This window comes from Nannobrachium achirus (assembly GCF_963921795.1).
Source record: "Nannobrachium achirus genome assembly, chromosome: 10".
In the NCBI taxonomy this organism is placed as follows: Eukaryota; Metazoa; Chordata; class Actinopteri; order Myctophiformes; family Myctophidae; genus Nannobrachium; species Nannobrachium achirus.
Genome location: NC_137819.1, coordinates 19,184,667 through 19,256,755, shown reverse-complemented (window position 1 = coordinate 19,256,755; position 72,089 = coordinate 19,184,667). Strand labels below are relative to the sequence as shown.

Sequence of the window (72,089 nt, the reverse complement as noted above, 5' to 3'; positions counted from 1 at the left end):
CACAATACATTAAAAAACGAATTAAACTATCTAAACTAATATAGCAACTTAAGTAGAAGAAGTAAATTATTTTAACATGGACTCCAATGGAGGCGCATCCCCGGGACCCCAGGACCATGACATGAATGAGTCCCTGGGCGACTTGAATGAGTTTTTGATGCGGGATGCGCACGTTAATGACATCACTGCTGTATATTGCCTTTATCCAAGCCGCTTGACATAGATTGTGCATTACATTCACCCATTCACACACACAACAGCTTTCCTCCAAAGCAGCATAGAGGGATAAATATAGCCTTTGAAGATAGAGGGGTTAGACTTAGAACTTAACCTGTAGGATACCACTCAGAGAGCCAGGGAATAAAGCCTGACATGACCTTTGTTTGGACACAAGGTTCGATTGTCTGAGGAGTTAATTAGTAGTACTAGGGTGACCAGATCCCTAGTCACCAGATGTGGGACAAAGACTATGTTTGTAAGGGACAATGTGCCAAAATTTGGGGGACTTTTTGGAGGTCAAACCCCTTGAAATGCATAGAAAATGCATGGAAAATGCATTTTTGCACAGCTTGCCATCTGGTTAATTCAGTATAGCACGTAATGATAACAACTATGATAATAACTATAATAGAACTACTATGCAAATCGAAATGAAAACTTCACAGAAATGCATTTGAAATTATCTGTAGGCCTACTGGACAATACAACCTAGTAGTAAAGAGGTAAATCTGGTAGACATAAATAAATTACATCCAATAAGGAGCTCACAATATAGCCTGTAGTTTTCACTTTTCACAGTATAGTGTGACCAAGTCACAGTCATGTCTCTAGGCGCATCTTCATACTTAGTCAAGTCTCAAGGCTACATGTAAACTAAAGCATCATTCTGATTCTCCTAACAAAGCCAACAGCAAATTATTTTCAATTTAGACAGGACCAACATAAAACAATAGATAAAATAAATGAAACCATAAAATCTACACTAATCAGGACTGGAGGTAACAACAGCTTAATACAAATGAATGAAAACAAACTGGTCCACCAGCAATATGCACTTCCAGTACCAAGGAAAGCGCCTATGAAACATTTTAGGTTTATATCCATCACAACTTTAAGTTGTTCAGTTTTCTCTCCATCACAACAACAGGCCTGGTCCACACAGGCAATGGCAATGCCCATTCAACACCATAGAAGAGCACCCAGCAGTGAGTGAAACGCAATAATAGCAGCACATCAAAACAGAAACATTAACTGATGAGAGCTTATTCTTCTGACCTGTATGACGACGAGTGTTTCACAGTGTGGTACTGGTAACGTTCAGTTGCCTTATCTGTGTTGGAATCTTCTTTTGGTTTCGTATCCATTTTGTGAAGCCTCCTTTTGAGCAACACGTTTGTGACTCTCGCATTGTCTGTGTCGTTTCACATTGTCGTATTCAGTATTCACCTCCGTGTAAAACTGAAAAACAATAGTTTCCCAGTCCTTGCTTGCTGTGCTACAATATTCGCGTCGCTAAAATGCTCACTGTGTTTCGCGGTTTGTTTTTGGTTTTGGTGGGCGTTCCGTTAAACTGCATTGACAAATGACATCCCCGCGTGTGCCCGCCCGGCTGTTTGATTGACATCAGCGGCCAGGCCGGGCTGTGTATCCACACCATGATCCACACACACTGGGACACACGAATGCAGAGTTGCACGCACACACGCACGCACGTACGCACGCACTCTGTTTCCATTTTTGCACACACACACACGCGCACGCGCACGCACACGCACACGCACACGCACACACACACACACACACACACACATAGGCGACTCTAGCCTCTTCCAGCAAGGGGTGCACGACCTCTATTACCTCATGCACGCGCGCAGCGCACGTGTACGACGTTCGCGCGCGCGCGCTTCAAAAAATTGCGGATATTAGCGGTTTTGTAATGTTGTTTTAGCGGATTTCTGCAGTTAATTTTGTACCCAATGCATTTTTTCAAGTTAAAATCGGTTCGGTTCTACACGGCGGCAGAACCATTTTGGGCTTAATATAATAGGGTTTATAAAAGCATGATCTGACTGTCTTAGTCTTACCTTGGGCTGGTCAGGAGGAAATGGTTCAGTCACGCACAGTGAGACAAGAGTCCTGGCTGATAGAGCCTGAGGTCTGTGTTTTGTAGAGGAAAGTCAGGTACAAAATGATCCTCTCCATGTGATGTTTCAGGGCAAGCAGCTATATTATAATATCTACCGGTAGTCACGTCCATAGTAGTGAAGAGCTCGAACTCCATGCTTTATTTTTAACAGATGTTGTTTTCAATTTCAATACTGGCGCGTGGATATGACATCACATCAGGAGGGGAGGGGGGGGCTGCCTGGAGCTGCCAGCCTCTATCACTACCACTAGGGGGTGTTGTTGTATTCGGTCTGAGTGGATGTAAAGTTACATTACAAAAAAAAAAAAAATCAAAATGGCCGCCTGGCGGCCAGGGGTTGCACGTGCACCCTAGGACACCCCTTAAAATCGCCTATGCACACACACACACACACACACACACACACACACACACACACACACACACACACACAGCTGTTTCTCAAATGGGGGTACGCAAGAGTACTGCAGGGGGTACAACATTAAAGGAGTAGTTCACCCCCAAAATGACTTTTTTTCTATTGATTACTCATGCCATGGAGAGTACAGTTCAATAATATTTTTTGTTTTTTGTCACATTCCTAAGACAAAATTTTGATTCGAGTAAATTTACCCCCATTGATTCCGGATGGGGACCCGTTTCGAAACGGGTCCCCATCCGGAACGAATGGGGGTAAATTTATTGTTATCACATTTTTGTCTTAGGAATGTGACATAAAACTAAAAATATAAAACTCAAGTCTCCATGGCGTGACTAATCAATAGAAAAAAAGTCATTTTGGGGGTGAACTACTCCTTTAACAGTCTTTATGTGAACACCTTCTCATCTATAATTTGTTAAACCAAAGTACATCAATAACCTTGAGTAATACAGCTGTTATTGAATAGAAAGCATTGTTTAATTGCCATTATGCTGTTTTATTTTGAACATAGAGAGAGAGCGGACCCCCTGAAGACTCCTGATCTACACAGTATGTTTCAAAGGTGTCAATGGGATGTCATTTAGAGCTGAACAACATACCGGTAATAACTTTGAATTGAAATATGCCCTAAACATTATGCACAACAATGGAAACAGTGTTGCATTATACCGGTGGTTTTCCAACCCTTTATAATATCAAGGTCCATTATTTATTCACAATTTGAGTCACGGACAGTCAATTGATGAGATTTAACCTCTCAAACTCAAAACTTGGAATATCTTGTTATCGTTAGATATAGGATTTTGTCCACAACAGCATGCTGTAGCCTATTGGTGTGGTGCCGTAGAACTCATAACAGGTCAATCAAAAATAACAATTCTTCTACATTCTGTAATTGTGTAGACTTCTTGTAAATCAAGTAATAGAGTTTACTGTTTACCTTCGTACATTAGTCGAGTGTGTGAATCACATAAACAGTGTACAACAACAACAACAATAACAACACAACAATAACAACAACAACAGCAAGCAGCAGCAGAAAGGAAATTAAAGGTTTTCCTTCAGTACATTGGATCATCTTCACTGCAAAACAAGGGCTGCTGCTGGCCCTAGTGTCCTCATCCCTGTAAGAGAGAAACTCCAGAAAGTGGGAGTGTTTGTGCATTATGAGGAGGGTCTGGTCTCATTTTATGATGTGTAGACCAGAGTTCATCTCTACTCTTTCACTGACTGCACCTTCACTCAGAAACTCCTAGTAACTTTAGCTATTGAAAAATAGCAGATATGAGCTTGTAGAGCTGCTATTTTTGAAAAGTTGTGAAAATGTGTGCAAATCTTTGAATATTATGTATTTTTTAAGCAAACATTTGTAACTCAAATGTTGCTTCTGGGGGGTCCTTGGAACTAAATATTTTGAGATGGGGGTCCGTGGCCAAATACATATGATTTTGGGGGTCCTTGGCATGAAAAAGTTTGAGCACCACTGACATGGCAGACATGGAAACATAGGTTTCTTGCACACATTTTCACAATCTTTCAAAAATAGCAGATCTACAAGCTTGCAGCGCGGCACATAGTTAACATTCATGGGGGGGCCCGCAGTGAATCCTTGTACCCAGGGCCCAGAATTTCGTGTGACGCCCTGCACACACTCGCACACACACACACGCACGCACGCACGCACGCACGCACACACACACACACACACACACACACACACACACACACACACACACACACACACACACACACACACACACACACACACACACACATTATCTCTGGAATCATGTGATCGAGATGTGCATCCATCAGATTTGTTCATAGTCCATTCCGTTTGGCGACTCTTGGCTTCCAAAGTAAGTGGGAGGAGCCCGTTTTGGAGGAAGAAAATGCCACAATGCATTATCCTCCTACTGCAATCTAAGGCTAGGGCTCCACCAAAAAGACGGCGCCATGCCGGCGTTGGACGGCATCAAAAAATTAACAAGGGCAACATCGGCAGTGGAGCACCCTTCATTAGATTAAAACGGGAGCGTGCCCAGCGTTGTCGCTGACGCAATGCTCGACGTCCCCGGTGGAGCTGGGGGGTAATACTCAACTTGCTCACAGCACAAAAGAGTCCAGCGAAGGGTTAACTCTTACAAGGTATGAAGGAATGCTGAATGGCATCTCAATGATGATATCAGAAGCAGAAGTACAAACACACCCATAACAGCATGACAGCTCCGATCATATTCTCTACATAAACCTCACATCAGCTGGACTGTGCCATTAACAGAGAAGACTTAAGGACAGACAGGTGAGTACAGGAAGATGTGATTTTTCATTCCACAATTGTTCTATTTGTTTGAATTAAGTATTTCACATTTCAAGTGTCTCCATTATGTTTTTCAATACAGTGTTACTATATTTTCTAATCAAAGGTTGTTGGTATACGTTTTGTTAGTTTGTTTGCTTTTCATATTCTCTGTGTAGAAATGGCGTTTGCCAGCAGTCTCCATTCTGAGGAGCGGTTCCTGTGTTCCATCTGTCTGGATGTGTTCACTGATCCAATCACCACTCCATGTGGACACAACTACTGCAAAACCTGTATAACACTACACTGGGACCGTACTGATGTGTCCAAGTGTCCATTATGCAACAAAACCTTCTGTGAGAGACCAGAAGTCTTTGTTAATACAGTTCTCGCTGAGATGGCCGATCAGTTCAGGAAGTCAAAACAGCTGAAAGAAACTACCAACTCAAACCAAGTACCTGCTAAACCAGATGAAGTCTCCTGTGACATCTGTGATGTCAAGGCTGTGAAGTCCTGCCTGGTGTGTCTGACCTCCTACTGCGAGACTCACCTGGAGCTCCATCTGAGGATCACAACGTTAAAACGACACAAACTAATCGACCCCGTAAAGAACCTGGAAGACAGCATGTGTAAGAAACATGGCAGACCTCTGGACCTGTTCTGTAAGACCGACTGCATGTGCGTTTGTCTGCTCTGCACTCAGTTAGACCACAAGTCACATCAAATTGTAGCTCTGAAAGAAGAATATGAAGGAAAGAAGGCTGAGCAGGGAAAGACAGAGTCTGAAGTTCAGCAGATGATCCAGGAGAGACAACTGAAGATTCAGGAGGTCAAACACTCAGTAGAGCTCAGCAAGAAAGATACAGACAAAGAGATAGCAGACAGTATGCAGGACTTCACTGCTCTATTAAGCTATATTGAGAGATGCCTGGCTGAGCTCATTGATGTGATTGAAGAGAAGCAGAAAACAACAGAGAAACAGGCTGAAGGCTTCATTAAAGAGCTGCAACAGGAGATCAATCAGTTAGAGAAGAGAATATCTGAGCTGAAGCAGCTCTCACAGACTGAAGACCACCTCCAACTCCAGAACTTCCCATCCATCAACATTCCCCCACCCACCAAGGACTGGACAAAGGTCAATGTCCATCATTTTTCATATGTGGGGACTGTGAGGACAGCTGTGGCTCAGCTGGAGGAGACACTGAGTCAAGAGATGGAGAGGCTGCGTGATGCTGAGCTGGGGAGGATCCAGCATTTTGCAGTGGATGTAACTCTGGACCCTGATACAGCACACTGCAAACTCAAACTGTCTGACGATGGAAAACAGGTCAGTGAGAAGAATCTCCCAAATTGGAGACCCCCCTGGAAGCCCCCTCAAAGACCAGGGGCTTCAATTGGGTATGGCAGGGGTATGCAGCTGCCATACCCTGGGTCCAGGGGGGAAAATAAAGGTTACCTTTAAATATAAATCCATGAATGTCTCTTTGTCTATCTGCGCTGGTTATTATGTTGTTAAATTACAGTAAAATAACTACAAATGCAAAATTTTACATAATGGTCACTTTAACAAAGTATTATATTATATTCTCCACACCTTTTTTTTAGACATTGTGAAAATAGCAGATCTACATGCTCACAACGCCTCGCAGCGCGAGGCGTTGTGAGCATGTAGATCTGCTATTTTCACAATAGAGCCGTGTTTTCCAAAATGTAATGCCTCTTTTCCATGAGGACTCCCATCTTTGCCATACCCTAGCTTTTGCTGAACTGACGCCACTGTCAAAGACCCCACACAGAGAGATTCTCTACAGGTGTCTGCGTCTTAGGAAAGCAAAGCATCTCCTCAGAAAAGCTTTACTATGAAGTCCAGGTTAAACAGAAGACAGACTGGGCTATTGGAGTGGCCAGCGAGTCCATCAACAGGAAGGGAGCAATCGCGTTGACCCCTGACAACGGTTACTGGACTATAGTGTTGAAGAATGGACATGAGTACTGGGCTGCTGCTGGCCCTAATGGCCGTCTCCCTGTAAGAGTGCAGCTCCAGACAGTGGGAGTGTTTGTGCATTATGAGGCGGGTCTGGTCTCCTTTTATGATGTGGAGAGCAGAGTTCATCTCTTCTCTTTCACTGGCTGCACCTTCACTGAGAAACTCTACCCATTCTTCAGTCCTGGTCTTAATAATTATGGTAAAAACTCTGCTCCCCTGATCATCTCGCCTGTCAATCACACAGATTAGACTACCGTGGCTGTATGAAGCCAGATGTATACTTCACCGTACGACGGAGTCACATGCTGAAAATACACATTGCTATGTGACGTGTTCTGAGCTTGTACTGTAGATCTGCTATTTCCAGGGTATAAACATACCGTAGTAATTCTCTGCTTTACATGAAAAGGTTTTAATTTAAAACAACTATGTGAATAATTGTATTTTAGTTTATTTTGTATTTTCCATGGGCCTGTGTATATCATATCATATCATGTGTTCTAGTTTCTAATGAAACACAGAAACTTGATTGTGCATGTCTGTAGTACAGCCAAAGACTAACATTGTAAATGGTTTACTTACAGTATGGTTCAGTTTACGGCATTCAAGTTTAAAGGTAGTATACTGTAAGTGATATTTCTTGGGTTAAAACTAAATGCTTTAGTGAAAGGCTTAAATCGATAGATAGTAATGTTTGTTCTCTCCAGCTCTTTGACAATCAGAATATACATTTTCAGTTGCGTTAATTGGTATCCAAGTGAAATTTGCAGTGATGACACAGAAGTGAGCATTGAACCTGATACATGGGTACTCTCTCCTGATTGGATAAAGGGTAGAATTGGTATCCTGACTGGAACATTTATTTTGGAATACTGCTGTTATTGAATAAACACTATGTAACAACTATTTTTATATGAGCAGGATTTATTATCAGGAATTACAATGTTTTTATTGCCAGTGTCTTGTACTTTAATGTAATTACTATAGAACCGTGAAAATAGGAATGTAATGATTCTGATGGTAATGATCTTTGGCTCTTTTAATTAGTCATAAGTAGAATCAGGGAAATGCGATATTTATAATGTGCAAAGGTTCTTTTACTCACTTGAAAGAGCACATTTTAAAATAAATAACACGTTGAAGAATTACACTGATTGTGGTTACACTGATTGTGGTTTTCAACCAGTGGTCTAGGGACCACCAGTGGTCCTTGGGGAGGTTCCAGGTAGTCCCCAGCTAAATGATGGAGAGGTGGTAAATGGTGCAGTAAATGAACACTTATAGATCTTTAACTCTTGAGAGCCTTACAATTAAAACATATGGACCCTTACAGGTCCATTTGGTTTAATTTTATTCTCTCAAGAGTTAAATGACTGTTAAACATCTGAATTACAAAATATACAAGAAGTCTACACAATTAGAGAATGTAGAAGAATTTGTTTGAATTAATGTTTGTCTTTTATCTCTCCTATGGTACCACATGTGTTTTGGGAAAATCATTATCTGTTTGATGAAGGCAGCGGTGGGTTGTTCATTAGATACTTTTCAGTTTGCTTGTAAGAGTAACAGGGGTATTTATTAAGGATGCAGTTTTGGCCTTGGATTATTTTCTTCATGAAACACTTAGAGAATAACAAAGCTAATGCACGCCGTCGCCTTCTTGTAGATTTCCGCTCAGCATTTAATACAATACAGTCACATCTCCTAATTAAGAGGTTGAGGGACCTTAATGTTCATCCCCATATTATCAGGTGGTATAATTCCTTTTTAACTGAACATACACAAGGGGCAATGTGAATGGTACTTTGTCAGAGCCCAGAAACATAAGTACTGGATCACAGGGCTGCGTTAGCTCACCTGTCCGTTTTACTTTGTACACAAACAAGTGTAGAAGTAGTAACCCGAATAATGACATTATACAATTCTCGGATGGTACAGCCATCTTAGCAATACTGGATAAGGATAGGGATTTAGCGTCCAATAATTATAACAATAATAACTATAAGCATTTCACAGTCACCAGAATCCACAAGCTGGGTGTCTGCAATCACCATCAGACCCAGGGACTTGCTGGCCATTGGGAAAAGCGGGACAACTCCCGAACGGCCGGTTCATTCCCGGCCGGTCCAGGCCGGCCATTAGGAAAAATAAATAAATAAAATGTCGGCCTTTGTTCCATTTTGGGGGCTGGGCGGCCAACAAAGTAAATCGTCACTGTCGGGCAGAAACCTCGTATCTCCAAGTTTCAAATGTATAACTTTTTTCGCAAAGCAAAGCACTGCTTCATCATATAAGGCCATTGCACAAAAGTAGTGAAAACAGTAGATCTACAAGCACACAACGTGCTTGTAGATCGTCTGTTTTCACTAGTTTAAATCATTTTTAAAATGATAAATACAAAACAAACGGTTTTGGACATACAAGGTTTCCACCCAACAACGACAAAATATAACTCATGTACAGTATAATTGGCCCACTGGCTTGTCACTTGTCATGATCTGAAATGGCAAATCTTTGAGTAGCAGCAGCGCTATAGAGAGATCTCTCTATAGCACGCAATGAGGGCCTCTCCAAATCTTTTTCCCGGGCTGAATCAGGGGCCCAGCACGTCCCTGATCAGACCTCCAACCCAAAAGTTTTCTCATCTCTGATCACAGTTAGGAGCCCTTGCATCAAGCTAGTTGTGACACTGCATTCCTTTAAATCAAATCATGTCTGTATCTGTTTTGACTCATGGCGTTGGTAAAAAAAAAAAAAGGATTGGCATTTACGGCAAGCCTCTGGAATTCTGAAGGACACTTCCGTGTGCGTCACAGAAGGGTTCGGTATGCCAATCAGATGCGATGCAATCAGATGTAAAATTCCACGCTTCCGCCAAACCTTATTTACCAGTCGCGCCAGTGAACTGCAGCAGCAGATAAGGTATCTAGCTTTTTATATCTATGCTGCACGCTGCCATGGTGAGTTATGTAAACAGCTATGATCGCCACCTAGCCACATGGCATGCACACTATACAGCGTTTCATTCAGTCATGTGTCTCCGTGTAAATGCATAATATAAAGTGAAAATGCAACGGGACTTTGCCGTTTTCTTGAGACATGGGCAACTGGAGGAAAAGATGGTGCCGGGAGGTCTGCGATCTTATCCTGCGCACAGCGCCCAGGGTACATATCTGATCAGACAGATAGTGAAATCACAAGTGGGCGTATGCCGAGGTAAGTTATGATTGGTCTTTTGAAAAAATATCATTGGTCAGAATTGCTTCTAGGTAGATTTACAGAGGTGAGTCTTTTCATATTCTCACTGTGTAAGAAATGGCGTCTGCCAGCCGTCTCTATTCTGAAGTGCAGTTCCTTTGTTCTATCTGTCTGGATGTGTTCACTGATCCAATCACCACTCCATGTGGACACAACTACTGCAAAACCTGTATCACACAACACTGGGACAGTACTGATTTGTCTAAGTGTCCATTATGTAACAAAAACATCTACAGAAGACCAGAGGTCTTTGTTAATAAAGTTCTCGCAGAGATGGCTGATCAGTTCAGGAAGTCAAAGCAACTGAAAGAAATAGCAAACTCAAATCAAGAACCTGCAGTTTATTGTGACATCTGTATTGACACCAAACTCAAAGCCTCTAAGTCGTGCCTGGTGTGTCTGACCTCCTACTGTGAGACTCACCTGGAGCCTCATCTGAGAGTCACAACATTAAAACGACACACACTAATCAACCCTGTAAATAACCTGGAAGACATCATGTGTAAGAAACATGACAGACGTCTGGAGCTGTTTTGTAAGACTGACAACATGTGTCTTTGTCAGTTCTGCACTCAGTTAGACCACAAAGTCACATCAAATTGTAAAGTCTGAAAGAAGAATATGAAGGAAAGAAGGCTGAGCTGGGAAAGACAGAGAATCAACAGATGATTCAGGAGAGACAACTGAAGATTCAACAGTTCAAACACTCAGTAGAGCTCAGCAAAGAAAGATGCCGACAGAGAGATAGCAGACCTAAAAATGCAGCTCTTGTGCAGGAAACTGGGTTCAAATCTGGGTACATAGTGCTGCTTTAAAGCAATTACTATAGAACAGATGAATGTAATGATTCTGATGTTAATGATTAGTTCGAATCTTTTATGTAGATGCATGCATGAATTATAGAAGAAGTAAAATGTGATTGTTCAAAAGAAACCAGAAGTGTTAATTAACGTGCAAATATACTGTATGTGTGTGCACTGCTTGAATTTTATACTCACTTTGATGGGCAAACAAAAATAAACCTTCCAGGATGAAACTGGTCAGTGATGTTCATCTTACTCAACCCCACTGCCTGAGTCAAAGTATAGATATTCCTGGTCAGATATTACTCGAATAGCCTACAAGTGAAAGTTGAGTGAACCTGAGTTAAAGTACTGGAGTACCTGCTTTTAAAAATACTTAAATATCTAAACATGCATGCTTTTAAAAACCCTTAAAGGTAGGGTACAGTAAGTGGAAATATTTTTATATCCCATGTGAATCAGACAGTTTCCCCAAAAATGATTAAATTCACTCCCACACAAGAAAGGAGACCACACCAGTATGTCCGTTTTTCTCTTAGTTGTATTGAAAGAATAGTTCCAACGTACAGTACAGCAATTCACCCATAGTGCCTTCTGCCTATACAAAACATAATTTCACAGATATATGGAGTTACAGAATACATTAGTCACATTCTGATTGGACAATTATAACACCAGTAAGACTCCCTAATCGGGAGATAAGCGACCGTTGGTCGCTTATCTCCACAAATAGGCCAAAAGTTTGTTTTACCAATTATCAAGACATACGGGCAGTTGACAGTTTGCCATGGTTACTCATTGAAGTTGAATCTCCATATATGGAGACATAAGTTGCTCATACCATAGCAACCATGTTTTTTACAGGGCCTGGGATTGATGACATCAGAAATCTCCATATATGGGCATGAAAGGGATTTTGTTTCTGGAAATATGTCTGTGGGGTGCCACATTTGGAATAAAACACTTACATCACACATCTGGATATCCATACAGCCCATCTAGTTTGCCTGTGTCCATTTATGCCCATATATCTGATGACATTGGGACACTGATCTCCATATATGGGCATAAAACTTATGTTAATTAGTAAAGCCTGGGGATCTCCATATATGGGCATGAGGGGTACCCTAAAAGGGCATCATCTGAATAGCAAATATAGTTATCCTAGAAAGTGAAAATCTTACATCAAAGGCCATAACTACCTACCTACCACCATACTGCATTCCTCATTAAACTACCTACCAGTAAGATGCCTATAGGGAGAAAAGCAAAGGGCGAGGTTGCACCATTTCTTGGTCTTCTGGCCAGTGATGTATATCGGACCATTTAACCATATATGGAGACATCTGGTACCCAAAGATATTCACAGATATGGGCTTAATATTGATGACATAAGGGATCTCCATATATGGGCGTAAAAGGGATTTGGTTCCCCTGGCATCACAGGGATCTCCATATATGGGCATAAAATGGATTTGGTTACCCTGGCAACACGGGGATCTCCATATCTCCATATATGGGCATAAAAGGGATTTGGTTCCCCTGGCATCACAGGGATCTCCATATATGGGCATAAAAGGGATTTGGTTCCCCTGACATTACAGTGATGTCAGTGGCTGGTTCTACAGAGGGGATCTCCATTTATGGGCATAAAAGGGAATGTATGTATGATGATGTCAGATATCATAGACGTCATAGGACTTTCACATAACGAATAACTGAGTAAGCATGTAAACCCGTAAAATCTATATTTGGGCATGGCTGATTTATGACCTCATCATGATGACACGAGCAAACACAGCTGAATTGTATAAATGATCAGTGCAGAAACCAACAGAAGTATTTGACCAAGACTCTTCGATTTAAACATCAACAAAGGTGTGACGTTTGTTGATGGTCACAAAGGTGTGACGGACGGACGGACGGACGGACGGACGGACGGACGGACGGACGGACGGCCGGTGGAGGTTTTCATAGTAAACTGCTCCCTGACGGTCGCAATAACAGTGGATATCAGATGTTTTCGTGTCGTTGGGCCCAGTAGCCAGAAGGACAATGCCAATGTGTTATCCAGACCAGTGTCCTGGGCATTATGACATTATTGAGATATCATTTCTCTGGTCAACATCCTTTGTACAGACCTGCAGTGGAGCATATCTCATCGCGTGCATAACAATGTTAGAATAATAGGGTTTTGTGTTGGAACATAGAGGGACAAACAGCACAATTAATAAATGATCTGTCATGTACAGTAGTGTGACCTTAAGACAAAATTGGTACAATAATATTAACCAAACTTTTCCAACAGTCATATATTTTGTTTAAAACAAAAAGCTTAGGTGTAGGTTTAGGGTTAGGTAGAGTAAGAGACTTCGATATATTTTTTTGCAACCGCAAGTTGAATCTGTAGTAATTATGTTTGCTTGATAAAAGTTGATTTAATTATTCTGAGACTCTGCAAGGCAGAGAGGTCTATTTCTCTGAGTCTGGGATTTGTTTCCCTCTGACCGCATACCAAACATAACAAATACTGTAGTTTCAGTACTCAATTGAGTTACTTAAAGGTGATACACCATGAAATTTCACTTTTCCTATTTTAAAACCTTTTTTTGGGGTCCCACTAGCACCTTCTATCCTCACAAAGTCCCATTTCTGACCGTTGTGTCTTTCTCTGGTTTTGAGAAGGCGAAGGTTAAAAGTATCCCACAGGTTCTCAAAACAGGCTATCCAGATTTGCTGCCGTTTGTGACGTCATCTGCCGATTGTGACGTCATCATAAAAAAAATTAAAAAAATCTAAAAAGATTTCTTTTTTTCAAAAAAAGTTTTTTTTTTAAAAGAAATTCAGGAGTGGTAATTTAGCCTCAAACCTTTTGAAAAACGTTTTTGGGACATAAACAATATGACATAAATACTTTTTAAATGCATGGTGTATCACCTTTAATATTGAGAACCCCTGTTCTAGAAATTAAAAACTGATGTAAAAAAAACTAAAGATGCTATATAGGCTATATCATAGTGTGCCCTGGAGTTAGCCATCAGATTGTTAAGTGGTGTTACATAGTTTCATGGTCATTATTATATCTCTTTATGGAGCACTCCACTGTTACCGAGCTCTACCAATTCCTTTCTAGGAAAGAGGAATCAATACTTCACATCTTGGCTGGGTAATTGGTTTAATCTTTGACTACACTGCCACCTCCTGGTATACGGAGCACTTTAAAAAACTAAACTGGTTAACAGTAGGGAAGTGAACAGCATTATTTGAAAATGCTGCTCGCTTTAAAAATGGTAACAAATTTGTTCCAAGTATCTGTCACTGCATAGAATTAAGAAAGGTACTAGAGCAAACATGGACTGTTTAGTCATTTGTTATGGAGATTATGTTATAAATGGTTTTTGAATGATCCTGTTGATAGAGAGGTCACTCCTTTTAAAAAGAAGTCCTCTTTCTTACCTACCTACAATCTAAACCCTTCCATTGTCACCTTTGGTCATTTAATAGACAGAGACCTGGCTAAATTATGCCAAACAAACTAAATGAGAACCTCTAATCTGACCAAAAGTGAAATGGAAGCTCTTCATGAGCTAGAATCTAGAAGATACATCATCATATACGCCCGCCAGATAAAGGGGGCGCTGTGGTAGTGATGACTCTTGAGAAATACGATTTGGGCATAAAATCCCAGTTGACTAATAGTGATCATGTAACCCTCTAACCCCATTACCAACATCAAAACCAATATAGATTATTTTTTTGATGTTTCTCATAAAAGTGAACTGATAAAGAGAAAAAAATGACTAAAGATCACCCTGTTAGCCCTGTGTTCTATGGTGTGCCTAAAGTACACAAATCTATTACTGACCCACCCTTCCGTCCTATGTTTCCTCCATAGGCAGTATAACAGAGCCCTTATCCCAATATGTTGATTATTTTCTGAGAAATCATGTCCAAGCTTTGCCGTCATACATAGGTGACCTAAATATTTTGGCAAACTTGAAATGCAACAAATTAATACTATACCAGTAAGACTCCCTAAATCGGGAGATAAGCGACCATCAGGTCGCATACACAAACTTTAGAAGGCAATTGTAGCCAATCAGGAGGGAGTATGGGAAATGGGACAGATCCATGTTGATGACATGACTAGAGATACTGTGTAGTGCTTAGCGTGATTTTAGGCTAAAATCTGTAGGAGCAGTGTCCAAAAATGTGTTTTTAAAAAATCGTCCAGATGGTGGCGCTAGATGGGACAGATGCATTTTGATGACATGACTGTAGAGATACTGTGTACCGCTTTGCATGATTTTAGGGCAAAATCTGTAGGAGCAGTGTCCAAAAATGTGTCTTGCAAGAATCGGCCTCATGGTGGCGCTAGAAGAGGGGCATGTGAGAAATGAGGGGTGGATCGGGGCAACTGTGGTGGAGATATGAGTAGGGCAAAAGTGTGATGTGTGACGTGATGTGACAGACAGACTGACAGACAGCCGGTGGAGATTTTGATAGTCACTGCGACCTGATGGTCGCAACTAGCCACTCTGGACGTATACAGAGCCTTTACCTGTATTCCTCATGATGTAGGCCTTACAGCTATTTCACATCCTGGGTAAGCGTCCTATGAACAATCTACCTCCCTCCACTTTTCTTGTGGAAATGGCAGAAATTATTCTATGTAATAACTTCAAATATGCTGGCAAATTCTACCTCCAGTCACAGGGAACTACTATGGGTAGTCTGTTTGCTCCCTCCTATGCATGGCTTACCATGGGCCTCTGGGAAGAAAAATATATTTACAACCCCCAGAACAACATATTTCAACACAAAATTGCCCTGTGGCGCAGATACATAGATGATGTTCTATTGGTTTGGACAGGAACGAAAGATGAACTAAACACCTTTCTTACATATGCCAACTCCACTACTAACGACCTGTCTTTTACTATGGAGTATGATGCCAACAAAACTGATTTCCTAGATGTTACAATCTTCAAAGAGGAGGATGGTCAGTGCTGTGTCACGCATATTTTTTTAAGTGTATGCCCTCGAACCTATCAAAGTAGCGTAACTGATAGGCATTATTCACTGGCGTATGCGCTAGCCACACGAATAGCCATGGATCATAGATTATAGTGTGCCCACCAAAAAGTCTAGAACACACCACTGAGGATGGTAAACTAGGAACTACTACACTGCCCTACAAAGGCAGAGTGCAGTAACTACGTTTTCGGACACACCGACTTATTTGTGTCGCCCAAAGGTCAAATTAGCCTTCATGATATTGGGGGAGGAACAATTAGCTCAAGAACAACTATACAATCAGTGTAATATCACTTCTATGTCTTTATCTCAATTGGCTGATCAGCTGTAACACTCTTAAACCCATTTTTTTGTGAAATTCGAAAACGTAGTTACTGCACTTTGTAGGGCAGTACAGTATATACAGGAAACCAATTAGTAGGAACACCCTTCTTAAAGGGATATTCCACTTTCAACAGGGAGCAGTGGTAGGGCTTCTCTCCACATACAAACCCATTGTAACTTCAAACTTCATTTTAACCATGATAGATTCATTAAAAACACACATTATGTTTTCTGGAGACTCATTTTACCTAAAAATAATTATTAAAAATAAATGAAAAATGTTATCGAAAAAACACGGCCTGCTCACATATTAGGAGGGTAGTATGAGTCACCAGAAAAGATAATGTGTGTTTTTAATGAATCTATCATGGTCAAAATGAAGTTTGAAGTTACAATGGGTGTGTGTGGGGAGAGGCCCTGGGCCTGGAGGGCCTGGTAACATTTACATCAAATATCTAAATATTCAATCAAGCTAATTAAAAACTGTTCGGGGTGTTCATAAAAGCCTGATTAGATGATAAAATTACCAAAAGTTTTTTTGAAAGTGAAATACCCCTTTAAAGCTGACAGCAATCACTTAAAACGGCTTAGGCCTATAAGATATATTCCCATTGGTCAATTCTTACGCTTAAAGAGGAACTGTAGCTCCACTATAGACTTCAATAAAAAAAGCCACAGAGCTAACTAAACAATTTGCAAGAGGCTATGCCAAAGCAGACCTCGACTCTGCAATACAACAGAGCACTAAGAAATAGCATTAAAAAATAAACCCAAAGTCATCAAACTGACACTGTTTCTCCACTCAATACACACCAGCAGCAAGATTAAACATATCATTATTAATTGTCTTACAGAGTGACCCTCTTATGTCCAGCATTTGTTCTGACCCTCCTCTCTTATGTTTCAGACGGAGTCGCAGCCTGAGGGACCGACTTGTACACTCAGACCAAACCCCCCATCCCCCCCTCATGGCTCCCAAAACCTCCTCGGGGATTCTACAAGTGCAGCAACTGTTCACAAATTATGCTCCAACTCCACTAACACCATTTTCCTTTATAAATTGCAACTCTACCCATGTGGTTTATTTACTCAAATGAAGAGAGAGAGAGAGATAGAACTGATATGGTGGTTTTGGGCCTACAATATCGTACATATTGGAGGCAAAACGGTGCTGGGAATGTTTCAAATAAGAAGCAAAGAGTGGTCTGCTGGTGTATTTATTAACAAAGAACGAATTTGGATACTCTGTCTCATTGTCAGCCGAGGCTGCCAATGTGTGTGTGTGTGCGTGCGTGCGTGCGTGCGTGTGTGTTCTGGAGGTGAGAGCTGATAGTGGCAAGATCAATGTGAGGTTACAGGAAGGGCTATCTGAAATAACAGTACATTTACTGCCCTAACAAGGCCGAGACAGAGAGAGAGAGAGAGAGAGAGAGAGAGAGAGAGAGAGAGACTTTTTTTTTTTGACTTTTACAAAACCTTTATTTACAATCTATTTACAGACATTTTACAATAAAAACATTCTCTTTTATAGCCTACTTAAAAATGATACTGAAAATTAATTCATCATCTACAACAGAACAAATTGCATCATTATAACACCATTTTATCACAAATTCTTCAATATTGTTCATTCCCTTATAGAATCTGTAATCAATCCATACTCTGGCTTTTACTAATGAAATAAAAATTGCAAGAGCTTCCTGCCCGGCACAGTCTTCGATTTTATTTTTCCGACTACTGTAAATAGACAATTTAGCTTCTCCCAATATTAAGTTCAACAATTGCCATTTCCAACAATCAATTCTTTTATAGCCCGCCCCAAAAATGAATTTGGTCTTGGTCCACTCCTCACCAAACATATTAAAGATATTCATCAGAGTATCAAAAAGATAACAGAGTCTTTTACATTCAAAAAAACAGTGAAACACTGTCTCTTCTTTTTCACAAAAAGGGCATTTGTTTGAAACTGTAGGATTTATCGTAGCAATGAACTTATTCACTGCAATGGCCCCATGTAAAATTCTCCACTGCAAATCTCCTGTTCTTTTCTTTACAGGTGGCTTGTATAAAACTCTCCATAATGGTTTTACATCACTGTCCACCTCCAGGTTTTGTCGCCACACTGTGTCAACCCTCCTATTTAGTTTATTCTTATTTAATGCTTTTACATAGCACTTATATGCAGCTTTTCCTTTAGCTGTATACAGGTCCACAAAAGTACTGTCCCCACCAATTAAAAAAGGCCCTGAAAACCCTTCCAGGTCTGGAGTAAATCCCAACTCTGGAAACGGATCACCTTCATCTGGAGCTTCCACTCCATTACTGTACTCTCCTAGCATCTTTACCTCTTCATCAGTCAGTCTTTTTAACCACATATTTAAAATGTTTCTGGTCTGTCGTAGTGACCTCATCCCAAGAAAAGAGGCCACCGCTTGAGTATCATTCAACCCAGGGCCAGCAACATCTATAATTTTCCTCAAAGTGACAGCGCCTTTGTTACATAGCATACTGTTCAGACCCGGTGTTGTACTGTCCTGAATATCCATTCTGGCCCTATTAATTAGAGGTTCTTCTAGTAACCAATGTAAAGAGTAAGTAGGCTCTAGCCTCTCCCATTTAAGATGGTTCCACGTTCTAAAGAGTGCTTTGTAAAAGGGAGGTAATCTATCCAGATTTAAACACGTGCAGTCCATTAAAAACAGTGCAGCGTCTAACCCCAAGTCAGAAAACCTCCTCAAGATACTACTTGCTGTCTCTCTCCAAACAACCTCTTTTAGACCTGTAAGATACCGCTGTACAAATTGCAATCTAAATGCTGCTATCCTGCTCTCGATATGAATAAGCCCTTGCCCCCCTTCTTCTTTTGGTAGAAATAGTACACTCTGAGGAACCCAGTGTAACTTGTCCCAAAAAAAGTCTACTAAAATGGCTTGTAATTTTTGCACTAGACCTCTAGGTGGCTCCATACATGCCAGCCGATGCCACAGAGCAGAAGCTACCAGGTTATTAATGACCAGTGCTCTGCCTCTAAAAGACATCTGTGACTTCAACCATTTCCATTTATTTAACCTTCCTTCAAACTTTTCTACCACCCCTTCCCAATTCTTTTGGACTACAGTTTCATTCCCTAGAAACACCCCAAGATACTTTAAACCATCTCTCTTCCAAATCAACCCCCCTGGTAGACTGGGCAACCCCCTCTTCCATCTCCCAACTGCTAATGCTTCACTTTTCCCCCAATTTACTTTTGCAGATGATATTACTCCAAAAAGAGTTACAATGTTTTCCAGTTTCCTTATATCTTCTTTGTTTTTTATCAGTACAATTAAATCATCTGCATATGCTGATAAAATGTGTCTTTTGCTAAAACCTTTTAATAATATACCTTCAATACCTTCCCTTATTTTACAAAGCATAGGTTCAATGGATAACGAGTACAGCATACCGGATAACGAGCAGCCCTGTCGAACCCCCCTCCCCACCTTAAAAGGGGCACTTAGACCTCCATTAATCTTCAGTACACTCTCAATGTCTTGATACAAAACCTTGATCATAGCTATTAGACCTGGACTGAGGCCAAACCTCTGGAGAATCCTCCAGAGGTAAGGTAGCTCAATCCTATCGAATGCCTTTTCCTGATCCAGCGAAATTAGACCAGTATCAATGCCCAATGAACTAGAGATGTCCAAAATATCCCGAATTAAGGACACATTGTCCAGGATGGACCTACCAGGCACGCAATACGTTTGATCCTGGTGAATCACAAGGTCCATCACTTCTCGCAGTCGGTTGGCCAACGCTTTTGACAGAATTTTATAGTCTATACAAAGCAGTGACACAGGACGCCAATTCTTTATCTCCTGCAGATCTCCTTTTTTGGGTAAGAGAGTTATTACCGCCCTCCTGCAACTTTGCGGTAACAACATGTCTTTAAAGCTTTCATTAAAGACATTTAAAAGGTCCTCACCCATTTCAGTCCAGAACTCTTTAAAGAACTCCACCGGAAGTCCATCGATGCCAGGGGCTTTGCCCCCCTCCATGCCCTGCAAGGCTGTATGAAGTTCTTGTAGCTTCAGTGGTTTCCCCAGTTCAATGTTAACATCCTCTGGAACCTTGGGTAGATTATCACAAAAAGAGTCAAACAGTTCCTCATCATCTTCGTACTCACTGCTGTACAGTACAGAATAGAAGTCCATTGCTCTCTTCCGTATCTCCATAGAATCTCTGAGTTCTTGTCCTGTAGCAGAGTTCAGAGCATGTATCATCCTACTCTGCCCGTTCCTCTTCTCAAGACCGAAGAAAAACTTGGTTGGTGCATCCATCTGTGCTGCGCTTTGAAAGCGTGACCGGACCAGCGCCCCCTGAGCCTTGGTGCCTAGTAGGTCTCTAAGAGCAGATCTTTTAGACTTGAGGTCTTCAATATGACCTCGATTTCCAGTGGACTCTGCAAGACCCTGCAGTTCCACAATTTCAATCTCTAGATCCTCCATAGATCTGGTGATGTCTCGTGTGACATTGAGAGTGTACTGCTGACAGAGCTGCTTTATCTCTACCTTCCCAAAGTCCCACCATTGTCTCAAAGATTTAAAATCATTTTTCCTATTCTTAAACACTCCCCAAAAGAATTTAAACACATCCTTAAAATGTGCATCAGACAACAAAGTTGTATTAAAATGCCAATATGCACTTTTAGGTTTTACATTGTTAATCAAAACATTACAGTTAACCAAAGAGTGATCAGTAAACCCAACAGGCACTATTCTACAATTCTTAAAAATAGTCAAATGATGTTTAAAACAATAGAAGCGGTCTAACCTAGCCAGAGATATTAAATTATCTCTGCTGTGAGCCCAAGTATACTGCCTTTTCCCATCATTATTTTTTCTCCACACATCTGCTAGCTCATGTGTCTGTATTAACTGCCTCAGTGCTCTCTGTGATGCAGTATGAGGTTCCAAGTGATTTCGATCTATACAATCATATTCAGTACAATTAAAATCTCCTCCCAGAAAGAGAAAATCTTCACCATTAACTTGACTTATAACAGTACTTAGCACTTGTAAAAAGTGCACTCTGTCTGGTCCAGTAGTAGGAGCATACACATTAATGAGAACAAACTTATAGTGCTCAAACACTGCGCTGACCACCATCAGTCTGCCCTCTACAACTTGTTCTATAACAAAAGACACAGGTGTAAAACCTTTTGAAAAGAGAATACCCACCCCCCCACTGGTTGTGCTGTTATGACTTAACACCACCTCCCCCTCCCACTCTCTTTTCCAGTCAGGCTCATTAGAGCTATCACTATGAGTCTCCTGTACAAACATGATGTCAATCTTTTTTAATTTCATTAACTCATATACTAAAGACCTTTTAACTACATCTCTTGCCCCATTTAAATTCAGCGTGCTGATATTAAAATTAGTCATTGCAAGAGATAATGAAAAGAAACATAGAAAGAGTGCTAACCCATACAAAGAGAAAAAAACCTTAGTCATCATCTTCATCGTTTTGTTCTTGTCTAATTGTAGCCACAAATTTCCTCAGTCTGTATATTTCTTTATCAGTAAACCCTCCTTCTCCAGTACTGCTCATCTTACTCCTGACTGAGTCAGAAAACTGCCCTCTATCAGAGAAGTGATCTTCTACCTTCACATTTTTCCTATTTTTAGTTTTCTTTAAGAATGCTTTTATTTTTTCAACAGAAAACTCAGAATCATTGTCATCAGTAGAGTACTCCTCATAGGAATCACTCCCACTGTCTGTCGGATCCACTGTTTTACTTAGTGTATCCTGACTATTTGTCTGTTTATTTGTTTGACTATTTTCTGTTCCTCTCTTTGCCTTTGAACTTCCACTGTTTTTACTAGTTCTATTTTTCCTCTTTTTTGCAATCTTTAGAACTTCATCATCTTTCATTACAAAGTCAGTTTCCTCTAGGCCTATTGCTTTTTCTTTTGTACTATTAATGGTAACTCTGCTTGAAATGTCGGCTTTCGGACCAAACATCATTCCTTTAACCACTTTTTGTGGTGTAATCTCTTTACTTGTCTCTTTTTCCTGACTGATCCTTTGCATGCCTATCTCTTCTTGTCCTTCTCTCTGCACCTGACTATCCTGTGAATCTCCACTCTGCACCTGACTATCCTGTGAATCTCCACTCTGCACCTGACTATCCTGTGAATCTCCACTCTGCACCTGACTATCCTGTGAATCTCCACTCTGCACCTGACTATCCTGTAAATCTCCACTCTGCACCTGACTATCCTGTGAACCTCCACTCGCCTCCCCCTGCATTTCCCCACTCTCTTGACTTTCAGCTTGAACTCCACCTTTCTCTTGTGCAGCCTGTATGTCTGTCTGCACTGCCTGTATCTCCCCCTGTCTTTCCATTGTCCCTGTCTCATTCTGTTCTGTTTCATCAGCCCCAGCATTAGGCCTATTTTCGTCCATTCTCCTCTCAGGACAACTCCTTGCGAAATGTCCTTCCCTTTGACACGTGAAACATTTCATATTTGCCGATGTTGCAAACACTATGTAATCAAAGCCGTCCACTTTAAGCTTAAAAGCCAAATTTAGATCTTCACTCCTGTCATTTAAAATCATGTATAGCTGCCGCCTATGCGACACTACATGCTTCAACTCAGGAGATTTGCATGAGTGGACTTTTTTTAAACCCGAAACAATCTTTCCATGTCTTGATAATTCCCGAGTCAAAATGTCATCACTAATGAAAGGTGGAACATTTGACAACGTTACCTTTCGTGCTGGTGTAGCAAGAGGTAACACGGGGACAAACGTATTCCTAATAACAATACCTTTCTCTACCAGCGTGTTTGCTTTCTCAATACTACCAACAAAAAGAACCACTGCGCTGTTCATCCGCGCCGCGGATTTAACGCTACTATAGCCGACAGCTTTACCAGCAGCTAAACTGCATTCCTCTACTGAGCACGGAAAACTTGATGCAATCTTTACACCATGTCTCCGTGTCAGATTAACAAAATCCGTCTCCATGTCGGCGTCTACGCCGACCAGCGAACGCTGGTCGTGCGCAAACACACAACACACACACAACAATAACCTTGCACTTGAACTTGAACCTCTATACACAGCTAAAAACACTTTAAACTATCAATACTATTGCAACAATTACAGATAAAGATAAGAATAGAAAGAAAGAAAGAAATCACTTGCAAACCAACTCTCAGCAGACGCCACTCACTCCTTCCACTCAGAGAGAGAGAGAGAGAGAGAGAGAGAGAGAGAGAGACAGACACAGACAGACAGACAGACAGACAGACAGACAGACAGACAGACAGACAGAGACACAGAGAGAATGTGTACTGATTTATGAGTTTTGACAAAATCGGACTGGACTGGCATAGTTCAGGCTATATATAACTTGATGATGAATTTGTCTTTTAACCCAAAAGTTAGCCATGTCTTCAGGGCAGCCTTCAATCATTACAAAAATCCACACTCAAGATATTTTGCCACATTGACCCAATAATGGACCCTTTATTTTTACTTTAAGAATTGAATCATAGACGCTAAAACTGTAGTAACTATCAGACTTTGACCTTGATTATGAGGCGTTTTTGCTGATGGGTGCAGGCGTGAAGGACAGAGAAAAGTGGAGGATGTGAAGGGTTAACAGCCAAACAGAGGAGTTTCCCAGTGACGCAAATCTAAGGAGAAACTCAACCGGTGAAGTGATGGTGTAACGCTGAAACAAACACTTTCATTCAACACGATTTAACCAGAAATACAGACACCTCAAAGACAGGTGAGTACAGCAGATATGGATAGTAGTGTCCTTATGTGGGGTTATTGTGCGAAATTATGTCCACTAGGGGGCGCTATTTTAATTAATGCATAAATTGTGCATCTGTCTGTAACATTGCAGCAACTTTTTTTTTCGTTCCGATGTACGTTGTCTGTGTAAACAGTGATAGAGAGCATTACCTACAGTATTAAAATAGCCGATCTACAAGCTCACGACATTGCACTGCGCCATAATATTATGCATGTAGATCTGCTATTTTAGGTTACAATTCTACAATGTTAACAGTGGTAATAGCAACTTTATAGTAACTCTGAGGATATTATCTGGTATTAAGCACACATTTTAGTTTCATCGTCATCTATGATTCGATTCTCAGACTTTGATACGGTCAGAAACGGTACTGCATGTGAAAGCTTATTAGTTGTTTTAGTTCATTATTAATTGATAGATAAGAGTGGGGTGCATCCTGTAGATCGGTTATTTTATCTGCTTTATAGCCATAGCGCTATAGATAAGGGCTCTTATCTATAGAGACCATCCCGTTGATTGCAGTAAAAACAGTTTAAAGGCTATGTTACACTAATACAGACCTTGTGACATCCATTTGGTAATAATGGGGTCAACTCTTTCACTAGCGTTGGTTAATTACAATTTATATTTTATTTTCAGAGGTCTATTCTATGTTTTAAGATGTTATTTTATTCAAAACATCTATCTAACTCATCTTGAACACAATGTCTAGCAGAGCGATGCGTAGTTAGGTTGTAGATCTGCTATTCTTTGGCTACAGGTCTCAGAATTTCCATCTCCCTCCTCACTGTCCAATCATACAAATCATACTCAGTAAATCAATTTGGTTGACATACTGTTTTTTAGCCACCTACTCTTTCTACACGCTGCGTCCCTACTTTTGTTTAGCAAAACACTATTCATCTGTGCAAACCATACACTTCCTCATTCCGCCACCAAGTTGTTCTTATCTACTCTCAATGAGGACACCAAGTAGGCTACTCTACTATATGTATCTCTGATGACACTAACATTAGGTGATTTATTATTTGAAATCGTCTCAGTCCAATCAGTCATTCGATAAAACAATGTGTTTATACAAAAGATATTTAAAAGGGTAAACATAAATTAAATCAAGTGTAAAAGTAGGTGAAATAACTACATATGTTGTACCAAGTGCCCCTCTCTGTTTAGTTAATCTTAAACTTCCTCATTTTTCACAAGTTTTCTTATCTACACAGCCCAGATGACACCAAGAGGGTACTCTGCTATCTTTACAATGTGCAGCATAGCCTGTTGTCCTCATTTCAAGTGAAATCCAATAATCATGAAATTTGCAGATTGGAGGTTTTGCATTTTGGCCATCGATTTGTATTCCATTTTGGTGTTATTTCCATGATGGTGTTACATTCCAGTATTGGCCTGGGCCGTGCGTGCGAGCACCTCGTCGAGAAACTCATGCACTCATGCACCTGTTCCTTCGTGTCCTGGCCTGTGGTGTGTAGGTGAGGCCTGCAGGGGGGTGCCTTGGTGGGCCAAGGGGGCTTCTGGGTGTAGTGGAGTATCTTCTAGAGTGCCGTTTTCTGGGTGCGGCAGGCTGTCTGGCAGGGTTGTGTGTCTCACTGCTGCTCCTGTAGGATGAGTTCGGTTTCCGTCCGAGCGCAACATCTTTCAGGCTCTTTGAAAAAGTCGGGACTAATGCTTTGGTATTCTTACTAGAGTTCAGTAGTGAAATCAAATGACTGAGGCTGCTTTCCGAATTTATACCAGGTTGCATGCCGTGTCGCACACTGAAAATCTGATTCACAAGCTCACAATGTGTTGCAATGCAATGCATGAGCTTGTAGATCTGCTAATTGTAAATTGGCTACTGTTATGTTCAGTGGGTGACACCGGCACGCAACTAGCGGTGCATTTTAACAGCGGGCAATGGTGTTGCCCGCTGTTAAAACGTAGGGTCAGTAGTGTTGCTCTTGGCTAATGCGTGTTTGAAAGCGGGACGTGTTCATGCAACGTGATGTTTGTTATTCTCCTCTAGGCGAGTCATCCACCCAACACTGTTTAAGGCGTTCCTCCAGACTGCAGCATGGCTCTACTGATCCACCTGTTAGCCTGTGCGTTCGGCATGGGCTCTTGGGTGGCGGTCAACGGCCTGTGGGTGGAGCTCCCGCTCATCGTCAACGCCCTCCCGGAGGGCTGGGAGCTTCCCTCCTACCTGACAGTCATCATCCAGATGGCCAACCTGGGCCCCCTGCTGGTCACCGTCATGCACAAGGTGCGGCCCGGCCTGCTGAGAGAGAACGTCGTGAACTACAGCATCCTGTCCGTCGGCGTCGCGTCCTGCTTCCTGCTCGCCTTCTTCTGGCACGAAACCACGGTGGTGGGCGGGGCCGAGCGCAGCACCGCCTTCTTCGCCATCACCTTCTTCCTGGCCCTGGTGGACTGCACCTCCTCTGTCACCTTCCTGCCGTTCATGATACAACTTCCCACGCACTACGTCACCACCTACTTCATCGGCGAGGGCCTGAGCGGTTTCGTTCCCGGCCTGGTGGCTCTGGCGCAGGGCGTCGGCCTCGCCAAGTGCGTCAATGCCACTTCTGCCAACGCCACCGCGAACGGGAGCTCGTTGATGACGCAGTACTTTCCTCCCAACTTCTCCACGGAGGTCTTCTTCTTCATCTTGGCGGCCATGATGTGCGTGAGCCTGGCGGCTTTCTGTGCGCTGGACAGGCTCCCTACTCGTGCCTACGACCTGTCCACGGCCAACCTGGTGCCAGACGCTGTGGCTTCCGTCTCCTTTGGCTTGGATAACCCAGCAGCAGCACAGGATGTGAAGGCCCACCAGGAGAACGAGGACAACGGTCAGAGCGGGCCTCTACAGGCCCGGCCAAAGCATAACGCCTACCAACTGGCCTTCATCTACGTCCTGAGTGTCTGGGCCAGTGCTGCCATGTACGGGCTGCTGCCGTCGGTGCAGACCTACTCCTGCATGCCCTACGGCCACCTGGCCTACCACCTCTCTACTGCCCTTGCGTCTATGGCCAACCCAGTGGCCTGTGTTGTTGCCTTGTTCTTTCCAAACAGGTAATATACTGCTCAAATCCTGGCCTTGTTCAGACTGCAGGTAAAATAGTTTGACTGTTCGTTATTAAATCTGGTCTTTAGGACTTATTGTCAGGGTTGGATTAACCATTGGGCCGGTGGGGCCGTTGCCAGGGGTCCATGGCTCTCAGGGGCCCTTGGGGGAACTGAGCCGCGTGGTCATTGACAATTTACTATTAAATGTATACGTTAATTAACAAATCAAATGTGTGGGCCCCTCCTTTGTTGTCTACAGGTGCTTTCTTGGCCCACAGATGATCATCATGGCTTAAAATCTGAGCTGGGTAGTGCGCGTCGGGAGGGAGGGGGGTTATGGTGGAGGGTGGGAGCCCCAAAAAATTTAATTATTGACCAGGGGCCCTCGCGGGGGTTAATCTGTCCCTGAGTGGTCCATATTCAAACCCCAGTCTACCTGTAGTTTGATGATGGAGTATTTTGGAATGTTCTTTGTAAAGATATGCATGAGTAACTCAAAATGTCTTTGAAAATGCACTGGGTACCCACTGCATGCGTGTTTGGTTGGCTTAGTTGGAAAAGCTCTTGACTTGTCATCAAAAGGTCATGGGATCAAATCCAAACACTGGTACATCTGCATCTATGCAATTGGCGCTGATTTTTCTCTCCTTTAAATGTCCATTGTCATCATTGACAATGCATTGGGCACTTAAAGTTAAATATTTAAAAAACTACCAATTGTTTCAAAGTAAAAATATCAAGCAGGCATGTCCACAGTAAGGTGGATTTTTTGAATTGTGAATCAAGTTGCTCGGTTAAAGTACAGTATGTACTGTAGGAACAGCTAGGTGCCAAAGTTTGCAGATTTAAGTTTTAAAAATTATTTACCTCCAAAACTACAAAACATTTCAAAGTAAAACGTTCAAGCATGTGTGTCGACAGTTAGGTGAATTATAAAAAGTATGAATGGAGTTTCCAGGTGAACGTGTTTTTTTGAGGCGCACAAATCTACCATTGAGCCCCATGTTATTTTCTGAATTTTGTAAAGACTATATCTCTAAAACCATGAAACATTTCAAATATTCATTTTCAGCCAGGCAAACATTTCCACAGTAATCTGAACATGATAAAGTTTGAACGGTGTTTCTATGTGTACGTTTGTAGCTCTAGTAGCCTGTCAAAGTTTGTACTTTTACCATTGACAATGCATTGGGCGCTTAAACAACAAATTATTTCAAAATAAAAGATACAAGCATGCATGTCCACAGTAAGGTTCAATTTTAATGTGTGATTTTACTTTGAAATATTTTGTTAAAATTAACATGGGGCTCAATGGCAGATTTGTGCGCCTAAAAAAACACATTCACCTAGAAACTCCATTCATACTTTTTATAATTCACCTAACTGTCGACACACATGTTTGAACGTTTTACTTTGAAATGTTTTGTAGTTTTGGAGAAGATATTTAACTTTTAAAACTTGAATCTGAAAACTTGAAGCTGTTCCTACATACTTTAACCAGAAAACTTGATTCACAATAAAAAAAATGCCACCTTACTGTGAACATGCATGCTTGAGATTTTTACTTTGAAATAATTTGTAGTTTTTGAAATATTTAACTTTAAGCGCCCAATGCATTGTCAATGACAATTTAAAGGAGAGAAACTAGCAATCAGTGTCAATTGCTCAGATGCAGAGGTGCTGGTACTTGATCCCATGACCTTCTGATAATAAGTCAAGAGCTTTTCCAACAGAGCTAACATAAAGCCCTTTGCACACAGGCGCGTTTATCCAGACGGATAAAACGGACAATTTCACTTTTTAAAAAGAAAACAATGATTCTCTACGACCTCATGCACACCGGATCCGAATTAGCCGTGCGACGCCGACGAGTGGCTGTGGCCGTGCGTTTTTTTCTCGATCAAACCCAGTTCGATTTGTGCGTCTTGTCGCATGCGGTAAAAAACTCATCACTCCTTTTATGACTTATTTTGGGATCCGCAGCGCTGATTCCGCACAGCATTGCACACCAAATCCAATGCGTTTTATTCACGCAGCAAACGGAACAAACGCAACTGTCCTGTGTGCAAAGGGCTTAACTCTTAATGTGTGTGCGCCCAATGCATTGATAAAGACATTCTGAGTCAGCCATGTATTTTTCTATAGAAAATGCCAAAGTAGGCTAGTGCATCATTGAACTATGGGAAGACTGGGATTTGAACGTGGCACCTCTGAGCCAAATTGAGGATCAATTAAATTAACAATCTGTTGTTTGTATCCTACTGTAATATGAATCCCATTTGAATTGTCCGTAGTTAGGCCTAACCAGCGATATCCTTGCATCTGTCCATTGCGTTCCTGCTGCACACACGCTGTCCATTTGATATGTCATTTTCGTTTATTTGTTTTTATTGACATAATACTAATGATGCTTTGGGAATATGTAACTCTTCCTAAACTTGTGTTGTGTTGTTCCCAGGTCTCTGGTCTTCTTAGGCGTGCTGAGTGTGCTAGGTACAGTCTTTGGAGGATACAATATGGCCATGGCAGCTATGAGTCCATGTCCTCTGCTTCAAAACTCTACCGTAGGAGAGGCTCTCATTGTGAGTTACTTTACTTTATTTTAAGCACATTAATGAACACTGAGACTTGATTTAGTGAATGCCACTGTCTATTGTAACCGACTCAGTGGCCTTGTGGTTAGAATGTCTGCCCTGAGACTAGGAGGTCGGGGTTCAATCCTCAGCCGTGTCATAAGACCCAGTGCCTCCCTGCTTGGCACTCTTAGCATCAAGGATTGGTTTGGGGTTAAGTCCCTGCCACATACTACGTGTCATGTCCAGTTGCTATACATCAAGGTGCCTCATGCTACAGAAACACACTTGCAAACACATAGTCCTCCTGGTAGAGATAATAATAACACGTTTAAGCACTAGCCTGTAAATAGTTAATGAATGTTTAAAAGTAATGGTTTCAGAACCTTGGTTAGCCCATAAAGTTCTATTAAATAAAATATAACTATGTCCTCCCCAGGTAGCATCATGGGTTTCCTTCAGCGGAAGTCTATCTTACGTGAAGGTAATGTTGGGTGTCATCCTGATAGACAGGAGCCACAGCGCCCTTGTGTGGTATGGAGCGGCAGAACAGATTGGCTCACTGGTTGGCTCAGTCTTAATGTTCCCGCTGGTCAATGTCTTTAATCTGTTCAAATCAGGAGACTTCTGCAGCACTACATGTCCTTAATGATGCCTTTTCACAGCATATAGACCGATTTCCTGAGCTACACCCTGGAGAGGGCGCTACGGTGTAAACACTAGTGTAAAGTAACTTGTAGCCTACATTTACTTAAAGCTATACTGTGTAAGTTGCTCAACTTGTGGTCAGTAGCTCTATAGCAAACCTCGGTCGCGTCCGCGTCTTTCGGCCGTTTTTCACCGCGGTTCCTGTGCGTTCAGGCATTCCGGAGAAACGGAATGTTCACCCATGCTTCACCGTTCACCCGAGTATAGAGACACACGGGAGACTACAAATATGGCCGCACTAGCGACCCCACTTCAAGATGCGCTGTGATTGGCCGGCAGTGTATAACCCTCGCTGTGATTGGCCGGTAGTGTATGATGACGTCATTTTGCCGCGAAATTCTCCCCCCCTCACGGCTCATAGAAAACATATAAAGCGAAGGCTTTTGAAGCTGAAATTAACAGAGTGGGGGTTCTAAAACTTTAGCGATTTAACAGTTAGGACCATTTTAAGATTTGTTTTATAAAAAAAGTTACATGGTATAAATTTAAGTACAGTATTAACACCTTCCAAGCCAAGGGGAGCCCCTTAATGTTAAAACCGTACCATATCGCACTTCCCCCCAGGTCCCCTCAGCCACGTCGTACTTAATCGGACTTTGTCTTTAAAACCGTTATAAAAGATTTTGATCCGAAAATCGGCGATCGTCTAGCCTTCCCTGGCCCTCACTCGAGCATTCATAGCTCACCCAGGCCGTACATGAAGCAGAGGTGACGTCATGGTCCTATCCTTGTCCAAGCAGCTCTCCCAGCCATTTGTTTGCTGTTTGCAGACTCTAGCTTCTACTGCAGCCATAGTTGCAGCTATGCAGGCGAAACTTCTCAGTGTTGTTCTTCAATCACACATGGATTATTTGCGGGGACATTTACGTGAATGGGTCGCGCACGCGAAACGCACGGAGACATCGTTGATCGGCCAAAACGCCCATTCTATCCCAACGGAGATCGAGAAAAACATGGTGGCCCTGGGGGAAAAAAAAGAAAGAAAAACAACGCCGCTGTCCAAGATGGAGGGGCGGCGGGCTCGTGTTTATAAACATAATATTATGTCTCAGATCACAATACAATAATAGAAATTTCATGGCTAATCCACCAACCACCATTCTATTTCGGACTGCAACGTGTTAAAGGCCATGTGCACAGGAAGTAGAAAACAAATGTAGTTATTTTTTTATTAGAAGGGCTGTGGGGGCGTTCCACTAAAGACAGGGAAATCATTATTATAGCCAGAAGATGGAGATGCCCACTGGGGCATACATAGCCTGGCACACTGCCCACAAGATGGTGGTGTACTCTAGGGTATAGCATCAAAACACTGGTATAAGTCAAATCACATGATAGTCTTCTGTCATGTGATTTGCAGCAGATTCTGATGACATCACTGAAACTCACCTTCACGTGTCGTCAGGTGAGGTTTTTGGTGCCTACAAGAAAAACTGCTCTGAGCAGGAAATGCCCAAATAAGGCATTTCCTGTGTACATACATGGCCTTTAAGTAATTTTGAGTATTTCCCATTTTTAATCATTTTACTTCTACTCCACCACTTGCTGCGGTTTACACCGTAGAAACTGCGGGGGCTCTCTCTCCAGGGTGTCATGACATTCCTGAGTGCACTCAGGAAACCGGTCTATAGGTTACCCACCCGCTGTTATGGGAGAGAATATACCATTTTCTTCCTAATCTCTAATAAAAAGGTTTTCAGGGGGATACAATACAATAAAATACTAATCTTCAGAATTGTTGCATTGTGACACCTTGTAAGCTTGTGAGACCCCAAATTTCTCTTTTGTTTGTTCAGCTAAATAACGTTTTGAAGGTCCTGGTCTATGAGCCACAACACTGTGTGAGAAAAGGACTTTTCAAGTCCACAACTCTCTACATCAGGGTTCCCCAATAGGCCCGCGGGCCTTTTGTATAAAGCTCTGTCCACACCGGCGAATTAGCGAAAGCGACGTGAATAAGCGAACCAAAAAGGCGAAGAGTTCGCCATTCGCCCTTTTCCATACACACCAAAAAGCGACGCGAATATGCGTATAATATTCGCTTAATTCGCCTAAAAACGAGGGGGCGATATCTGCCTGCATAGCCACAGGAGAAAGGAGAAGAAAGGAGAGAGGAGAACGGAGACAGGGAAACAAATAAAACAATGGAAACTACATCCTCAAGTGATGATGACCTGGCCGTGGTTGTTAGCCTATTAAATAAGAAAAAGAACAGAAGAGACAAGTGACAACACACGTTCTCCGTTCCCCCTCCCCTCAGCTCCGGCCGGGGGCAGAGTAGACAGGGTCGGTCAGTGTTTTATCATAGCCGGGTCGGAATGGTCGCATCACCCTCGGAATACGGGGCTGTCAATCATTATGTGTTTTACCCGAGAGGACCCTAGAGGACCCGTATTGTGTGTGTACTTTCTACTTTTTATGCAGACTTTAAAGCAATCAATCAATGTGTGTGTGCGCGCTGGCGTGCGCTATAAGGAACGAACTACTGGAGTTCCGTGTGTGCTGTGTTTAGGCTGGCCTGACCTAGGATCATGGTCTGTTAGCCGTGAGGCAGCGAGATGAATGGCTGTGTAACAGTGAGATGATAATGCTGGTCTAGGATCAGTTTAACAGCAGGGGGAAAAGATCAATTGGTGCGTGCGTAATGCATGCGTGATGCTGCCAGGATGATGGGAAAGCAGCCGCGACCGCGTACAAGTTAAACCATGACTTACCTCTCTGTAGTTAGAACGAACATAGCCTAAAAGTATTCCTTTTAATCTCTGGCTTTTGTTTCGATCTTAATATTATAGATTCCTTGGTAGCCTTCTTCTGCCTGTCAATCAGTTAACAGCGCACGCTGCACGGCTGCAGTGAGTTACATGAAAGAGGGTTTTAATAATGATTAAATGATCGGGTCTCTCGGAAATAAAAGGATTTCGGGACAACATGTCACGGGTTTCGGTCTGTAAAAAAAGAAAGTTAGTGTAAAGTAACTAAAAGTAGCCTACATTTACTTGAGTAGCCTGTGCTTGTAGATGAGTCCAATTCCCAGTAGCCTAGCCTTTCCTTCTACTCCACTAGGCCTACACTTCGGATCCTTGTATTTAATACCCAGCGATTTATTTTAAAACATTAGTCTGCAGTTATAAATTAGCCTAAAACATACCATATGCTTTTACCAGTAATACATTCGAGTAGTTTTTACAAGCTGCTTGTAACAAGCAGCCACGCTGCCACACAGAGAGAGACACGGAAAAGGAGAAAAACACTGTTCCCCTCGGCCTCAATGTAACGTGAAGGTCTCTCCACCATTCTCTCTCTCTCTCTTGAAATAGGGTAGAGTGAGCTTACTTTGATACAGAGAGAGAGAGGAATTCGCCTTTGAACGTTCGCTAAATTCGACACAAGGGCGAATAAAAAACAGACGCCTTTTCGCTTTTTCGAAATTTGCGTTTGGTGTGGATGCTTCCATTGACTTTATAAGGTTTTAAACAAAAGGCGAATTATACGCTAATTCGCTATTCGCCAATTCGCCGGCGGTGTGTACGAAGCTTAAGAGCAGCAACAACACTAGTATATCGTCGTTGTCGGTGGAAATCTCGTATCTCCAAATGTGTACGTTCTATGGCAAAGTAAAGCCCTGCTTCATCGTACAAAGCAGTCGCACAAAAATAGTGAAAACAGAAGATCTACAAGCACACAACGCCTCGCGGTGCGAGGCGTTGTGTGCTTGTAGATCTGCTGTTTTCACTAGTTTAAATAATTTTTAAAATGATGAATGCAAAACGAACGGTCTTGGACATACAAGATTTCCACACGACAACGACATGCTGTGTAACGTGCAGCCTCGTCACTACCTACCTGTGTGGTTTGGCCATGACTCCTGGTACATCCTCTTCATGACCCTCTTCCGTTACTACATGGAGAACAAGAGACTCAAGAAATCCACTGACCAGGAGAACAAGCAGGACAAGCCAGATGTTGTGGTCAGTCTGAGTGAAGAGGTGGACAAGACGGTTGTTTCTGTTTTTGCCATCTTCAAAAAGATCTGGGTGATTGCCATGTCTGTGTGTTTCATCTTCACCATCACAATCGGTACGTTCCCAGCGGTCACAGTGGACGTCCAGTCCACGATAGCAGACGGAGTAGCCTGGGACACCTACTTCATCCCCGTCTCGTGTTTCCTGCTCTTCAACGTGATGGACACCGTTGGGAAGAGCCTGACGGGTGTATGTAAGTGGCCGGGTGCAGACAGTATCTGGCTGCCCATCCTGGTGGGTGTGCGTGTTGTCTTTGTACCTATGTTCATGCTGTGTAACGTGCAGCCTCGTCACTACCTACCTGTGTGGTTTGGCCATGACTCCTGGTACATCCTCTTCATGATCCTCTTCGCGTTCTCCAATGGATACCTGGCCAGCCTGTGCATGTGCTTTGGACCAAAGATGGTTGCACAGCATGAGGCAGAGACAACGGGAGCCATCATGGCCTTCTTCCTGTCCCTGGGACTGGCGCTGGGTGCAGCGTTCTCTTTTGTCTTTAGAGCCATGATCTAGAACTGGGGTCTTCAATGTTTTTGAGTGGGGGAACAGGGGTCTTCAATGTTTTCACAAATGTACACAAAGTAACTGACTTCAATAGCCCCTACGTACTGGATTTTTAAGCCAAGTAACCCTAGCCTTACAGGTTGAAGCATAGCCAGACAATATCACTGTGTGGAGATTAGTCTGGTTCTTCTCAGTGTCAAACCTAGAACCAATCAGAGCTGCGGAAAGGTGATACATACACCTACATTTGCATACTGGACCCCTGGTTGGTTCCTCATGACTTGTGAGCCATGAAATATTTGAATAACTGAGCGGAGCCAGACCTAATCTGCCAAGGGCAATTTCTCTTTGCAATGGCAGAGTCTTCTGGCTACGCGAGGCTACCCCCTACTAGCAGATGCTATGAATGAATGATAACCCACCCTTTAAAGAATATATAACACCAGTAAGACGCCCTAAGGGCGAGAAGCTCAGATCGGCGACAGCAGACTGCTGGACGAGCTTTGGCATGAGATCAAAAGTAAATATTGGCACTTTGGCTGCAATACGTGCGGCCGCTTCTTTGTCTTTTAAAAACTATAAATAGGATCAACTTTGAAAAAAAAAAAAAAGAAAAAAAAACTGTGGCCTGAGCAAAGTGTCATACAAATCTGAGTCTGCAGTAGCCTATGTGTTAGGGACAGAATAATAATTTTCATAAAACTGCAATATTCATTGAATTATTTAAAAAATATATATTCAATTTAAAATAATAGATATTGGTCCAAAGTTCATGTATAAAAGGTTTTGTGCACGTGGCACGAAAATCCCAGGAGTTCGATATGAGTAGGTCAAACAGGGCATGACCTATACCTGTTAAATCTTTGGCCAATCGTTGCGAGTTTCATGTTTTCACCGTTTGGCATAGCCCTCTACCATGTTGCCAAGTGGTAATTAATGTTCAAATATACTGTATGCGTGTGCACTGCAAAAAACAAACAACAAACAAAAATAAACTTTCCAGGATGAAACTGGCCAGTGATGTTCATCTTATTCAACCCCAGTGCCTCAGTCAAAGTATAGATATTCCTGGTCGTATATTACTCAAATACAAGTCGATCAAATGTGAAGTACAGTTAAAAAAATTAAAATAAAACATTTACAGAAACAACTCAATACTGTATATGCTATCTGATTTATCAGTGGCCGATGAAACTTTATCAACAAATTCAGCCAAGGACAAGTAGATAACTGATGTCAACTGAAGCAGCTGCGTCTTACGCTGCAATGTAAGTGCAATTTCCCACCTTATCAAACTGTTGTGGGAAAAACAAACTAAAGGGGAGATGAGAGGGGGGAGGAGAGGAGGATTGTGGGACTTATAAGGATGGTGATACGATTTCCCCTTTTTCCAATGTCTAAACTCAACCTTGAATTAAAGGTGTATTTCAATCTATCTTGACACCATTGTTAACTGTGCACGTCAGTGAGCATCAGTCCAGGTGGTTCTACATTTTTATTTTTTGGCTCCGGTCACCCCTGTAAATAACTATTTAAACCGCTGTGCCCCTAATCTCTCAAGAACAGATGTAGTGAAAAGGATCAAAACAGAGAGGGCACTGTTTTTCCTTTGTCTTTGACGATGGCTAACCAGATTTGGCGCCCCTGAATTACACGTCACTTACACTTCATAGCAACTTACATTTATGTCGCATTATGCAATCATGTAAATATTTCACCCCTAAGACAGTATGCCACAAGGAAAACTTGAGAGAATATTGGTTTCCTTTAGGACAGGTTGAAAATAACTTGACATTTAGCCACTTGAACCCCAGTATCCCTATTCTGGGGGGGACAGAATCTACAACACTTCTGGATTTGATGTAGAAAGAATGCAGCGTATGCACCAAGTATTAGGCCTACGATGCAACCAGGGGCGTCAATTGGGTATGGCAGGGGTATGCAGCTGCCATACCCTGGGTCAAGGGGGGATTTTAAATATAAATCCATGAATGTCACTTTGTCTTTCTGTTCTGTTTATTATGTTGTTAAATTACAGTAAAATAACTACAAATGCAAAATTTAACACAATGGTCACTTTAACAAGGTATTATAATTATTTTCTCCACACTTGTATTCTCCCCATCTTGACAGAATGGTATATTCCCAGGTTCTGCAGGTCAGCTGCACAGGTGCAATTCATTATTGTTAATTGTGGCACGTTTACTAACATGCCAAGTTTAGCTGCACTTGAACGGGGAAATCCCTCTAAGTCAAACGCAGATAAGGCAAACGCTGATAAGGCAAGCGCAAATGTACTGCCCGGGTCTCCTACTACCGTAGTGATCTTCTGCCGTCTTGTTAAGGAAACAGAGTAGCCTCCTTATTTTTAGCAATACAATGGTTATATGTCACAGTTATTGTCCACGACATTGCAAGCAGCCGAGTTACGTAGCCGTGGTGAATGCAATCGTTATATTTATGCCCAGGCCGTAAGGCCTGGGCAAGCGCACGATAAACGCATGAATGGAATGAAACGCGATGCAGGTGAGCTCACATTTCACCATAACAAAAGGAGGTTTTAAAAAAAAAGGAGTTTGGCTTATCAGCGTTTGCCTTATCGGCGTTTGGCTTACCAGGACGTGCCCCACTTGAACAACCGTTCCAGGCTGCCATATCCAGCCCAAGAAACTGTAGAAACCTGGGTAAAAAACTGACAAAACTCGTTTTTTTCAGACATTGTGAAAATAGCCAATCTACATGCTCACAACGCCTCGCAGTAGAACCGTGTTATACAAAATGTAATGCCTCTTTTCCATGAGGACTCCCATTGCCATACCCTAGCTTTTGCTGAACTGACGCCACTGGATGCAACTCACTTAAGTCAATGCACCCTTGGGTGCCGCGGCACCCACTTTGAGAAACGCTGGTTTAGTCTATGTGTATGTGTGCCATCTCTGCTCCCTCTGTTTCCTGCACGTCATGTGATACAGTTCAGCTGTCAACACACATGTTTATCACCGACACATTCACACACTCAGATGGGCATAAATGCTGGGTCTGTGTCGTAGCCTACACAAGTACAACCAGCAAGTATAAAGCAATGAAACAGGAGTGTTGACAGCCTTAAGTGCCAGACAGAACAACATGAGAGTATTTTGAATTGCAGCAGGGCTTCTAGTTTGCTGCGTCAGAGCCAGCGGATCAAACGTCCTCAGTGATTCAGAGAAAGATGATGACAACAGCAGCACATCACAGACAGACAGGAACTGTCTGCCTGATATGTGTGAACTGCTGATGAAGATTGGAGCCCTGGAAGCCAGGCTGCAGTCTACAGAGACGCACAATGAAGGTAGCCTCATGTTTTGTGAACGTGCAAGCTTTTTTTTAACACTGTACCATATGGAACATCTTATGTTGGGAGCAGGGAAGTTTGAGTCATGCAATTTTGCAGCATCATATATATATATATATATATATATATATATATATATATATATATATATATATATATATATATTAAAATGTGTGTACGTAGCATCATGTTTGTCTAGTGATGTCATATGTCGTATATCTGTAGCCTTTTTCCTCCGCGTTTTGCTATAGCAAGCACGACCACCGCTCACTTCACATTGTGTGTGATTTTTCCCCCTTTTTTTTCCTTTAGACATGGAAGCCAGAATGATGGCTGCAGAGATGAAGAATAAAGGTATGTCACACTGATATGTCTGTGAACAAGCATGCTCAAGCTGTGATTATGTTATGTCATTAATATTATATATAATTGGTTGGTGTGAGCTGGAGACTTTCTTCCAATCGCCAATAAGCCTGGGTTTCCGACTAACTTTAGCGATTCAAATTTCCATGCTGTTTTTGTCATGGAATAGACACAAGGGGTAGGCAACCTTAAAGATGTAGTTCACCCCCAAAATGCCTTTTTTTCTAATGATTACTCATGCCATGGAGACTTGATATTTTTTGTATTTTTCGCATTCCTATACACAAATTCGATATTAGTAAATGTACTCCCATTGATTCCGGATGGGACATCCGGAATCAATGGGGATAAATGTATTGTGATGACATTTTTGTCAAAAAAAAATAAATAAGAAAAAAAAATAAGAATAAGAAATAAGAAAATAAGAAAAAAAAAATCATTGAACTCAAGTCTCCATGGTAAGAGTAATCAATAGAAAAAGGTAATTTTCGGGGTGAACTAATCCTTTAAGTACGGGGGAGGGTAAGAGAGAGTTTTCTTTCTTAAAATTAAATATATTAAAAAAAAAGGTTTAGTCAGTTAAATTGCATCCCCTCACATCTGTATGCAAATTACATCCTGCTCCTAATTCTACATTCATTCAAACTCCTAACTGGGAAGTGGGAAGGGAGTCTTGGAGATTGGTGAAGTTATTGCTCTGTGTTATTGCTTGGTGAAGTACATGCTGATGTGAAAGAAAATATTTCTAAGGAAGAGGAACAAAAATAAAGGTTGCTATTCAGTAGCCTGTGGGTAATCAAAATCGGATGGAAATATTGAATTTAGATGTTGTGTCATAATTAACCTTAAAGCGATAGTTCACCCCCCCAAAAAAATCCATTGATTACTCACACCATGGAGACTTGAATTCAAGGATATTTTTTTTAGTTTTTGTTGCATTCCTAAGCCAATAATTTGATGACCAGCAGTGGTTCCCTATGGAGACACAAAGAGCTTACTTTGTTCCCTATAGAGACACAAAGAGTCTCCTCAAATGATTGGCTTAGGACTGCAACAAAAAACAAAAGTGTCCATGAAGTCTCCATGGGGTGAGTAAACTAATTGATAGGAAAAAAAGTCATGTTGGGGTTGAAATCTTCCTTTAATGTTGATATGGCACACTGACTATCAAGAAAATGAAAACTTGGCACTTCATGTCAAGAAAGGTTGTCGACCCCTGATATAGACTCAGGGGCGTCCCTACTAGAGGCTTGACTGTATTACTATGTACAGGGGAGACCATGAGTTTCATCCTGGCATTTTCCAAGGCACCAAAGCGAAGATTGACCAATCACAGTGCGTCCACCTCCCCGGACATGCTTGCAGGATATTTGTGTCCGCTGATACCCCAAACCGACATAGGAAAAATAACTAACTAACCTTTGCCATGTTATTATGCATGTTTACATGTATTTTTACTTTAGCCTTGGAAGCCAGGCTGAATGCTGCAGAGATGCAGGTGGCCATTCTACAGAAACAGAATGAAGGTACAAGATAAGACTTAAAACCTTATGTCGCTCCATTCAAATCAGTCCCCATATTAACATTATAGCAATAGGGAACATCCTCTGTTTGAATTTACTTTAGCCATAACATTTTGTCTGTTTTTATTTGTATTTTATTCTCTCTCTCTCTCTCTCTCTCTCTCTCTCTCTCTAGCCATGGAAGCTAGGCTGACGGGTACAGAGACAGAGAATGAAGGTAATATTATATGTCACATGGATGAGCATCTTTTGTTTGGAGCTGGTAATCAACGTTAGCCTTGCAATTTTGATTCATTCATTCATTCATTCATTCATTCATTCATTCATCCATCCACCCATTCTTCCATTTATTCGATTTCTTATAACTAACTTCAGCCATAACTATGGCTGAAGTGATTGTGGCATAGATGATCTTTCTCTGTGTTGTCCTGCCCTGTGGGCCAAATGGCTGGGCAAGGCTTATTACTTACTTATATTTAAATGCACTAATCTGTCATGTCTGTTGTCTATAGAGCTGGCAGCAGCAGTGGACAGCAGTGTGTCACAGCTCAGAGAGGTTCACACCAGACTGGACTCCAGTGAGAATCATCTGCACCACCTGCTGGAGACATCAGGTAGGACAATCTGGTCTACACATCTACTGAATGGTAAAACATAAAATTAAAAATAAATACAAAAAATAACAATAGAATAAGAACCATCACCCGGGGGTTCAACATGCAGTATCTTTAAGAAACCTATATATGTATAAACTACACTATACACTCTAATAGGCTTATTAAATCGATCAAAACAATACAAAATCAGAGTAGCCGGGGAGCCACTGGGCCAAAATGAGAGAGGACCTGTGATGTCATGACATAATCCAAATTTTTGTTTGTCCTATCAATTTGGTCAATAAGGTACACAGAATGAGAGGCCTGCTCTGCCGGAAATCCTGTGAAAAAAAGTTTCCCATTGACTTCACTATACTGGAAAAAAAACACACCAAAAAAAGTAGCATGTGAGGGGTCAAACTAAGGGTTCTTCATGATTCTGAATCCATTGCAAGCATTTGTTTTGCATGAAAAACATTCCTTGGGCTAGATTTCAGCCTCTCAAACCTGTGAAAAGTGATGAGTCATCACTTTTTACCGTTATTTTGGTCCGTTTTCTAGCCCAAGGAATGTTTTTCATGCAAAACAAATGCTTGCAATGGATTCAGGATCATCAAGAATCCCTAGTTTGACCCCTCACATGCTACTTAAAGCATATTTTTTTGGTGTGTTTCTTTCCTTTATATTGAAGTCGATGGAGTGAATATACAAATGGCCATAACTTTTTTTCGCAGGATTTCCGGCAGAGCAGGCCTCTCATTCTGTGGACCTTGATGACCAAATTAATAGAAAAAACAAAAATTAAAAGTATGTCATGACATCACAGGTAACATCCTATTCTTTGAGCTTTTGGGCCTGTGGCTCCCCGGCTAGAGAGATTGTTGCTGAAACTGTCAAACAAGTCCTGACATTAAATCTCCTCTTCAATGTCCACTCTAATGGCCTATACTGTATGTTTATAGCTAAATCCAAAGTGGCATTCTCAGCTGGGCTTGGGCGCAGTGGTACCATTGGACCTTTCAACACAGACACCACCCTGAAATACAGAAAGGTTCTCACCAACATTGGTGATGCTTACAGTTCAAACACAGGTACAGTACTATGACCTACTATGGACAACTGAGAAGAGAGCGAGAGAGAGTGTGTGTGTGTGTGTGTGTGTGTGTGTGTGTGTGTGTGTGTGTGTGTGTGTGTGTGTGTGTGTGGGGTGGGGGGGGGGGGCAAAACAAAAGAATGCATCACAAATGTCCTTCCTTACAGGCATCTTCACGGCACCTGTACAAGGAGTGTATCACTTCAGTTTCTACCACCTTCATGGTCTTGAGGATGAAGGCTATGCGTCCCTCTTCAAGAACACACAACGACTTGCTACCGCATACGGCTATAATAAGGATGGATTTTACAGCACTGCTAATGGTGTCACTGTGCAGTTGGAGGAAGGAGATGAGGTCTATGTTAACTTGTGGTCAGGTTCATGGATACATGACAATGACGATAATTTCAGCAACTTCAATGGCATTCTGTTGTTCACTCTGTGATGGTATATACACATAGTCCCATACTCAAAGACATGCATCTATAAAAAGGGGGAAAAGATGAACTTAAAAAGTTTATAACATGTGACATTCACATGCATTCATGCTTCCTGATGAGTACATGTAGAATGTAGCCATTTAGCAGACCTAACCCTAAACCAGACATAGTAAGCATGGTAAACACAAGTTAGGCTACTGTACATCAAATAGACAGTTTAGTCAGTGCCTCAGTAATCTAGGATCAGAGGTAAACCAAGAACCTACTATATCATCAGTCTAAACATTACATTATATCAATCAATCAATCAATAAATGAAATGTACATTGAGACAATCCAAACCGTAGGATGCCAGGTCAACAAATGAACCTGGCATGTGTCTACATAACATAACATAACATAACATAACATGTGCTATCTAAATGACATTTTAATTAATTTAACTGCCTTTGCATGGTCGTCAAGGCTAGGGCAAGTGCTACGGTGTTAAAGTGGAGTCTGAATAGGTGAGTCTTCAGATTACGGCAGAAGACTCACCATGTACTGCGATATTACTTTGTTGTTGTTTTAAATTTAAGTTTAACCGGGCAGACAATTAAGAACACATTCCTATTTACAACTGTAGGCTGGGAAAGGGCACAGCCACATCCTGTGTTGTAAAAATGACATATTGCTTGTCTCTCTGTCACCTGTCCTGCATAACTTTTTCCATCTTTTCTGTCTGACCTGTACCATACTCCTTAAAATGTCCAATAAAGAGATGGGGGGAAAAAGCCTTGAAAACAATCTTTAAAAAGGACTATTCGTGAAATGATCTCCATTGTCTTGTCGGGTGGAAACCTCATACAATATGTCCAAAACGTACTTTTCAGAATTCAAACCCAAAAGTAGCAGATCGACAAGCTCAAAACATTTCGAGCTTGTAGATCTGATACTTTTATGCTCTTGTTTGACACAGTAGTATGATCAAGTAGGGCATTAATTTACGAAAAAACACAATGAGTTAGAATGCAGAGATAAGAGGTTTCTGCCTGACAACAACGTTATCCATCATGGGGAGACAAACTGAATCATTTGCCACTAAGGTTATACAGTATAAGCCTTTGAGTTTAGTTTTATCCTTTTGACAGATATGTAAACATGTGCAATCTGTAGATAAAGATGTCAATTAATCAATAAGTAAATCGTTTTTACAAATAGGAATTGAGGTAGAGGTACAATATTTCTATGCACTTGTGGATCTAATTTAGCAATTCTCATGAATATTTTAAATTGATTGGTGGGTGGGACGTGGTAGTGGTGGTGGATTCTGGGAGGCCAAATTTCACAGAGCAGAATTAATTTACAATAGGCCAAGGAAGAACCTCCACGTCATATCTTTCACATCAAACTAATTATAAGAGCACCACCATGAGGCATTTCAGTCAAGTGATCAAGGCATATCCGAAAAATTCCATTCCCATTTGAACACAAATCATGAACGTAATATCTGATATTGCATGGAACTTTGTGCACACGCTCCCAGTAGCTCAATTGGAACATCTGGCACCCCAAATCTTTCAAAGTGATCTGATGGCAGTGCTATACTTTGTGATATGCTTCGAACAGGCTACTTAATGTAACCATAGATCACACAATGTTTTGTTTTTTCTCCCCATATTCCCTGCATCATGAGTGTTGAACACATTTCACAAACAATTTAATACCTTAAAGGTGATACACCATGAAATTTCACTTTTCCTATTTTAAAACCTTTTTTTGGGGTCCCACTAGCACCTTCTATCCTCACAAAGTCCCATTTCTGACCGTTGTGTCTTTCTCTGGTTTTGAGAAGGCGAAGGTTAAAAGTATCCCACGGGTTCTCCAAACAGGCCATCCAGATTTGCTGCCGATTGTGACGTCATCTGCCGATTGTGACGTCATCATCAACAACAACAAAAAAATCATTTTTTATTTTATTTAAAAAAAAAAAAAAAATCGTGGCGCAGTTCAGGCCAAAGGTGGTACTGCAGCTGAAATGCTCTGAGAGCCATTCAAAAATGAGAGAGGCTCTCTATTCAGGAGTGGTAATTTAGCCTCAAACCATTTGAAAAACGTTTTTGGGACATAAACAATATGACATAAATACTTTTTAAATGCATGGTGTATCACCTTTAAAAAAAGGTGAAATGAAAACCATTACTGCAACAAAAATCATCGACAAACTATGCTATAAAAACTGGTCAAACATTGACCATATTGTCAATGGACCTTTCCCGGCTCCGCCCCCTCCAAAAGCTGCGTCCGACCACTATCACAGCGCGCCGCTATTGGCTTCATTCACTTCAATGGGAAATACGGCGGATTGTACACACATTTTACACATTAAATACTAATTCAGTGTTGGACCCAGAGCTTCGAAATCTCTTCCAATCCATCAACAAGGCCTGGATCTGCATTGGAAAAAATATTTAGACCTTTAAACTTTTAAAACAATACGACATAGGAATATATAAGGTCGCAGCAGAGGAATAAGGAACATGTCCATGGTTGCTGGACCACAGAAAGCCGTTTCAAACCAATTTAAATATGAATGGACTGTATTGGCCTAAACGACAATAACCCATGACTACAAACACCTTATTTGTTATGTTAAATAGCAACTGATATGTAATGTACGTCTGTGAATGTGTGAATGAACAGGGGTAGCGACGCAAAGTGTTGTATTTCAACTCTGCTTTCGACTGCAGGCTGTGGGTAGGGGCGTCACAAGGGGGGGAAAAGTGGGACTGACTTACCAGGGCCCAAGGTGGAAGGGCCTTAATTATTTTAGACTTTATCGATTGAAAAATAGCAGATATACAAGCTCATAGCGTGGCACTGAGTGCCGCGCTGCGAGCTTGTAGATTTGCTATTTTTGAAATCCCACGATGAAGAACATTCATGTGGGCCCACAGCGAATCCTTGTACCCAGGGCCCAGAATTTGGTGCGACACCCTTTCCTCTCCCTCTGCGTCTCGGCAGCTAAACTTGTCAGGAATCGCGAACATTTCACGCCAGAGATATCAAATAAGATTTATAAGCAATCGGCATGATAAGAAACAGGTAGCCTACATTTGAAGCAGTTTATTCTGGTTGGTTGTTTGTGTAATGGAGAGTAATAGCCTCTAAACAAATCAGTGAAAAGTGAAAACGGCTCTGTATAGGTCCAGCAGACAGGCGATTTCCTCATTCTGCTGTTGCGTCCTTATATATTCATTTGTCGTATTGTTTTAAAAGTTTAAAGGTCTACATATTTTTCCAATGCATATCCAGGCCTTTGTTGACGGATTGGACGAGATTTCGAAGCTCTGGGTCCAAAACGGAATTAATATTTAATGTGTAAAATCCGCTGTATATCCATTCAAGTGAATGGTGCGGCTGTGATTCTGGTCGGAGGTCTCGGCGGAGAGGTGGGGGCGGAGCTCCCGGGAGTGGTTCATTGCCAAGAAAGAGGCAAACATTGTGAAAATAGCTGAGTCAGCTATTTTCTGTGAGTCATACTAAACATAATGCCTCAACTCCTTCAATTCCAAGTGCTTATCAGGGTGGGGGATCCCCAGTTCAAATATGATTATATTGGGGGTCACGGCCTGAAAAGGTTGAGAATCACTGGACTACAACTAATGCACATTCTGGTTGCAAATGTTTATGCGAAGAACATTTTAAACGCTATAGGAAATGTCTATATTATATCATGCCTTGGCCATAAGATTGTTAAGTGGCATAATACAATTTTATGGTAATTGTATGGTATTTTTATGGAACACTCCACTGTGGAAGCTCTCCTAAGGACAAACAACCACCTAACCACAAAGATGTCCTGGAATATAAAGAATGTTAATAAATGTTAAGTATGGGTATCAAAATGTACCAAAAGTAGAAAGTAGCCAACTCATTATGCAGAATGTTCCATTTCAAGTTTTCAAATGTATAAAATGTATAAAACATTTTGAAAATAGCAGATCTACAAGCTCACAGCGATGCATTGTGAGCTTGTAGGTCGGCTATTTTCAAATGGCCGAAATGGGCTGAAGTAGGTAATGTATGTTGTGTAATAATAATTTAAATCTACAAAGTAACTAGTAACTAAGGTTTTCAAATAATTGTAGTGGGGTAAAAGTACAACGTTTGTCTCTGAGAAGTAGTGGAGTGGAAGTAAAAGTAGTGAAAATTACTCCAATTAAGTAAGAAAAAAAAAATCTAAATTCTACTTAAGTACTACATGCATACTCATTGTATACAGTGGCCTACATATGTTTCTCACGTGACAGAGTACAGAGCACTGTCTGTACTGATAAGATAAGGCCCAAACAGGGAAGAGGCTTTGAAACGATGGCCTCAATCATGCAACACATGGATGATTCAGCTCAGTTGCATTTCCTCCTGTTTTCAGGCAGTTGTGCATGTGGAGGACTAAAGTGGTCAGAAACAGGGTGCTTGAAATCATGCGTGCAAGTAAAGCAACGGTGGAATACTCCATCACGGAAGTACTGCATTTGTATTTATTTTCCCAACTTAAATAAATTAGCCTACAAAGACTACAAAGTATGATAGATGTATACGCAAAAGACACGCAAAAGACACATAACTAGTAAATTAACGTTAACGTTACCAGACCTCCTAAATAATAAGTGTGTTATTAAAAGTCACTGCGCTTTTAATGACACACTGCAGCAGAAGGAAACAGCCTTCTCACTAACACCTCACCTCTATCTCAGTGGTCCTCAACCTTTTCAGGCTGTGACCCCCAAAATAATCATTTTAACTGGGGACCCCCCCACCCTGACGAGCACGAGCTCTAAGTTGAGACATTACATTTTGTATGCACGGTTCTATTGTGAAAATAGCAGATCTACATGCTCACAACGCTTCACGTTGCGAGGCGTTGTGAGCATGTAGATCGGCTATTTTCACAATTTCTGCCTCTAATATTTGACAATTTGTCCAATTTCTCATTTTAGTGGTATTAAAAAGTCCTTTGATTTCTCACTTTAGAAATGTGCAGATACCCTCTATACACTTAAAACGTTATGTTGGTTTGTTACTTTACTGTTGAGTGAGAAAACAATGTTGCACATTAAGTTAATCATCTGGGGACCCCCAAAAATAATGTGGGGACCCCCCTGTGGGTCCCGACCCACAGGTTGAGAACCCCTGCTCTATCTCACTGTGTTACTCAGAGAAGTGGGCGTGAAGTGTGGTTTCAGAACATTACGCTGATCTCATGCATGTCACACCAACTCAATGGCCTTGTGGTTAGTGTGTCTGCCCTGAGATTGTGAGGTCGGTGTTTGCCTGGTTGAGTCATACCAAAGACTATAAAAATGGGACACAATACCTGCCTGCTTGGCATGCAGCATCAAAAGGTTGGACTTGGGGTTGTACCTGTACATCAAGCTGCCTCATGCTAAAGGACACAGGAGATTGGCTCCTGCCCTATGGGCCTCATGGCTCGGCAAGGCTTACTTAAGCTGCCCTATGGGCCTCATGGCTCGGCTAAGCTTACTCTAGATCTCATACACGTCACACCCAAAGCGTGAAGTGTTCCGTTTCTAGCTTGCTGTGGACCTCCTCTTTTCTGATTTCTCTTCTCCAACAAGCCGTACAATAACTGCAGTTTGAAGATGAACTAGAATGAGTGAGGACATGCGCGCCCAGCCAGACGTGACAAAGACTAAGGTGACATATGGTCGAAGAGAGGGGGAGCAGGAGACGGATGTGGGAGGTGAGAAGGAAGACAGGGGAGAGGGGCAGGAGAGGATAGTAGACATCTATGTCTCTGCAGACGACCGTGGCCGTGACCCTGGCACACAGCAGGATGCTGTGCAGAACAAAGCACAAAAGCAGCACGGAGGTACAGTAGAAATAAATGCTACAATGATAAACTAAAAGTGGTGATGCATTTAAAGGAAGAACCAACAAGTTCTGTTTCGAGGCACAAACTAAATGTTTTAATCTGTTAGCAATCCTGTGGACTGGAGGAAAACAAGCCTATAAACAGCATAGGCCTACCCAAAGTAAATTAGCTGTCGTTCTCGAAACATTTGGAATAAATGCATAGGCATGGTCTCATTTTGAAGGTAAAACCCAGCAAAAATAATCAGCTCTATGTGCAATTGACATCGTTACAAGTTTGAACTTACTGGAATAGAATGTTATTCATTCTCGCCTAAATATTTTCCATGAATAGATGCCTACATAACATATTATGAGCTGGAGAACACAATGTGGCCACGGCATGAAGCCTTACCAAGCCCATGACCATAAACCATTTGATTCTGTGAATGGAATATTTAATTATATGATATACTATATATTTAAATACTGAAGTAACCTCATTGGTTTGTCTTGTGTCTTTCAGACGGGTTTCAGAATGGTTTCAAAGTTGCTGCAGCGTGCCTGGGGCTGCTGTGTCTTCTCCTATTGGCTGGCATCATACACAGTGAGTGTTGATGGCTGTTGACTGAAACATTTCCGGCCCTACAGTATGTGTTGAGTAGGGTTGTGATCCTTTCGAATTTGGACAATCCCAGTTCCTCAGTGTTTCCCACCAGGTCTAAGTAAAATGGAACCAAATGGCATTGGAAAATATAGCTCTTCATCTAGTTTCCCTAAAATAATAATAATAGACCTTTGTCTCATTATCCTTTCTCCTTTTTGCAGACCAGTCCAGTCTTGAAGAGCTGCAGTCCAGATACGAAGTTGTAGCTGCAGAGAGAGATAAGCTGAAGACGGGGCTCTGTGGTCAGTGAGAATGTTTTTTTAGGTATTGTTGTATGTATCATGTTGACCATCATTTATCTACAGTATACAAACCTGCCTGTTTATTTTTTCACTCTCCTGTTTGCAGACAAGTCCAGTCTTGAAAACCTACAGTCCAGATATGAAACTGTAGCTGCAGAGCGAGATAAACTGAAGATGAAGCTCTGGTCAGTGAGACATCACAGTTTTTTTAGTCATAGTTACATCATGTTGATCACCATTTATCAATACTTTGAGCACTTAAAAGAAGTAAAGAACATAATATTATTCTGCTCTTGGAATCGCACGTGTGTGTGTGTGTGTGTGTGTGTGTGTGTGTGTGTGTGTGTGTGTGTGTGTGTGTGTGTGTGCGCGTGTGTGCGTGCGTGCGTTCGTAGTAAATGTAAACAATCTATTGTACTATAAATTTGTACTTCAGTAACCAGCAGTCTTTCTGTCCAGGACTTTGTTGACAGAACCCCACTGACCACACCGGCGTAAGACTTTATCTACCGTATATTCTTCTCTTCTTCATTTCAACTACAATATACAGTCATGTCCTTTTTTTTCTAAATGGTAGCCTATATATACAAACCTGCCACAATGTCACTATAAACTTAAACAAACACTTATACCTGTTGCCTATTTCACTATCCATAATCTTATCTATAATCTAGAATATATATTATATATATATATATATATATATATATATATATATATATATATATATATATATTTAAATGTAAAAGCAGCCTTGGTTGTAAACAGTTATGGTAATTCATCCCATACAGTACATTTTGACACTGTTTATTTTTGTGTACGCGTCTGTTTGTTTTGGAAAATAGGGAAGCACGTTTGAATTGAAAATGTATCTGCCTCCTGTGCTTCACAATAAAAACAAATATTTGAAATTCATATAATCTAGAATATGATTTGAGGTCACGATGAAGATTTAGAAAATAAATGTCTGTCTGTCTGTCTGTCTGTCTGTCTGTCTGTCTGTCTGTCCATCCATTGGTCGAAAATAACTACACCAAGATTGCACATGTTTATGTAGCTGCTACTATTACACATGTGTAATGTGTGTTTTTGTATTGTTGAATGTGTGTAAATACTGTAGCAAACAAATTCCATCTCATGCCTGAGCTAATACACAAAGTAGTTATTGTCTGTTGTATGGTGTTAGTGATTCTAATATAGCTCAATGGAATTATGTTAAAATAATGTATTCAAGCCTCATTGCAAATGGCAAAATGTTATAACCAGTGTTGCACACACAACACTAGAGGGAGACAGAGACCGTTAGAAACTGCAACAAAGTAGTTATTTCTACGAGGCGCTGAGAAACAGCGACATGTCCAGAAAATTAACACACAATTTCAAATACACACTACATTAGAGAGGTGATGGTGATCAAGTATCCCCAGGATGCGGCAATACAATAAAAGTGAAAATAATTATACTCTGTCCATATCATGTTTTATACTTGTAGCAATACTCGAGAAGAGATTTAGCTAGAGCTGGTCCAGTGGGGTAGGCCTGTTGAAAAGCACTCAGTAATAAGTCAAATGGTCAGCATTTTTACAGCTTGGCAAAGCTGTCAAACACACTGCTGGAACTAGTCATCACTTTCTCCCCATTGGCAAAATGGAGGTCAATGACAGTGACACACCATGTTAAATAAGGTTAAGGTGCAGCAATTCCAGCCAGCAGTCTTTGCACTGGGAGGCAACTATAGCTGTGGAATACATTGAAGTCAATGAGAGCCAGGTGGACCAGCTTAAAAGGGTCATAAATAAAATAAAGTTAAAAAGATATATAGTTCTTCATTGAAGCGAATCCACACTAGACACTACCATCCTCTCCCATTGAGAGACATATTGTATCTTTTATCATGTGGGCCCTTTAAACAGATGCAGTCCTTTCGTCAAACTTTGAGCGCCAAAAAAGGTTGAGAGCCACTGGGCTCAACAGCAGGGATTCAGTGATCTGGGAGATCAGCGAGTAAACCTGTAGCACACAATTCAAAATAAATAAGGAGTTCAGAAACAAGTCATGCGTTCACATTTTTTTATTTATTTGTTTTAGTACAACAGTTCAAGTCAATATCTATCCAGATGCCGAAGTGTATTGCTCTTTTGCATTCCATGTGTTTTTGCATTCCATGTGTAGAGACAATGATGTCATACCAAGATGGTGTCCCAATTTACAATATCGGCAAAGTTAGTTCACGGCTAAACAGCAATAAGTCATGTGCTTAGAAACAATCCCCCCTTTTTACAAAAAGCAAAAGGTCAGCGGCACAAACATGAAAACTCTTATTCTTAAGGCCAATTTATACTTTAAATGACCCAACACTAACGCATTTTATATAGAAAACAAAAGTGTTAACGTGCATCACATTTTATTCCAGTTGAAGACAAATCTGTGCAAAACAAAAATCTGTACGAATTTGGAAAAGTAAACAAATTTTACAACAAGTCCTATGAAGCATAAACTAGCCTTTAAGGTAGCAAATACCAGCAGATTTTAAGTCGCAAAAAGCTGCACGAAACACCTGCCATCTATAAAACGACCAACAGCTCGGTTAAGTACTTCAACAAAGGGAGTTTAGAATCGACCGTGCAAAGCTGCACATAAAAGTCCAAGCCACGCCTCCTCACACGACTGCGTTGCGTGTTGAAAATAGCTGAACTACAAGCTCACCAACACGGACCCCCACGTAATAGGATGTATACATTTGATCTCGATTGATTAGCAATCTAGATTAAGTCATTGGTCACCTCTCCATAATGGACAAAGCCAAAGATTAATGCGGTTATTGAACAGACCATACTCTGTAGAGGCGTTGTTTGTTCTTCACAAGCTTTCCATCCTTGCTGTGGTAGACCTGGCCGAACTTCCCCTTGTCCTCAAGGTTAAAGTGAGTAAAAGCCAACCCGACAGGTCTTCGCACAAGCCTTCACAACCTCACCCATACAATAAGGGACTTTAGTCGCTTCCACAAGTGGCGCATTACATCGAGAGCTGCATTCGTGAGCTTGTAGGTCGGCTATGTTTGACACAAGTCATAAGACAAAGCATAAATTAGGCTCAACTGTAGTCCTGTGTTATTACAAGTATGTGACTACGGTACTGAAAGTTTCCGTTGGCATGATGGAAATGTATATTTGTCCGACACTGTCAAAAAAAAAGAAGAAAAGCTAAACATGGCATTGTAAAGATCTAAGAATTACACCATTAAAATGCATGCATTTGACAATTTCACAAATGGCAGTAAATGTTGTTATGTCTAGAACTTAAAATGCCATTTACAAAAGCAATAGAAAGAAAACAAAAAAAAACTGTTAACCCACGTTCCGATAACCTGGGGACTACAGTGTATGCACAGAGCCGAATAAAACATGGATCTATTTGAAGAGGTTTACCAGAGCCGGTGGTTTAAAGATCTCGTACATTTAAAACTGTGCTACTTCAATAAGTGCCAAGGACAGGTGGATCACGAGGACATTTCTTTTTTTTTTACTTTTACCAAAGTGCACTATGGAATAGATAGGATATAAACGACTTATGCATAATAACATGCATTTCCCAGAACGGGATAATAGGAACACTGCTAATTTTCTCAAAAGGGCATAAGCTGCAAAATGACAAGGCTACATCTGTATGAAAATGATTAGACCAGTGGTTCTCAAAGTTGGGTTCTAGGTACCCTCATGGCTCCTTGACAAGGTTCCAAACGGGAGGTCTGTAACTCGAGTTTAAAAATGGAACCAAATGTCCATTTGGTCGCATATTTACGCTCTGGAACCAAATGTCCATTTGGTCCCATTTGTACACTCTGGAGGGTTCCTAATTTGAGAACTACTGATTAGACACAAAGGGCAGCAGGGGTAATAGTTGTCACCATGTAGAAACTAGCGCCAAGTACACTTAAACAGAGCTGCAGAGAGGGAGATTTCAGAAGAATTTCACAAAGTGGGACCTCAGTATTTTGTTCTCAACTTGCTTCAAAAAGGTGGGTAGTAGTGAACACAACAAAAATACTGGCCATAGAACGAAAAATAAATCAATCTTTGGATACGTAAAAAACCCTATACAACAATCCCCCCTTTTTACACATCAGTCTTCTGAGGTGCCCTCTTTGGTTTCCTTGTTCTTCCGCACCTCTTCCAGTTTCTTGTCCTAAAGAAAGGGTAAATGATGCAGAACATGAGTGGAACAATGCTGACAAATTCAACAGCAAAGATCAAGACAAATGCCAAACAGAGATGCATAACATTTGCAGGAGTAATGTTGTGGAACAGCCTTGATAAAAAACATTAAATTGTGTGGTTCATTAAACATATTTAAAAAATTACTTAAAGATAAGGTGGTTGATCATTATAAAAATATATAAAATAATTTATATTTAAATGTATATAATATATTATAAATTATACATACAGTATATAGCCCACCTGTAAAGGTCCAGCAAACACTGCCCACTATGATTTGAACCACTATACAGCAAAGTGTCTTGATCCTTGCTTCCATTTCTTTTCTTTTTTTGCTTTCAGTGAGTTTTTTTTCTCTTGACATTTTTTCATCTTATGTTTTTACTTTTTTTTTAGAAGGTTAGGCATAATAAGCTATGCTTCAGCCTATACCTTTTTGGTCAGAAATGTGGTACACTCTTTTTTTTCTCCCTTCTTTGTATTTATCAATACATTTGTATGATTCCACACAAACTGAATGAAATAAACTAAACTGCACAATTTATAGTTGTTCACACCAAACTATAATTCACCATGATGTAGCTCTTTGTTATAGTTGTAGTGTGGCCTCTGCCATCTACTTGAGTTAAAATAACTATAGGTATAGTAGTGCTTGTTAGGTACAGTGCTTGGTTGAAGGGGCCCTTGATTTTTTTAAATTCATGCTCTACCGTACTACCCGTGTCATAGCCACAAGCTCTACACTTTTAGGACTGCTTTTGACATGCGACACAAGTACAAATCAGGCTTTAGTATGACATGTTGCTTGCTGAAAAGAACATATCTTCATGAGATGGTATAAACGAACGACTTAAGCCCTAGTTTCACACAATACCCAAAATGCTGTGCATAAACCATGGCCCCAGGATTTCAGCAGGTGACATATCCATTTCCTGTTAAGAGCTCATTTTCCCATAGATCGGCTTGACAGCCGGTTTGAACCAAAACAAGCGGTGACCATGCGTTTCTGGTTCAAATCTAAAGCCAAGCCAATCAAACTAAACCATGGGGAAACGGGAATGGACTCCAGTCATGCAGAGCCCGATAAACAAGCTCACAACAACGTGTCACGACGCACAAGCAAGTAGATCCGTTTGTTTTTCAAATTTAAACATGCCCAAAATAGGGACGCCAGGTATTTAGTAGACTATATGACGGTACCTTCTCCTTGAACTTCTCGTTCATGGCCGCCATGATGGCTGTGCGGTTCTCCTTGTTGGCCTCCATCTTCTGGTTGAGCTTCTCCTCTGCCGTCTTGCTGAAGTTGTTGTTCTCCTCCATGGCCTTCTGAAGAACCTCCTTCTCATGCTCACGTTTGGCTGCCAACTGCTTCAGAACCTCCGCCTCGTGGTTCTGGAAGAAAACACAGAGAACAATGTATAAAGTTGCATTTCTTAAACGGCTAGTTCCATTCATTGGTTCTGAATGGCTGGTTTCCCTTTAATTGCTGTGGTATGAGACTATAATTCACACCTTGAATCAGTTATATCAAACCCAGGTGTGTCATTTCTTTCCACAGTGTTCTACAGTGCACCAATTAACTGCACCTGTGTTGTTGGCAAAAAAGCTGGGAACTACTTTCTTGCAGACCTTGTAGTGAATTATTAATTAAATGGAACAGTTTAATTGGTACATGTCTATGGTTTTTCATGTTGCCATATTGTAACCGTTTTAGAAAAGCAATAAGCCACGCGAGGCATGAGGTTACCTGTACGGCTGAGGGGTGTCTCACCACGCCTCTCAAACCAGGTAACCAACATGCCTCTTGTGGCTTATTGCTTCAGTTTGCCAACACTGAACTTGCTAAACATTACTGTTAGAGTATGTTTCTATTGAGCTGAAGTTTGTCAGAAATTTCAGCTGTAGCACATTCCCTTTGGTGATGTAATAATATTCTACAATTACTCTGATGGCAATCATTGCTATAGGGTGTTCAGTAATTGTCTCCCCAGCTTGTTGGAACAGAAAATGCATTGTCAGAATGCCAATTTCCTCCAACCAGGAGAGAAATATATAAGCTAAAGGGGGTTCTCTGATGAAACTTGCAACTGACCTGAAAATGACTTCCATATTTAAGCTGGAGCGATGGGAAGAGCCCAGTTACTGTAGCAGAATTACCATCAGAATATAGGACCCCTTTAACTCTTACAGAAGAACATTGTTGTCAGACAAAAACCTCTCCATATTTAAACTACAGTGTCACTTTCCAGCTCGTAGATACACCATTTTGTCCTTTTGGAATTTGAAAATGTTTTGACTGTTGTGAACATTTGAGGTTTCCAGAGAGCCACATTGTAAAGCAGGGCAATTGTGACGATAATGTCCGTCCTGATGAAAGGCCAAAAGACATTTTTAACGGTTCACTGATACCTAATATTTTATTAAAGTGTTTTTTTATTCATTTTATTGGCCTGTAGACATGGTCAACATGATCTGCTGCAGTTCAAACCATGATCTGCAGCAGTTCAAACCAGGCTTCAGAAAAGGAGAAACTCTGAACATGCCATGGTTGTTGATGCCTGACGGGGAGTATTTCAGAAACTGCTGATCTACTGGGATTTTTTTCTCACATTTTTTGCTCGCAATCTCTAGGGTTTGCACTGCAGAGAAGTGCGGGGGGAAAGAATAGAGTGAACAGCAGTTCTGTGGCTGATAATGTCAGGAGAATGGCCAGACTGGTTTGAGCAGAGAGAGATAACAGTAACTCAAGTTGAAGCTTGAGGCAGATGGGACAAGGCCGCTGACCACCACACCGGTTAAAAGCCATTAAGACCTGGAACTCAACCCACTTTAACCATTGTTGTGTGCTTTTAAGAGGCGGTGCCATAGTTTTGTACTTTTTCTGGTTTTCATGTGTCTAGGAGGTTGACAGTACTTCATTAAACCCCCTGGTGTGGTTGATATGAGAAATTATGTATTCCCTTTGTATTTGGAGTTTCTTCCTGGAGACTGCCACCTTGTAGGTCAAAAGTGCCGGTCCAAAAACAGATAAAATGACATCATATAACTAGGCCTGGGGCGGTATAGACATTTTGTTACGGCGATTACCGTCTTCCCATTTACCGCCGGTACTGCGGTAATTACCGCACCCCCGTATCTATTAATTAAAGTTCGGCGATAAGCCAAACTAGAAAAGAAAATTTCGAAGAAATTTTAAGTGTGCCTGCAGCTCGCTAAGTGTGTGCAACCTTGTATGTGTTAACATTAGCATATTTGTTAGCATTAGCATTTGTTAGCATTAGCATGTGTTAGCATTAGCATTTGTTAGCATTAGCATTAGCGGTTACGTTTTGCGCGTTTGTGGTGCCCCTATGGGTTTAAGTGGAAATGCTTTTGGGTATATGTTCAGTATAGCGCCCCCCACTTGTGGTTAAAATTTGGTGTTGACTGGATGTTTCGTTTGTGATTTATGGCTAATTCTTACAAAACGGGCTCCTCCCGCTAACTTTGGAACCCTGTTACGGAAGAACGGTATGGACTATCAAAATATTGTTTAAATATGTTTATCGCATGAGTCCATAGATCGTGTGTATCGATTTTTGTGACATTTGGAGAAAATATGTAGGAAAAGGAGCAAAAAGTGTGTTTTGAAGAAAATTCAAAATGGCGGAAAATCTATCCTGACGCAAATGGGCGTGGCCTATATGAGGAGATGCGTCATGACCCAAGGAATCCAGGGAAAAAGGAATTTTAATTTTCCGACCCACGGTTCAAGAGTTACAGGCCGAAAGGTAAAGTGGACTGTTATAGCGCCACCATGAGGCCAACTGAGGAAATAATTTTTTATGTAATCCTTGATATCATTATAAATCTCCTCTCCAAGTTTTGAAACTGTAGCCCCTATGGTTTGCGAGGAAAAAAATATTGAATGTGAGTTTTTGCGATTCCCATTATAAGTCAATGGGTAAAATTAATTCACTAATAAATTAAACGATACAACTTTTCTCTTAGAAAAGTAATAGCACACCATTCCCGGCCGAGCCGCACGTTTTGATGTATATATTGCGGCGGTGGCGTAAATTGTGCGGCAGTTATTAGCGCACCAAATTTGTGGGATCGTCATTAATTAAGTATGGCGGATTACAATAAGTGTTTTGCCATTGCATGGCAGGCACACTTAAATATTGCAATCATCTTCCCTAAAGTCGCCTCACAGCCTGACTGCCCGAGTTATACTTCTCCGTACAGCACAGCGGGTATGGCTTTGAAAGGAGCAGATTTACAAGCTCACAACACATCGCATCCGGGACGCATTCTGAGCTTTTAGATCTGCACTGTCGGGTTACCATAGTAACGTAGGCTAGCTACTTAGCTTTTCAGACACAAACAGCTGTGTGAACAAACCAGAAGAGGACGGGTAGTCAGATCGTGTACAGTGATTCTGTAAACTCACGTCACGTCTCAACTCTCAAATCGCAGTGATTGAGTGCTGCTATATACAGGTTTTAGTTACAAGAAAAGGTTATAAAATCGCCGACGCGCCGCCGGACGGGGCAAAACGTGCGACGCGGTGGAAAAAGTAAAATTGTTTCATTTTCGGTTTTAGTCCACGCGTCCCGCGCTCCGCCAGTAATCAAAAAAGATATGCCACAACACAAGGTATGTATTAACATCCTTGTGTCGTGTGGATCACAGAGAAAGTTTACGCTGCTCTGTACTCCTCTCGCGGCTGCTTTGGTGCCCTGGCCTGACTCTGTGTCTCTGAGAGTGAGAGTGACGTATGTGGCTTCCAACATGTGGTACACGGCCCAGAGCAGAGCGGCATGGAGCGCATGCGGTCCTCGCTTCTCCCCTGTTTTAAAACTCGCTTGTTTTCCAGTAAAAAATAGACATTTTTTGGGTATTTTTTTACCGCGGTAAGCACACTGACACCGCGGTAGACCTCGGTTTACCGCGGTACGGCGGTTACCGTGTCCAACCCTACATATAACCATACCCTCCCTTTTACCATTCACCCAACACTATGGGTGTGGCCAACTTCAGCTGACACCCACCATGATTTTTTGGAAAATAAAAATCTTCCTTCTAGTATAATCATAACACCTGATAATCATGTTTTAGTTAGTTTTTAAATATTCAAAAATAGCAGAATACACAAGCTCACATAACTTTTTTCAAGAAAAATCATGAAAATGTGTGCACATTTTTTAAATGTATACATTTTTAAAGCAGCCATTTCTAATGCAAATCCTTCCCCACTTGGGAACCGGAAGGTCTTCCGGTTGCCACTTCAGTCAGCTAAGAACCGGAAACTGACCGCTACAATTTCCACAAGGCTCACCAAAGTTGGACAACAGAAGATTTGACTGGTCAGATGCAGTCTCTGTAATCCCTAGAGATGGTTGTGTGTGAAATAGATGAGCAGTTTCCCCCCTCTTCCTCGCAGTGCTAGAGAGTGCAGGCACATCATGGTCGCTTCACATTTCATAGCCCAAGGGGAAGAGCTTTATATTAACACTGAGGATTAATTGGGGCAACAAAGGGGGGGATATAGCAACTTAAGGAGAACCTGGTCTCAAAGTATTTTACTGGTCAAATAAAGTTACACAATATGCACTGGAAAAAAGCACAAGAAGTGCTATAAAAATATAATTTCAGATCGACATTCAAATATTCAAGACAGAAGCCCTGTCTAAGGCCCATCCCCACTGGGCCAGATAAAGATATTTCTCCATTCAAGTGGATGGTAAGATACAGATAAAAAAAAATATTTGTCAGATTTTATCTGCATCTTACCATCCACTTGAATGGAGAAAATATATTTTTTTATCCGTTTATCTAGCCCAGTGGGAATGGGCCTTAACTCTTAATAAAATAAAAACACTTTAATAAAATGCTTAAAGGAGTGGTGACACCGGCCGAAATTTAACATTATGGTACAGTAGGTCACATGGTCTTTGTTGAAACGGTTTGTAAAGGGGGGGAGCTCAAATGATGCAGTACAATCAACAGCCTATGCTGCCGACACGCCCATACAGCTACTGTAGCTGTATGGGCGGTAGCTGTATGGGCGTGTCGGCAGCATCATTTGATTGGGTAATTTAACATGGGGGTACATGACATCATTAAAAAAAAATGCTAATTTGATAGCCATAATTAGCTGTTTTGGCCGTGTCACGCCCCCTTTAAGGTTATCAGTGAACCGTTAAAAATATCTTTTGGCATTCGCTGATAGCGAAGATGTCAAACTGGGAGTCCTTGAAATGCAAAAGGTTGAGATTCACTGGAATGACAGTTGACCAGTAGACACCCTGAGCAAGACTCTTAACCCCTAATTGCTCACGCGCTCCTTGTGGGCTGCGAAGTAGCTGGGTTGGGCTGCAAATACTGAATTTCCCTCGCAGGAGGAGTAGGTAACCATTATTATTATTTTGATCAGATCCTTACCTTACGTCTCTCCTCGGCATCCTCCAGTTTCTTCTGGATCTCATCCAGCGTGACATCCTTCTTCTTGGGGGGGGACAGGGGGAACTCTCCCTTGGCGTCGGCACCCCCCAGGATCACCTCGAAAGCCTGGCCCGATGCCCGCTTGTCCAGCTCCTTCACCAGGATTTCTGCTAACCACGGGGAAGGAAAACAAACACACATGAGATATTGTTGAGTCATTGTTCGCCATTTTAAAATAGCTGATGTGCAAGCTCATTGCACGTTAAGAACTTCACACATCAAGATTAAGTTAGAGTTTAAAGTTTTGTACTTTTATAAGTTGACACAGGCCTTTTACAACAGTATTTAGACATGGTATTGCTACTTTTATTTAACCAAAATATATCTGAGTATTTATTCCACATGAGAACAGTAGCAACTCACCAGCTTCTGCCATATTTACTGTAGATGTGTGGATAGTGGGTTTAATGGACCTAAAAGAGAAAAACATTTGTTAGTACCTTTGATAAAATGCAGCCCAGGCCAGAAGTGCTTCACTTTACAGAAAATATAATGCCAGAATACATGAACAGTATGGTCTACATGGGGACGGGCCTCCATTCCGAAACACCACCATTCCGAAACACCACCATTCCGAAACCCCACCATTCCGAAATTTAAATTATTTTAACTTTCACCTACTTTCACCCACCTCCACCCACTTTACCTCACCCACGTTCACCCCCCCCCCCACCCACCTCCAACCACTTTCCCCCTCCTCCACTCACTTCCTCCCACCTCCACCCACTTTCACTCACCTCCACCCACCCACCTCCACCAACTTTAACCCAGCCACCTCTACCCAATTTCACACACCTCCACCCACTTTCACCCAACCCCACCCACTTTCTCCCACATCCACCCACTTTCACCCGACTCCAAGGGGCAGGAAAGTGGATGGAGTTGGGTAAAAGTGGGTGGGCCTGGGTGAAAGTGGGTGGAGGTTGGGGGAAAGTGAATAGAGCTGGGTGAAAGTAGGTGGAGGTTGATGGAGTGGATGGAGGTGGGTGAAATTGAGCGGAGGTAGGTGGGGGTGGCTGAAACTGGTTGGATGTGGGTGAAAATGTGTGGAGGTGGGTGGGGATGGGTGAAAATGGTTGGAGGTGGGGAAAATGAGTGGATGTGAGTGAAAGTAGGTGGAGGTGGGTGAAAGCGGGTGGAGATGGGTGGGGTGGATGGAGGGATCTGGATGGAGGTAGGTGAAAGTTAGTGGAGGTGGGTGGGGCTGGGTGAAACTTGGTGGAGGTACAGGTAGGGGTGGAGGTTGGTGGGGTGGATGGAGGTGGGTGGGTGGGGTAGGTGAAAGTGGGTAGAGGTGGGTGGAAGTGGGTGGAGATTGGTGGAGTTGGGTGAAGGTTGAGAGTGGGTGGGGGTGGGTGGAGGTGGGTGAAAGTGGGTGGAGGTTGGTGGGGGTGGATGGAGGTGGGTGAACATGAAACTGCATATTCGGAATGGTGGTGTTTCTGATTTTCGGAATGGTGGGGTCTTATAGAACAATGGGAAACCCCACCATTCCGAATAATGGAAGTCAATCTTCGGAATGGTGGGGTTTCGGAATGGAGGTGTGTACCCGGTCTACATTGATTTCATTCTATGTCAAAGGGACTTCCATTAAGGAGTAGTTCACCCCCAAAATGACTTTTTTTCCATTGATTACTCATGCCATGGAGAGTAGAGTTCAATAATATTTTTTGGTTTTTGTCACATTCCTAAGACAAAAATTTGATTTGAGTAAATTTACCCCCATTGATTCCGGATGGTGACCCGTTTCGAAACGGGTCACCATCCGAAATGAATGGGGGTAAATGTATTGTTATCACATTTATGTTAGGAATGTGACAAAAAACTAAAAATATTATTGATGAGTAATCAATAGAAAAAAAGTCATTTTCCAAAAAATGGAAACAGCTAGAAGTCTTCAGATGCAGAGCAACAGTGACCTCTATTGGACATAACTCACGACCGTTCCCATGGAGCCACTATTACACTACACAGCTAAAGATAAGGCCCAACAACGCCATCTGTCAGCTGTTCTGAGCACTGCACGCAACCACCGCCCATCCTTAACACACAAAACAGAATGCTTTGGCATTCATAAAACGCCTGACCCGCATGGGCAGATTGATCATTTTCCAACCGTTTCACTTTGTTACCGCAGTGACATTTAGCTCAGGCTCAAAGCAATCAAACCAATTCACCCGAGGTGCAAAGGGAGAAAGGGCCCTTTCAAAAGGACTGCAGTCACACAATCCATCAATGAATTGTATTGAGCTCTTGGTGAAACAAAAGGCTGGTAGGTAGGCAGTGCCACGTTGTAGCTGCAGGCCTCGCCTTGTGGCCTTTCTTGAATGTATTCAAATATTTTTGATTTCCACGTATAGCACATCATTTTAAAGCTTACCTACATTCTGTAAAAAGCTTAAAATGACCAGGGCCCGCTATGCGGCACAAGAGTCAATTATTTTGTCAAAGATGGGCCTAAATCCCCAAAATTGTATCAAATAAATTAAAAGCAGGGTGCACCTGTTCCTTGTCCGTGCACAATGTGTCAGCTGCAGAACACATTGGGAGAGGAGAGAAAGGAAAAAAATCAAGACCAGAGTCAGACCACAATCATGCTTGCCAGCACAGTTGGCAGAACAGAATGCCCAAGACATTCATTCCATTCTGGTTGTCAACATCACTGCCAGAAACACAAAGAACACGAATTGCTGTTGCTGCTAATGGCTGACAAAACCAGTTTCCATTTCACATTTAATAATGTTAACTAAAGAAATATAGACTCATTTGATATCAATCCATCCAGTCTGGTTGTTAACAGCAATACAGTAAACCCTATGCTTCCCTGACTCAGTCCCCAGGGACACACACACACACACACACACACACACTAGGCCTGTGACGATTCATTTTTTCCCGATTCGATTCGATTTCGATTCATAGGGTGACGATTCGATTATATCACGATTATTGCGTTTTCCTGCGATTTGCGATTCGAATCACGATTATTGAGATTTTTCCCCAAAAATTACAGCTTTTTTATATTGAAACATTTTAAAAAGATTCTAAACAATATAAAACATTAAAAGTTGAATCATATACTTCAAATCAATGCAGCCAAATAAAGTCAGTCAATCTTTCTGACATTTATTTCAGCCAAAGTGCCAGTGGTACAACATTACAACAACATGTTCCTGGTCAAGATGCCAGAAAACACAGAACACAACAGTCATAAAAACATTAAAAAAGATCGCTGTGCTGCAGGCCTACAGCACTGTGCTAGCTTTAGCCATAACATGACATCCTCATGACCTAAAACTGTTCCTTTAGGACCTGTACTTACTCTGACTGAAAGTGGTTATTTCACCAAATTCACCTTCAGGTGAATTTCACCTTAAAAAAAAAAAAAAAAAAAGAAATCTGGAAAATCGATTCTGAACTTTGAAAATCGATTAATTGAATCGCCAGCATTAACATCACGATAATATAGTGAATCGATTTTTTTGCACAGGCCTAACACACACACACACACACACTCCCTCTACAAGCTCATAACATGTCGCAGACACATTTTGAGCCTTTTGCATCGAATGTTAAGCCTCAGAATAGGGATGCTGACAGCTCAAATGGTGGTAGGGCACTGTTGCACATAAACCCATTTTAAAATACACTATAAATCAATAAATGCAATCAAAATGATTAATTACATCCCCCAATTTCACAATACACAACAATGCCACCAAAATACTGTTGCTATTTATTGACAAATATATTTCCACTTTAGCTCATAATAATAGGCGCTCTTGACAGCAAATAAAAGCTTTTTGGAGATCCATCCAGGGTCCTATGGGGAAAGGAAAGGGTGGCGTGCGCCCACGCACACACATAAATGACGGGGACGCGCGTGCACGCTCGCTGTGAACGGGCGGAGCCGTCTCTCGGTTTTTCTTTGTTTGCAGCTGCTGTGCCGTGCACGCGGACGACGCGCACACACGCGGTCTGTCTGTCCGTCCGTCCTGCCTGTCATCAAGCGAGCCTTTGTTTTATCCATCTTTGTGTGTCGAATATAACGGCACCATGGTGGCCGTGAATAGCCTCATTGTGACATTTAGGAGCAAGAAATTAAGCATTTTTTTTTTTAGAAATGTTTAGGATTTCAAGGCTTTATGCGTCGAATGTCGTTCGTTTTCACAAGGAGGGAAACTTATGAATTCAATTGACATGATGGCAGGGCAGGCACTGGCAGCTGCAATTAGTCACGTTATTAATTAGTATTCCATCAGTGTCGAATCACCAACGTTCAGTTTTCTTGTCGATGGTGCCACTGCCACGCACGCTACACACACACACACACACACACACACACACACACACACACACACACACACACACACACACACACACACACACACACACACACACACACACACACACACACACACACACACACACACACAAGCATTTCTCTTGTTGAGCACCAACGTCTCTCTCAAATACAGCCTACAACTGGTTTTGCTTTCGCCTCGAGCGCAGTCAAATGACATAATACTCCACACACACGGCTGTTAACAATGACAAATCAGCGCATTCAAATCAAACAGGACGCACCGTTCGTTTTCCGACACTTTCTAATTCTAACCGAAAAACAATGCATTTTAACGGTAGAGACGCCCATTATGGGCAGTTAAAACGCATCGTGTTTCGTTATTTAGCGAAATAAACGCCACGTTAACTCATTAAACCGAGTTGTGTTCGCGCACAAGCGAGATAAAACCCATTGTTTTGTGTTGTGTGTCACACCCACCTTGTCGCTGTGCCGTGCAGTCTCGCCTCTCCGAACGGTTTGCCGCGAATGATTCTCTCTGTGCTCGAGCACGGGAGGCGCGCACACATAAAAGCAACGAGCGGCCGTGTCGTCACGTCCCCTTCCTGCCCTCTCATTGGCTGGCAGCGTCGGCGGCTGCCGTTTCATTGGCCCCTTGCCCGCACTGGCCCGTGGGTAATGTAGTTCAGACCACTGGTAGACTGTTTTGGAGTACAGAGAACCAGGACTGTTCATGCATGTCTGAATCTGATCTTTCTTTATTATGATGTGGGAAAACTAGGTTTGAAACGAGGCCATATCAAAATACACCACAGGCTGTCTATATCAATCCAAAACTGGAGTGACAAGAAGAGAGTTGTCACACTCATGTAGGCTACATCATCATGCAGTGACTTGCTAGAGGGGATGATGAGTAGGGCTGGCACCCAAGCTAGTAGCCGGGGAGCCACTGTGCCAAAATGAGAGAAGACCTGTGATGTCATGACATAGGTCTACTCCAAATTTTAGTTTTTCATATTAATTTGGTCAATAAGGTACCATAGGCGCCGGACCATGGACTGTTTGGGCTGGACTGCCACCCCACTTTTAGGCTATCGAGCTTTTTTTAATTTTTTTCCTGTATGTTTTCTCCTCGACCGGCGCGAGGGCAGTAGCCCCGCCCAGTGCGACCCCCAGTCACTCATGCTAATTGCTTCCAATACACAAGTCTGTCTGCTTACATGTTCAACCGGTTCTGAACTTCTGATGACGGCCAGGCTGCAGTGCATGGTAGCCTAAAGTAACACATTAGCCTACATTATACTCAAGTAGCCTACTGTAGTACAATTTTTAGGCTTTCTCAGAGGCAAATATAGTAGGCTACTTTTACCCCACTACAAATATTTGAAAACAGTTAAGTTACTTTGCAGATTTCGATTATTATAAAGGCATACATTAACCAGTTCAGTCTATATATTTAGACCATTAGAAATGAAATACAAGATCTGCTTAAATATTTGTATTGTATCTATGGTAGGCTACATTTTTTAAAACCTGTGAAATGGGACGTTCTGCAAATGACTACGTTTTATTTATACAGTAGCTACATTTTGATACCAAAACGTCATTATGCAAGTATTTTGGACATGGGACTTCTAACAGAGTATTTCTACTTTTACTTACTTAAGTAAAACATGTGAGTAGGTCTACTTTTCTTTTTTCTTCACTGACGGCCGGGCTGCAGCGTCGGCTCGGTCACTCTCTCTCTCCTCACTCAGTCGACTACGATGTAAAAGCAGTTCGTTCTAACTTTCACTATACAGTAGCTGGAATTTCCCTTACTTTATTCACATTTAAACTGTATTTTCTCGAAAATACATTGAGCGCAGCAGAGCCCTCATTTATGCCGAGATTACAGAAGGCATAACAAGGCATAGGCGTACAACATTGTAGGGCATAATAATTAATATTGAAATAAGAAAAGCAGGATAAAACAAGTTAGGCCTATGTATTGTGAAAAAGTTGAATTCAATTCTTAATCCAGAGCTCAATTGTCATCTAACAACACATTGTGCTAGTGATTGTTGTGATAGTTATACTAAAGTCCGAGGTGTACGTTTGGTTACGGTTATGACGTCACCACCTGGCCACGCCCACATCACCGTCCCCTCACTATTTTACCACTGCCGGCGCCACTGTAAGGTACACAGAATGAGAGGCCTGCTCTGCCGGAAACACTGCGAAAAAAGGTTTCCCATTGACTTCACTATACTGGAAAAAAATACACCAAAAAAAGTAGCATGTGAGGGGTCAAACTAAGGGTTCTTCATGATTCTGAATCCATTGCAAGCATTTGTTTTGCATGAAAAACATTCCTTGGGCTAGATTTCAGCCTCTCAAACCTGTGAAAAGTGATGAGTCATCACTTTTCACCATTATTTTGGTCCGTTTTCTAGCCCAAGGAATGTTTTTCATGCAAAACAAATGCTTGCAATGGATTCAGAATCATCAAGAACCCCTAGTTTGACCCCTCACATGCTACTTAAAGCATATTTTTTATGGTGTGTTTCTTTCCTGTATATTGAAGTCGATGGAGTGAATATACAAATGGCAATAGTTTTTTTTTTTTCGCAGAGTTTCCGGCAGAGCAGGCCTCTCATTCTGTGTACCTTAATGACCAAATGAATAGAAAAAACAAAAATAAAAAGTATGTCATGACGTCACAGGTAAAATCCTATTCTTTGAGCTTTTGGGCCTGTGGCTCCCCGGCTATTGTGACTTGCAGCCAGGAGAAGTCACCTCACCTGCTGTCTATTGTGTTATAAAATGTGATTATGTTGACGCCTGCTAGGTATGTATAGACCTCTGTAGGCCTACTGAAACTACACTGTTAAGCCAGGACCTTCAAATGTATTAGTAGGATAGCATAGGCTATTGACCATATTCACACGGTGCCAGAAATGCCACCCCAGTTGCCACCCGGTTTCAATGCAAATTTCAAACATGGCCGCCAGGTGAATAGGCCGGGGCTTTTAAGCCGTGACATCATTTTGTAGTCAGACCTCCAAGCAGATTTATTGTCAATATCTGTCCCTCGCTATTTCAACAGATCCGAGACAAAAATAACGACTAAAGTATAATTCTACCACTTTCCTTTCAACAACAAAGAGAAGAAAAATTAGTAAATAGTAAAAATAGTAAAAAGATTCGCTTTTTTGGGGGGCAAAAGTTCTCCTACAAAATGATGTCAGACTTAACAGCCCCCAATGGGCAGTGGGGCCATTTGGATAGAAAATAAATGTGCCGGGGACCCCCATAAGACTAAAGGCCTCTCCATACTTTGACCGAAATGTTCGGCGAGTTGGACTTTCCGACGTGCAAATTTCCAAACTCTCATTCGATCTAATGCATTTCAGAAGTCGTGAGGGACATAATTTTATGGTTGAAAAGTACCTTTGACCGAAATCTTCGGTTTCGGACGAAGTATGGACAGGGGTTAAGTCGAACTAATGACACGTAGAAATAACGAGAATTGCCCGAATTCTCCAACCGTTACTCGTTTTACAGGGCCACCCCATGTCTAATCGGTTGATTGATTGAAAAGACAGCTCCCTGACCGGGAATCGAAACCGGGCCGCGGTTACAGGATTCGGCGCTCGAGAGCGCTTGGAAGCGCTGAATCCTAAGTTCTAACCACTAGACCATCAGGGAGACAACACTGACACAGTTGCATTGGGGATTCAACCGTGTTAGTGTGGGGATCACCTCTGAACTACGATGAAAAACACAACTTGTAGTGAAATGACAGGTTACAGCATACTGTGTTGCTTGTGTGTGGTTCAAATGATTGATTGGCTATAGTTAAATGACATTGATTAGCTTGTTTTACTGTTGCACCCATGTCTATGCACTGTGATGAGGCAGAGGAAGCTTACAAAGCATGTACAGGAGGAAATGCTGTCCTGTGTACTTTGTGGGCAGCAGTAGCCGAGCGGGTAGAGGGGCCATCTGGGAAACAGAAAGTCCCTGGTTCAACTCCCCGCTGGCCCAAGTCCATCGCTGCATATCAAGTCCTTAAATGTGTTCCTATTTCCTTTCTTGTATCAAAATACCTTGTAACAAGGAAATAGGAAAGAAGTGTAGGAAATAGGATCTAATTTAAGGATTTGAGACGCAGCTAAAGTGTCGGAGTAGGCCTATGCTTGGCCACTTGAACACCAGCATCCCCATTCTGGGGTGGGGGGATAGTCTGCAAAAAATGCCGATCTACAAGCTCACAATGACGAGTTGAGATCTTTTTTGATTCGGTGTAGAGGGAAAAAAAGAGTGCACCAGTGATCAGCTAGTCAGGATCACAATCAGGTCACGAGTAATGACAGAGGTTTACATCGGTATACGTGAAATTCATTTTTGTGCAAGTTCCATCATTTGTTGTTTTCAGGAAATGAAACAGAAAGTGTGTGTGTGTGTGTGTGTGTGTGTGTGTGTGTGTGTGTGTGTGTGTGTGTGTGTGTGTGTGTGTGTGTGTGTGTGTGTGCGTGTGTGTGTGTGTGTGTGTGTGTGTGTGTGTGTGTGTGTGTGTGTGGGGGGGGGGGGGGGTTATAGAGAGTACAATAGACAAAGGAATGTCATAAATATCTAAAGATATCTACATGGATAGGCCCACTGTTTATACACAGCATAGAAGCGGAAACTGAATTTCCCCTGCGGGCTTATTCAGTATTTTAAGAAGAAATCAAATAATTGATGACCAAAACAGTTGCACCGCTTGTCACTTGTGCCTTTTAACGGGAGCTTTTGTACAGTAGTTCACATCCGTCAGATCGCGGTGGAGAGAGACTTTATTTGCTTCCAAACTATTTTTAGCTCAACGTTATTCAAACAGAAACTGTGTTTTATTTCTTGCTTTGAGTCAAGGCAACGAGGTGACAACTTGCTCCAAATATCTGTAGCCTTCATTAGATCTATTTATACTGTTGTCATAAAGTGGAATACTTACAGTATGCCTGGCATTTGAGTTGGGTTGTTATTTTCGACAAAGATTGCTTGTAGTGGGATATTTTGCACCACTTGGGAATGTCATTGTTGGGCAGGACATTTCGATAGTCCGACGTCCAATAGACTAGTTTGCAAATCCCGCCCCATTCTGCCCTGGCCCCTGTTACTATGATGGGACATTTTCCCTGGGCAGATTGTTTTTATAGTGGCAGTGAATGGGATTTTTTTATGTTTTCATAGCCTCATTACAGCTATATAAAGTACCAAAGGAAAAACATCTAGGTGAAATTAATAAAAAGGGAAGACAAAGGTACAGTAGTTACATTGCAAAACAGGGGGTTTCCCCGAAAATATATGTTTTAATGTGTTTAATCCCAGTGGGACAGAATCACTATTGCAGATTCTTTTATAGTGGAAGTGGATGGGATTTTTTGTTTTGTTCATAGCCTCATTACAGCTATATAAAGTACAAAATCACACCCGTGTGAAGTGGAGCTGTGTGTGTGTGTGTGTGTGTGTGTGTGTGTGTGTGTGTGTGTGTGTGTGTGTGTGTGTGTGTGTGTGTGTGTGTGTGTGTGTGTGTGTGTGTGGATCATGTGGACCGATTTTTGTGACATTTGAAGAAAATATGTAGGAAAAGGAGCAAAAAGTGTGTTTTGGAGAAAATTCAAGATGGCGGAAAATCTATCATGGCGCAAATGGGCGTGGCCTATATGGGGAGATGCGTCATGACCCAAGGAATCCAGGGAAAAAATATTTTTAATTTTCCGACCTACGGTTCAAGAGTTACAGGCCAAAACGTAAAGTGGGGTGTTATGGCGCCACCATGCGGCCAAATGACACAATTATTTTTTATTTAATCCTTGAAATCATTATGAACCTCCTCTCCAAGTCTTGAAACTCTAGCCCCTATGGTTTGCGAGAGACAAATAATTGAATGTGAGTTTTTGCGATTCCCATTATAAGTCAATGGGGAAAATTAATTCACTAATAAATTAATATCAATTAAACTATAGAACCTTTCTCTTAGAAAAGTAATAGCCCACGATTCCCGAGTAAGGCGGTCGATTTGACATATGGCGCGAGTGTGTGGTGGCAAAACTGTGGGACTAGTGGCGTGCCGAAGTTTAGGAAGTTCAGGCTACATACACACACACAGACAGACAGACAGACACACACACACACACACAGACCCACACAGCCACGTATAGGGAGCCTGTGCTTCACACAGCTCCAAAAAAAAACACATCTACGTGATATTAATAAAAAGGGAAGAAAAGGGTACAGTAATTACATAGCAAAACAGTAGTTTCCCCCCGAAAATATATGTTTTAATTAGTTTAATCCTCTGGATCAGAGAGAGAATAGAAATAGCAATAGAAAGCGCATTGAATCTTGGGTAGGAAGAGGAGAACTATAATCTGTTCTCCTCACATACACGTAATTCTGCCCATTTAAAATACTAGATAGCGTCTAGTCGGCGACCTGGCCGACTCGGAACAATGTAAATAGGGAATGAATGCCCCGCCCTTTAATGCAAACCCCATTATACCTGTTTTCATAGGACCCGTTTTGACCATTTGTCTGCCTGTGTCCATTTATGCCCATATATGGAGATATCTGTATCTGTCTGTCTGTCGGTGTCCATTTTATGTCCATATATGGAGATCACTGCAGTTATAGTTCTGGGTCCATTTTATGCCCATATATGCCCATATATGGAGATATCTGTCTATCTGCGTCCATTTTATGCCCATATATGGAGATCTCTGTATCTGTCTGTCTGTGTCCCTTTTATGCCCGTATATGGAGATCTTTGTGATTCTGCATCCATTGTATGCCCATATATGCCATATATGGAGATATCTGTTTATCTGCGTCCATTTTATGCCCATATATGAGATTTCTGTCGCTTTTTCAAACAGATGGTCAAAACGGGTCCTATGACAACAGGTATAATGGGGTTTGCATTAAAGGGGGAACCGGCACTGTGTCTGCAACACAGTCGGAGGCACAGACAGATACAGAGATCTCCATAATGGGAATAAAGGGACACAGACAAACAGATGGAGGAGGAGACAAACTTAATGCAAACCCCATTATACCTGTTGTCATAGGACCCGTTTTGACCATCTGTTTGCCTGTGTCCATTTATGCCCATATATGGAGATATCTGTATCTGTCTGTCTGCGTCCACTTTATGCCCATATATGGAGATCTTTGACCATCTGTTTGCCTGTGTCCATTTATGCCCATATATGGAGATATCTGTATTTGTCTGTCTGCATCCATTTTATGCCCATATATGGAGATCTATGCAGACACAGTGCCAGTTCCGGAAAATCCTGATGTCAGACATCAGAATCCGAACCTTTCGTGCTGGTTCCAGAAAATCGTGTATCGGGTCGGGTCGGGTCGAGGCCGAGCACTGCACTACCTGCTGCGGTGGGGAACGCACATGCCGAATTTGAAATAGGGAATGAATGCCCCACCCTTTAATGCAAACCCCATGAATGCCCCACCCTTTAATGCAAACCCCAATATACCTGTCATAGGACCCGTTTTGACCATCTGTTTGTCTTTGTCCACTTATGCCCATATATGAAGATCTCTGCACACACAGTACCGGTTGCAGAAAACTCTGATGTCAGACTTTATGCCCATATCTGGAGAACGCGCGTGCCGGTGGGAAGAAGGGTTCTCGAGATACGCGGATTACATACATACATACACATTCACAGAGATTTTGTGTTGACTCATGTGGCGTACGTGATGTCAGAGCCTTTTATGAAGTGATGTCACAATGACTCAGCGCTTGCGCCGATTTCCTCCGGAACAGCCTGATGTCAACAATCAGCTCCGCATAAGGAGATTCCGAACGTGTTTTCAAACAGATGGTCAAAACGGGTCCTATGACAACAGGTATAATGGGGTTTGCATTAAAGGGGGAACCGGCACTGTGTCTGCAACACAGTCGGAGGCACAGACAGATACAGAGATCTCCATAATGGGAATAAAGGGACACAGACAAACA

The 72,089-nt window shown here is 41.8% G+C and overlaps 3 protein-coding genes across 4 annotated transcripts; 2 read left to right on the top strand and 1 right to left on the bottom strand.

Annotated features, from left to right (window-relative positions):
• Positions 1-26,159: 26,159 nt before the first annotated feature.
• On the top strand, positions 26,160-30,373 carry LOC308293418 (solute carrier family 52, riboflavin transporter, member 3-A-like; the record flags this gene model as incomplete). Its single annotated transcript, XM_080735934.1, has 3 exons — positions 26,160-27,157; positions 29,610-29,733; positions 30,164-30,373. The coding sequence occupies 3 exons, from the start codon at positions 26,160-26,162 to the stop codon at positions 30,371-30,373; spliced, it is 1,332 nt and encodes a 443-aa protein (XP_080592060.1).
• Positions 30,374-34,241: 3,868 nt separating this feature from the next.
• LOC308292893 (equilibrative nucleoside transporter 1-like) lies at positions 34,242-34,967 on the top strand (the record flags this gene model as incomplete). The annotated part of the gene is made up of 1 exon (XM_080735316.1): positions 34,242-34,967. One exon carries the CDS (start codon positions 34,242-34,244, stop codon positions 34,965-34,967), a length of 726 nt encoding a protein of 241 aa, XP_080591442.1.
• A 17,957-nt stretch (positions 34,968-52,924) lies between these two features.
• LOC308293423 (stathmin-like) lies at positions 52,925-64,589 on the bottom strand. Of its 2 annotated transcripts, XM_080735940.1 has the most exons (5): positions 64,559-64,589; positions 60,139-60,188; positions 59,716-59,885; positions 54,490-54,681; positions 52,925-53,257 (listed from the first exon to the last, which is right to left on the bottom strand). In XM_080735940.1, exons 2-5 carry the CDS (start codon positions 60,149-60,151, stop codon positions 53,195-53,197), a joined length of 438 nt encoding a protein of 145 aa, XP_080592066.1. In that variant the 5' UTR covers positions 60,152-60,188; positions 64,559-64,589; the 3' UTR covers positions 52,925-53,194. The 2 variants fall into 2 exon arrangements, with proteins under 2 accessions (XP_080592066.1, XP_080592065.1); XM_080735939.1 differs by lacking the exon at positions 64,559-64,589 and having other exon boundaries at positions 60,139-60,248.
• Between the last annotated feature and the right edge of the window lie 7,500 nt (positions 64,590-72,089).

Coding starts and splice junctions, on each gene's coding strand:
- LOC308293423 (XM_080735939.1), bottom strand. CDS start 60,205: ATGTTTTTCTCTTTTAGGTCCATTAAACCCACTATCCACACATCTACA. Junction 59,886..60,138: donor AGTAAATATGGCAGAAGCTG/GTGAGTTGCTAC, acceptor CCCCGTGGTTAG/CAGAAATCCTGGTGAAGGAG. Junction 53,258..54,489: donor ACGAGAAGTTCAAGGAGAAG/GTACCGTCATAT, acceptor CCCTTTCTTTAG/GACAAGAAACTGGAAGAGGT.